The sequence below is a fragment of the Cibotium barometz genome, chromosome 60 (genome assembly GCF_041138505.1).
Source record: "Cibotium barometz isolate CiBa-2024 chromosome 60, ASM4113850v1, whole genome shotgun sequence".
NCBI classification, from domain to species: domain Eukaryota; kingdom Viridiplantae; phylum Streptophyta; class Polypodiopsida; order Cyatheales; family Cibotiaceae; genus Cibotium; species Cibotium barometz.
This window is the reverse complement of record NC_141105.1, coordinates 11,024,433-11,096,521: the sequence shown is the minus strand read 5'-3', so window position 1 is coordinate 11,096,521 and position 72,089 is coordinate 11,024,433. Positions and strand designations below refer to the sequence as shown.

Genomic DNA, 72,089 nt, shown 5'->3' with positions numbered 1-72,089 from the left:
AAACACTGCTTTTTCACTAACGGGTTCACTACTCAGCAACAAAAATAGTAGAAAAATATCGTTGCTGAGCGTTGTCCACAGCGAAATTACGTTGCCGGGCAGCGATAATTCGTTGCTTAACAACAACGAAAGCTCTACGCAGCAGCACATGACCCCCAATCTACCCCCACCTCTTTTGTTTTATTAAAACAGAGTCACAGATTCAGTTTTATGACACAAACACAAACATAAGAAACACATAGATTGTGGAGAATGCAATTGAGCCCAAAATTTATTATATTTCACGAAGTGTTGGGCCTTTCGCCATATATACATAAAATGTTTACAATGAAGAGGTATCTAACTGGAATCCTCATTGTATGTCGAGTGATTATCATCATCGTCTTCCTCATCCTCTTCACTTTCTTCTATCGCCTCCTCCTCTTCATCTTCCCCTTCATCCTACATACATGCCATCAAGCTCAAGGTAAGCAAGGGCATTAAAATACAATTAGACGTAGAAAAGAGAATGGTTTAGGCTCACTTTCCTCATCTGCGTGAGTCCCCAAAATGGACTCATCCAAGTGTATGCCTCGCATACGCATCCATGCCCACAATTACGGACGAGGGACTCTATACCCATAGTCGTAATAGAGGTGCTCAAGCAACCGTGAAGAAATATCCAAATGGGTTCTTTCAAATTGATTCCACCAAGTTTTGGAATGATTAGAAAGATACTTTCGTGCTACCTCAACACTGTCAAACAGGTTAGTAACCCAACCAATCCCAAATTAAATCTTAATGTAGTATAATAAAAGTGTAACCCCTTTGCTTTGTGATATTAGGTTATGTATCACGCCAATCGAATTGATCCAAAGTGGTGGTATGTTATACAAGTTTCCCCTCATTCAAAACATATTTTTCAAGTTCAAGATGTGGAGACCGAATCTCTGGATGAGGTGCATGTAATGCCTCAAATCAGCTCATTGGAAGAAGACGATGAAGAAAACATTTTGGAGGGGGGCAATCAAGAGCATGAGGAACATCAAATCGAAGAAGATGATGAGTCACCTATCAATTATGACAATGCTTCATTGGATCATGATAGTGATATTGATATGGAACCCCATTTTTTCATTGAGCTTCCATTAGATATAGACATTGATAAAGCAACACATATGGATTTATTACAAAGATGGGATAGATTCATTATCTTGGCAGTGTTTCGCTTCTCAAAAGTTTTCAACTATCTTTTTTTTTGCTCGAAACATGGCTCCAAGGGTTCTAACGGATGTTTTTTTTAACTATACATCATTTTCTGTGTGTATGTGACATGTATTTTTAAAATTCAGCATCCAACTCTCTGGAATTTCATGCAATGAAAATAGCAGTGTAATTTCATTGTGCTATTTTTGCTGTACACAGCAGTAATATTACAGTATAGCAGCAAAATTTTACTACTATAGGCGCTGCTGCCCAGTAGCAAAATTTCGCTGCTATAAGCCCTATGGAGGAGCAACAAAATTTTGCTGCTAGAAATTTCGCTGTTGGGTAGCGGTATTTCGCTATGTGGTGCAACGAATGGAATCCCCGACATCCCGATAAAATAAATGTTGATATGTCTCCAACGTGTTGTAGTGTTAGAATCAAATTTTGGTTTAATAAGAGCTCTTATAATCAAAATTTGGTGTTTCCCTTTAGATATTTGCATGCCCTCCTAAACCTTTTGTGTATATGAGCCCTTCAAAAGAAAATTGATGGTCTCCCTTTTCAAGTTTGATAACTAGTTCAAATATTCTCAAAATAGAGATACCCATTTTAATTTTACTCCAGATGAGAGGCAACATTTACGGTAAGCTCGAAAGAAAATGAATCACCCAAGTAATTATCTGTAATATACTAAGTGGCAAAAGTAAAGGGGGGGGGGGAGAGAGAGAGAGAGAGAGAGAGAGAGAGAGAGAGAGAGAGAGAGAGAGAGAGAGAGAGAGAGATCCCTCCCCCTCAAAAAATAATCAATCATTTTCTTTTTATAGGACCCTTGTGTTGTAGAAATCGAACTTGAGAATTTTGTCTAGGAAGCAAGCTAGAAAATTTCTTAAGCCAAGAATTATAAGGGCATATAAAAATACTTCTTGATTCCGAGGATTAAAAATAGATAGAAATAAAAAATTTTAAACTTTCTAGAGCAATGGTATAGTAAATATTAGACAAGAAAGTTTTTACTAATGAGTAAAGAGCTAGAAACTTTCTTAAGCATAGCATCATAGAGGGTTCATGGTGATAAATCTTGATTTTGAGCTCCACAAGGTGTATTAACAATTTATTAGAGAAAAAAATAAAGTATTCTTGAAATTTAGAAAAAATGACGTTAGTAATTTATCAAAGAAAATAATAAATTATTCTCAAAAATTAGAGAAAAAATACCATTAGCAATTTATTGGAGAAAAATATTTAATTATTCTTGAAAGGGTGAAATTTTGGCCCAATGTAGATGGCCATTTAGGCTCCTAGGTGTGCGGACATTGTAACCTTAGTCCTTTAGATTTTATTAATAAGGGGCCTTGCATATGCTTGCCCATTCTCAGCCATGTGTCCCACATACCTCATTCTAGAATGGGAAGGATGCGTCTCACCTCACCTCCTACCATCCTCATCCAATGATGGGAAGAGGCCACCACCCACCTTTCCCCCCCTAATTTAGCATGTTTGGATACTTCTTATTCCTTCCTCATGGCTAAAAAAATGACCTTCTTTCCTCCTCACGCTGGTGAAAGATTTAAACCATTATCATGTCGTGCATATCATCTCCTACTACTACCCCCTCAACTCCCAAGTGATAGATTTTAATCATTATCATGTCTCTCTTTTGGTGTATATTGTCTCCTAGTACTACCCCCTCCACTCTCAAGTGCATATTATCTCCCACTACTATCCCCACAACCCTCGGGTACATATTGTCTACTATTACCCCCTCCACTCCCAAGTGCTTTTGGAGCTGCTCTAGATCAAGAGGACTAAAACTAATTCCTTCTCTCCCAAAGCCAAGTTGTGTGTGCCAAACCTTCCATACATATAGAAGGGGGCACTTTTTATCTAATGCTTTCAAAAACTTCTTGCCACAAAAAGACATTAAGCGTTAATGTGCAACTCCTTATATATCACGACAAAATGGTGTTGCTGAGAGAAGAAACATAAATCTCATGGAGATGATTAGATGCATGGTTAAAGATCAACAACTTCCACACATGTTTTGGATGGAAGCAATTCTTTGTGCTGAAATAGGTGCCCCACTAAAGCTTTGAGAAAGGTAAGTACACTCCACTTGGTTAGTATTGTTCTAGTAAGTGTGGTGTATTGGGGCTTTCCAAGTCCAGCATTTCCCCTTGCACAACAAACAAGGATCAATAGGAAAATTTTGTTAAGTATCATCAAAACAACATGAAACACCAGTGCAAACAACAACATACCATCAAACATGTCTGGGGAATCAGCATAGGTATGTTTATTGAATTCCATCATAGGATAGATAGAATCCTCAACAAAAAGAACATCCCTATACACTGACAATGATTTTCTTGGTAAGAGGACTATAGAGACGATAGCCTTTGGTTTCTAAACTATAGCCAATAAAAATTCATTTCACTACTTTATCATCAAGCTTAGCTCTACTTTATGTTGGGACATGGGCATATGCCAAACAAACAAAAACATGCATGTGTTCAACCTTGGATTTTCTATTAAACCATGATTCATATAAGGACTGATGGTTTTAACCATGTATGGAAAATTGATGATGAGCACCTATTCCTCTATGTTGGATCTTTGTCACAGCTAGCCTCTTAGAAAAACCATAAAACATAGTAGAAGTGTCCAAATAGATTGAGATTTTAGTAGTGGCTAGTTTGACTAATTATCGATACACATAAATGGGGTTGAAGCAGGGGTTGAAGAAGGTAGCTACTTTATTTGACCCCTCCTTAAACCATGCATGGAAAATTGGAAGCCCAATCTGGCCTTTCACTTACAGTTGGTGTCCGAAGATTGTTTTGACATGCCTACCCTTGTTCACGTAAACTTGATATAAGTGTAGAAATGTGTTGGAAGAAGACATATGCACGATCATAGGGTCAACATAAGGTCCAAAACTCTCTTTTTCCTATTACGCATGGAAAACCAATGTAGCCTAGGTCCAAAACAATTGCTCTTTTTACCCTTCCTAACCTATTAGGGTGGCTATATCTTAGGTTATCCAATGGTGTTGAATTAGGTATAAAGAGAATGCGAGGGAGAGAGGGAGAGCTTGAATTCCTTGCAAGCAAACACACACACACACACACACACAGAGAAGAGAGTAAGACACAAGAGAGGTGGATTCTTGAATTTTCTTCTATCTTCTTCTCTTCTCTACAACCATTAACATAAAGAGATAAGAGTATTTACTATAGGGAAAATACTCTCCTACTATAACTTACTAATCCATAGTGTGGACTTGACTATATGAGCTGGTGCTATAGCTATGCCATCATACTATAGTAATCCATGGTGACCAACATGGTGGTTTGTGTCATGCTACACTTTCCCCAAGCAGGATCTTCATCTTTCCCAGTTCTTTTAGAATGAGGTCTTATGGTGATTACTCCCTTTTGATAGGACGTCCCTCGTTGAGACAAGCCAGAGTGCTCCATGATTGGAAGGGTGGTTATGGCTTTCTCAAGGAAATGGCCACCTTGAACTCCCAGTAGAGGTGGACCAAGGTGTTTGGGGAGCTAGCATAGCAGCCATCCTAATCCTTGTTAGAGAAACACCTGATTCCATCCAAGAAGAGGTAATCATTCCCCATATTGAGGATTTCGAGCTGCTAGATTGGTTGGAAAGCTACCCACAATCTAACTTGAAATGTGGTGGAAATCTCAGCAGTCACTCTTGAGCCATGCCCGTGCAAGAAACAAGAGGAACCCACCGCCGTTGGCATGTCTTGAAGGGGGCCAAGTATATGAAGTTGGCAAAATGGCCAACTTCATATAATTAAGTCACAGAAAAAATTTGTCAGTGGCCAAATGAGCAGGCTAGTGTATGTGTGTCTGGAAAATAAGCATACAACCTATGTAAAAACACCACAACCAAATGAGTATGCGAGTTTATATGTGCATAAGAATATCAAAAGTGCATCAAATACTATCCTAAGCGTACGAAGAGCACAAATGCATGGAGTGGCCGCATTATAAAGCATAACACTCACACACAAAGCATCAAAGGAAGCATTGAGCACAAGTGGCAAAGACAAAGTTTACACCGACACAATGAAGAAAACAATGCCAAAAGGTGGACACCAAGACAAGCAATCAAAAGCCAAAGTTCATTCCAAGAGCAAAAAACTGGGAGGAAAGTGAGCAAGTAAAAGGAAGGAGATCTCAAGCAAGCACCAACATTGAGCAACAAAGGCGCTACCAACCACTACCCTAACCTAATGTTGTAAGCGACTAAATGAGTAGGCAAGTCTATGTGTTTGTAAGAATGCTTTACTACCTAAGGGTAGCCAAAGAGCACCTAGGGGAAGTGATGCAAATGTAAACACTATTGATCACCTCAGAGTACCTAATCAAGCACCTAGACCCCACACCAGGCCACGTTCATACTAGCCTTCCCCTCTTTTTTTTTTCATTCTCACCTCCCCTTGGCCATTCTCATAGTGGCCTTCCCATCCAATTTGAGCGCCTCTTATCATGCTTGCCCCTTCACACCTACTCCGGCCCCTCCATACATCTTATTACCCCCTCCATACATCTTATTACCCCCCCTCCCCCTTCTTCATGATATAATCCATCTCTTTCCTTGTGGTGCCGTCCTAAAATTTGTCGTAAATTTCTTGTTCTCTTTCTCTCTCACACATCTTGTGGAGGACATCTCTCTCTCTCTCTCTCTCTCTCTCTCTCTCTCTCTCTCTCTCTCTCTCTCTCTCATTTGGTTGATATTCCTTCTATCTCTTTTCTTAACTTGGTATTTACATTCTCTACGCTATGCCGCACTGTGAGATTCCGTAAAAAACTATTGAACACAATGATTAGGCCCATGATTAAAGCATATTGAAGAGCTAAGCAAATGGATTATTAAGAGAATAATTAACATTATGATAACATAGACATGGAGAATGAGTGAGTACTCTTGCACTAGATCTGAGCCTTTAAATAGACATGAGTATAAATGATTAAGAGCATGATTAAGTTAAACCATCTCCTAATTTCTCTTAGATTTGAGCAGTATGAAAAGGGGAACCCATTGCCTATATTTGGGTGCAAACAAAGATCATTCTTTACTTACCTTAGTTGCTTCTTCTTATGGATTTGTGTAGCTAAGTGGACCATATTACATGATATAAAATTGGCCTAAGACCTTAGAATTATATTTCCATATGCCCCAATGTCACTACTAGATATTTTGGTGTATTATTTCAATAGGTTCATAGTTGCCTTTCCTTGAACAGCCACAAATTTTGCTAGAGTTTTTAATTTTGCCTAGTATCCACATAGATGGAAATCTTTTTTATGCAGATCCCTTTGTTGACTACTTGATCATGGCCATGTTGGAGCTACCAATCTGAAGATATGGTCCAGGCAAGATAGGGGAGTTTTCAGGCAAGTTTACATTGTGTTCAAGGAGCGCTCAGTTTTCCATGCCTGGTTAAAAACGAGGTCTCCATCTTCTTATACCCAGCTACATATCAGCTTTTTAACAAGGTTTTATCTCTATGTGATTCGACACCATTGAACAACTGGGGCATATAGCCACCCTAATAGGCCAGGAAGGGAACATAGTGTAAATTTTTTTGAGCTTAGAGCGTATTGATTTTCCACACCTAGTAGAAAAAGAAGGTTTTAGGCCTTTGTTGATCCTATGCTCATGCACATATCTTCTTCCAACCCATATCAATTTTGAGTTGGATTTCTTCTCCATGTGGAAGGCCACAGGCATACCTATTGAGATATTGAGCTCAACTAGTGCTGCGGACATTGATGACCCACGTGGGGTAACAACTTACGCACTTATGCCATTGGCATGGTTGGTGAGTTTATGGTTGATATGCTACCAATGGAGGACAGGCTCTGTGATAGTCACGTTTGGATTACTAGAGTATGGTATAGTTATAGTGCCAGCTCTCCTAGAGTTAGGTTCACACTATGACCAAAGTTGTCATAGTAGGAGAGTACTTTCCCTTATAGTATGTACTCTTATCTCTTTATGTTAATGGTTGCAAAGAAGAGAAGAAGATAGAAGAAAATTCAGTCATCCATCTCTCTTTTGTGTGTGTGTGTGTGTGTGTGTGTGTGTGTGTGCAAAAGGAACTCAAGATCTCCCTCTTCCCCATATTCTTTTTATGGTATGAGAGCTATGTTTTGTGTGAGAGGTAAGGAGACAAGTAAGAGGAAAGAACAAGGCAAGCAAGGAAGTGACACGTGTAAGCGTATTTTCATTTCTTTCCCTCTTTAATTTTGGAGCAACACTTAGCTATGAGGGCTATAGTTGTCTATCATCAGTGTGATAGATTCTATGTTTGTGTATATAAAGGATGCACAAATGCTTAAAGAGGCTTGGGAACACCTTGGTGAAGATTAACATAGCACAGCACCCAAGCTCAGAAGATTCAGCTAAAATAAGAGTTACACAATATGTGGCTAGAGGAAAACTGAGTATAGTGATTATTTAGTGAAGGTTAAGGGCTTGCAAATTCCCTTGCTTCTACTAGATCACCATGATGATGATATAGTGTCCGTTTGACGACCTTGAATGGTCTTGAAAAAGAATATAGTTAGTTTTGAACCTCCATTTGAGTTTGAGAGAACTTTTTTGATTTTCAGGAACTGATTGCTCTACTCATCCGTGAGGAGATGAGTATTGGGTGAGGTTCATCCTATGGAAATTCAAATAAACAAGCCTTCTACTTAGATATACGTAGAGGATATGAGTATTGGGTGAGGTTCATCCTATGGAAATTCAAATAAACAAGCCTTCTACTTAGATATAGGTAGAGGAGATGAGTATTGGGCGAGGTTCATCCGTGAGGAGATGAGTATTGGGTGACCTTGAGTGGTCTTGAAAAAGAATACAGTTAATTTCAAACCTCCATCGGAGTCTGAGAGAACTTTTTTTATTTTTAGGAATTGATTCTCTACTCATCCATGAGGACATGAGTATTGGGTGAGGTTCATCCTTTGGAAATTCAAATGAACAAGCCTTCTACTTAGATATCGGTAGAGGTAGAGGGAGATCATCATCTAGAGGACAAGGTGGAGGCCATTTTGAAAATAAAAATCATGGGCATCAACAAAAACATGAATCAAATATATAAACAGGTGGAAGAGGTCACTCTAGAGAGGTAGGGGGAGCCAGAGAGGCCGAGATGGTTAGTAAAGAAATCAAAATTCAAATAGCATAGAGTATTATTATTGTGGTAATGGTCTCGGCCTCCCTTCATGGGTTCTAGTGAGTTCTATGCCTGTATGTAATTCTGGCCTTGCCTCTTTCGGTTGCATTGACAAGCCAAGGCACATGGTAAAGGATTGCTATAAAAAGCATAATGACACCAAAAGTGAAAAGCTACAGGAAGGAAACTATACATCATCAAGTAAACATGGTGATGACATTAGTGAGAAGTTGTTTGTGATGTAGCACATGCTTAGATCCACAACATGAGATGTGTGAGGATCGAGAGATATTTGGTATGTAGATTCTAGTGCCTCTAACCACATGATTAGTCATGGTGAGTGGTTTAGGTATATGTAAAAAAAGAAAAAGAAAAAACGAGGTTACATAGAAACACATGATGCTATTGCACACCCCATTGTGCATGTTGGTAAAGTGCCATTATCTATGAAGGATGGAAAAATAAAGTACTTGGTAGGTGTACTTCATATTCCAAATATTACAAAGAACTTGGTTACGTGCTTTTTTCAAACATGCTTTCCCACATATGAAAAGCATGTCAGTGCAAGGCCATTGTGGATGTTATACATTTGGATGTATGGGAATCGACCAAAACTAGAACAATTGCAAGCTATAGGTATTTAAAGACTTGGTCAAGAAGAAAAAAGGTATGCAAATAAAATGTCTGAGATCAGATGGTGGGGGAGAGTATTTCTTCAATGAGTTTAGTGATTTCTTGAGAAAATAGGAATCAAGAGAAATCACATACATGTACACTCCACAATATAATGGTGTTGTAGAGAAAGGAAAAATAGACACATTGTAGAAGTGACATGTGCCTTGATGTCTTAAAAGAATATGCATGATTATTTTTGGCAAAAGAGTAGCAGAGCAACTACTGTGTTTACATTATGACTAGGACCCCTACAATAGTTATTCATGGTATGATGTCTGAATAAACATTTACAGGTATAAAACCTGATGTGTCTCACTTGAAAGTGTTCGCAAAGTATTACATATGTGCTTGTACCCAATGAAGTGAGAACAAAGTTGGATCTAAAGGTAGAGAAATGCATCTTCATTGCTTATGCTTTGTAGCAGAAAGGTTATAGATGTTTTAACCCTACCACTCGTGAGATGCGAGTAAGAAGGGATGTTATCTTTGATGAGATGAGTAGTTGGTATGCACCAATGTGAAGACAATAGAAGATGAAAATGTAAGAAATAACAATGCTACCCGACATGAAGAGCAGCAATCATCACAGATTCTTAGTGGACCTAGAGAGTCCTCCAGCAGTGGATCTAGTGTTACTCCATGGTTAGGCAAGTTATTTTTGAGGACAGATGTAGGTACACATGTATCACACAAAGGAAAGGAAAAGGTAGATCAAACGTTTGTGCCTAATCTGTCAGTAGGTCACTCATATGTGGATGGTGACTCTAGTGGCTCTGAGTAGAGCCTTGATGAGGAGCTTGGCATTTCGTCAATGGTTACTCTTGGTGTAAGGAGAACTAAGACTATTTTGAGGATAGCTGGTAGTAGTGATCCAAGTGTAAACAAGTCTATGATGAGGGTTGTATACTATGTTGACAGGTTAAGATATGATGGATATATAATCCATCATTATGCTTACATGGTTAAAGCAATATAAGATTTGAAGTCCACTTGTTTTAAGCAAGCACTTAGAAATAAAAAATATTAATGGAACCATCTCTTGTGCTAGCGCTATTATTTCTATTAGCGTTAGTGTTGCTACTATTGCTAATAGTGTAATGGTGGGCTGCTTAGTGGAGCCATCTCTTGTGCTAGTGCTATTATTTCTATTAGTGTTAGTGTTGCTATTAATATTATGTGATGTTAGTGTTGTTACTCATATTGCGAGTACTATTAGTAATGGTGGGTTGCTTCTTCATACCCTAATGATAATGCCAATGTTATAGAGTGTTATGTTGTATTGATTCGCAAGGAAGTGCAAGTACTATGTTATTACCAAGAAAAACTAATAATATACAAATTTCAAAATCATTCTACGTGAAAAGCATACTTACCATTCTCACCTTATGGGTGCATGACATAGTTCTTGGCCCCTCTCAAGACTAACACTCTTGTGAATTTTCAAAAGATTTATTGAAATTACTATCAACGTAATGTCTTCATGTAGTGCAAAGATACACAAAATATAGCAAATGATATGAGTGTTTGCATGCTAAAATGCAAGCACAACCACTTCATCATCCTCACCACATGGCACTTTGACAATTGTCAAGGCACCTTTCACAAATGTGGTAGCAATGCAATATGCTTCTTAGCTTAAAAAGTCACCATATACCCTAATAATTTATCTTGTGCTTGATATTATTCCACCCACTACTCTTGTTGCAATAGATTTTGCTACATAGCACTTTCAATGATTTGAAATCCAAAAATTATTACATTACCTACAACTCAATCAATATTGCCTCAAGATTTTTCATACCATCACCTTTGGCTTCAACAAGAAACAACAACAAACCACACTCTATTGTTGATGGACTTCTTTAGGATGCGACCATAATACATGGACTTCTTTGGGATGCCACCATAATACGTGAGGCTTACCATTTTGCAGATTCCATTTATCCTAAATCTTATGTCCATTGTGCCATGCATGTCAATAAAATGTCCATGTTTTTCTTAGCAAACATAGCCAAAAGCCTGTGCATAGGTCCATTTCTCGTTATTAAAGGATGCCTTGCAATGCTTTTAAAAAAAGCCCCATGAAAAGGAACTTCTCACCTCCAAATTCTTAAAACTTTCCTATTTTATCTAATAGTGGAGGGAGGAAAGCTCACCAAATAGGTCCCTCTTGACAATTTCGCAACCACCCCTTCTCAACAATATCATTGCTAGCTTCTTTGTCAACCCCGACAACAAGACTAAGCTCATACTCCTCATGCCCTTGTACAAAATTTGTGTTCCCAAGGTAGCTCTAGTTTTGGAGTTTTCAATAATAGAAACTACTTAGAAACGATATTCACACATGTTTTCGTTATTAGAAGAGCTCTCTCATAAAAGGAAGTGAATACATGACAAATAAAATATATTCCAACACTCAAGTTCTTTTCTACACCTTGGTTTACGATGGTGGCTTGATGCACATTTTTTCTTTGGATATGACTGTGTGGCATGGGGATTTTATCACTCATTGATGTTATTTGTAATTAATTGTAAGGGGAACAACTCCATGCATCATTGGACATCCAATAAGAGTCGTCTTTAGAGAAGTCATTAGAGGAGATACAAGATGCACATGATGAAGATACATGGTTGTAGAATGATTCTACATGGAGATACAACAAGAGTCATTAGAGGAGATACAAGACACACACAATGAAGGTATATGGGTTTAGTCTTAGAGGAGTCGTTAGAGGAGATACAAGATGCACACAATGAAGATAGATGGGTTTAGTCATTAAAGGAGTCATTAGAGTAGATACAAGATGCACACAATGAAGATATATGGGTTTAGTGGTTCTCAATTCAAAAGAAGAAAAAAAAGAGAGTGAAAAAAGAATATTCTATGGTGCACTAAAAATGAGGAGATACAAGAGGCTTCAAATGACAGTTTTTCTTAAACCTCATGAGTTGTGGAGCATAGTGACAAGTGAAGAGGAGGAATAGTGCCTATAGATAATAAACCACACTCTATTGTGGCTTCCTATAGCTTCTTGTCACTATGAGCTACTATGGTTTTAGTATCATCCTTTGCAAAGCAAGAGCCAATAAAGACTACAAAGGGATCCCCCACCCCAATCCTTGAATTCTAACATTATGGACTTTTATGGGATGCCCCCATAATACATAAGGCTTACCTATGGTACCATTTTGCATCTTCCATTTATCCCAAACCTGTGTCCATAGCCATGTGTGTCAACACAATCCATTGCCATGTATGTCAACACAATGTCCATGGTTTTCTTAGCAAACATAGCCCATGCATAGGCCCATTTCTCCTTATATAAGGATGCCGTGTAGATGCTTTAAAGAAAAGCCCCATGGAAAGGAATTTCTCACCTCCAAATTCTGAAAACCTTCCTAATATATCTTATAGTGGAGGGAGGCAAGCTCACCAAATAGGCCCTTCTTGACAATTTTGCAATCACTCCTCCTCAACAATATCGTTGTTTATTAGCTTCTCTAGGTTCACACCCATGACACTAAGCCCATACTCCTCATGGAAAATTTATGCCCCTGTACAAATATGTGTTCCTATAGTTTTGGAGTTTCCAACAATAGGAACATGCCCTTGTTCAAAATTTGTGTTCCTAAGGTGGCTCTAGTGTTGGAGTTTCCAATAACTGAACGAAATGCAACCACGTTTGTCATTGTTAGAAAAGCTCTCTCATAAAAGGAAAAGAATACATATGACATAAAATCTATTCCAACATTCAAGGTCTTTTCAACACCCCGTGGCTTGATGCACATTGTTGCTTTGGCTATGTCTATGTGTGGCATGGGGTTGTATCAATCAATGATCTTATTTGCAATTAGTCAATAGGTAGTCTAATATATATATATATATATATATATATATATATATATATATATATATATAGAGAGAGAGAGAGAGAGAGAGAGAGAGATGTCTTTCATATCTTTGAAACACACATATCAACTTATTAAGTAGATCCACTGCACAAGTATGGATTCTTATAGAAATCTTGCATGCAAGTACTTTGTGGCTAGTCAACAGCTTAACTCATATGCCTTATGCAAGAAAGGAAGCATACCATTTGCCATCATAGGTTAGCAAAGTTTCTATTTCCCACTCTAATGGACATTAGAATCAACTTCAACCACGGAATTTCATTTTCCGGATTACTTAATACCCATCCCAATGGCTCAAAAGGGAAGATTAAATCAACTTTGGCATGCTTCTAAACGCAATCTTCAAGCACATGTGTATCCATAAATAGAAATCATTTGTACAAACTCCATCCCCTCATTCTTCAATGGCTTGTGTAAAACAAACACCTCAAGCTTTCACCCAAGACTACGGCTTCACAACACAATCCCATCACTCCTAAACACAAAGGCAATGTGATTCATAGCTTTGATTCTGGAGAAAGCAACCATTAGCTCAAGAGACATAAGCTTATGGCATAATCTCATCATGAGGCTAAACCCTAAAGCAGGCTCTCTTATGCATGAAATTACTTGACACCTAGTTTGGGTGTGGGCTAGCCTTGAATTGACTTAGACACACCTAGTTATGTAAGAAGCCATTGGAGAGCTAGCCTCTCAATTCTCTCGTGTGTCTAGCTAAAAGATTATTTTTCTCCTTGGCAAAAATATACACTTTGGAGAGATTGTGTACAAGTCATTAGTTTTGCTCAAGCCTCAATAGTTGATAATTGGCCTTAAAAACAATTCTTGATAACATAAAGAACTTTAATGAGTGAATTATAAAACTAGCAGACTAGGCTTTGCCTAAATACAACACATAGCTCTATGTGTCAACCTTGAGGAACAAGAGTGCGGACTTGTCTATTGGGATTGGTGTCTCGATAGGCTATCCATAGAAAATGGTAGGGATCACCATATGTCTCAATGAAGGTGCCTGCGTTTATATATATACCTAGATGAATCCATGAACATGCCCAAATTCACCTTTTAGGAACGTGCATGTTACATACTCATGGTAGTCAACCCACAAGACTATATAACTATCAACTCCATTATGCATAGTATGGACTAGATAAGTACAACATCCCCACTAATGTCATCAGCGCCCAATAGTGGGTGTAGAACTCTGTATCAAGATATACTCTCACACACACTGCACATACATAAAAGCAGATATTCACACAAAGCCCTTCGTACTGAGTTTCTGTCAAACCTTCGGAGATGCAAGGCAAACTCAGCCATAATGAAGCCTAGCACTAAGGAAAATAGCAAATAGAAAGAATTAGTACAGCAAATAAGTAGTTGATAGGGCAAATGCATCGCTAAAGATAGAAAGAATAAGCACAATATCAACTGGCCGCAACTCGGACGAAAACTTCACAATGTGAAATCTGCATGTCTGCTAATACGACTGAATTATATACCTAGATGAATCCAGGAACATGCCCAAATTCACCTTTTAGGAGCGTGCATGTTATATACTCATGGTGGCCAACCCACAAGACTATATAACTATCAACTCCATTATGCATAGTATGGACTAGATACTACAACATCCCCACTAACGTCATCAGTGCCCAATAGTGGGTTTGGAACTCTGTATCAAGATATGCTCTCACACACTCCACACACACACACACACACACACACACACACATAAGAGCATATATTCACACAAAGCCCTTTGTACTGAGTTTCTATCAAACCTCTGGAGATGCAGGGCAAACTCAACCGTAATGAAGCCTAGCACTAAGGAAAATAGCAAATAGAAAGAATTAGTACAGCAAATAAGTAGTTGATAGGGCAACTGTACCGCTAAAGATAGAAAGAATAAGCACAATATCAACTGGCCGCAACTCGGACGAAAACTTCACTATGCGAAATCTACATGTCCGCTAATACGGCTGAATTATATACCTAGATGAATCCAAGAACATGCCCAAATTCACCTTTTAGGAACGTGCATGTTATATAATCATGGTAGTCAACCCACAAGACTATATAACTATCAACTCCATTATGCATAGTATGAACTAGATACTACAACATCCGCACTAACATCATCAGTGCCCAATAGTGGGTGTAGAACTCTGTATCAAGATATGCTCACACACATACACACACACACACGCACACACATAAGAGCATATATTCGCACAAAGCCCTTCGTACTGAGTTTCTGTCAAACCTCCGGAGATGCAGGGCAGACTCGGCCATAATGAAGCCTAGCACTACGGGAAATAGCAAATAGAAAGAATTAGTACAGCAAATTAGTAGTTGATAGGGCAAATTCACCGCTAAAGATAGAAAGAATTTAAGAGTGTAATCAGATTTTTATATCACCCACGTAAAAATATGCTCTGATTGAAGCCTTTGCTGGGATATTACCTCTTACAATGAGCAAACCAAACCAAAGTACTCAAAAAGAGTGGCTTTACTTGCTTTCACGTACATCAAAGACCCAAAGGAGGATTAACCCATTTATCAAATCACAAGCAGGAACCACAATCCCAGCATATAATCTCACTCCACTCCTATCTTATGGATGATTGGAGCTCCGGAAATATGAAGAGTCTAAGCACCAGATACCAAGCCTCCTCACCTGCTCAATACACCACACAACACACCCCCCCCCCCCCCCCCAAAAAAAAAAAAAAGAAGAAGAAGAACCCACCCCAAAAAAGAGTGTTAAAGCCTAGTAAAGAACTTTACAGCTTTACATCTTTCAGTTAAGGCTACCTGGAGAGTTTACCCTTTCTTTAGCAGCAGCATTTGACTCTCTGAAGCTTGGCCAATCCCAAGTTACTACAACACAACCGTGGAACTGCCTAAGCTCACATCCAAAGACTCAAATCATGACTTGACCAGATCCTTGCCGTATATCAAGAATAATGCGGGTCATCTCAGGAAAAGTTGCTGTGAGGAGAGTCTCCAAAATACTATACACCAATTGTTTTAGAAAGACTGAAGACTGTATCAACCACAGCAACAAAAGCATATCAGCTCATGATGAAAAGATAAGCACACAAACTGTGTGTGTTAACGCTCTGCTTCTACAGGGGCAAAACCTACAGCAAGAGAAACCTCTGCATGCGCTACAAAGTTGAATGTGGATCCTTAGGTCTAAGGTTAAATTACCTGTAGAAAATAGTAAATATCTTTTGCACACCTTGTATACTGCTGCTTGCCAACAAAGCTGACCAGAGGTGTTGGAGCACCCTCTATGACACAAGCAGATGAAAATAATTATTTACACTCAAGAGGCAGCATTACAAGTTTGTCTTCCAGCAGAATATGGAAAATATATTGGAATACAGATACCTATCAGTGAATGAGGATTTCTGTGTGGTTGTAGAACAATAAAGTGCAAGATTGAGAGGAGGAAGGAAACAACTTTTAATTTTGTAGCCCAGCATGAAGCATAAAAACACATTTTGACTTTCACCTGATGATTTGCTTTTGTGGCTTATGCAACTCAACAAAACAGTGTAGCTGAAAGAAAGAATAGCCAACTTATTAAAAGTAAAAATTTCATCATGCCAAACATAGGGTGGGAGAAGCCCGTAAAACACAGTAAGCTTTATCAATATCCCTCAGCTCAGAGCACTAGCAGCACAGTCAGGCAACAACGAGTGAACAACAGGTGCCTGTAGTGGCCAATGAGGCAGCCAAGCAGAGGCAAGCGAACAATAGACGACGGTGGCCAAACACGAGCTTGGCATTCATGACGCGCATGGGTGACCGTTCCACATTTACACCACTGACGTGTTTGGCAACTGACACAACGGATCTTCGCCAGTGATTCCACAGCTGGACTACACCTACCTAGTCCAATCAAGTTATGGCATACTTATCTTGCCATCTCACCTACTTAGCGTGTTCACATTATGGACCGCTTGTACCTACTCTAGTACTTATGTTGGTTTTTCACTTTATCTTTTGTAGACCTCTTCTGAGAGCAACAAAGAGAAGAAGATTTCAACCTTCTTTGTGTGTGTTATCCATTGTTGTGAGTGTGTACGCGCTTGCAAAAGCTCAAGCTCTCTCTCCTCCCCCAATCTTTTCATGGTATCATAGTGAAGCGGTGGCAAAAGGCTCTGGGCAGCGGCACTCCATAGTGACAACAGGAAGACAATCCAGCTCTGATACCAACTGTGGAGGTTCAAGGTTCACAATCCAACACAATGGAGGATGATGGACCTCCATGGTGTGGGTGCAGAAGGAGAGAGGGAGTGTGTGACTTAACAAACTAAAAGCTGAAGATTGCACAATATAATGGATTGATTGTATTGTTTGATTTAAAGTTTACAAGGTACAATGCTTTTATAGGCAAAATGCCATATCTTTCTCAACACTCTACTCACTGGGTTAGTGACAAGAGACATCACTGCTTACACACACAAAAATTTAAGTGGCTATAAGCCCTTGTTCACACACACTTGCACACATTCACCTTTGAGGGCACATACACTCATAGGGAATGTTCACACACTGAAGCTCCGAATATCCAACAATTTCTCTTCAAGCACTCACATTCAATCCAGTATGGGGAAAATTGCTATTTGATAGCAAGCCAACCTGTTAGCCCCCTACATTCTTAGCCTCCACATATACCATGGATCTAAACAGAAGCAATGTTGCTTTCGAGAAGTTCTACGCAACTAACTTCCCTACTTGGCAGAAAAAGGTTCGTCGACTAATGTGTAATGATGTTTGGAAAGTGGTCAACGGCACCGAGGAGAAACCCAAAGGCAGATGAAGATGACATAATGTTGAGCAGATGAAGACGACAAAAAAGTTGTCCTCTTGTCCAGCATTGAAGATTTGACAAAATATGCTGACATCCAAAGGCTAGTCTAAATGTCGAGGAGATGCTTACAACAAAAAAATTGTCCTCTTGTCCAACATTGAAGATTTGATAAAATATGCTAACATCCTAACTTATCTTAGAGTGAATAGACAGACTTCTTTTGATGACATTATTGCAGCTTTGATAGATGAAGATCGTCATCTCAAAGAGCAACAAGACAGAGCATTTAACCTTGACAAAGCCTGTTCATAAAAGGAAAAGACAAAAGGGCTATCAAATGCAGCTTTTGCAAGAAGCTTAGACACACAAAGGACTAATGCTTCAAGAAGATGACCAATGCTCCAAGCTCTTGGCTATGGTGGTATTCCCATAGAATGCATGTGTGCTACTCCACCTGAGTGCATTATTTTCTCTCTTTACTCTCTCTCTACTCCCTCTCTTGCATTGGTATCAAACATAGTTGTCAGGTACGATACCGTACGGTTCGTACGATACAATACCGTACGGGAAAATACAGTACGATATTAAAAAAAATTCTTATCGTACGACAAAATACGGTGTTTTAAAAAAATACTTATAAACTTAGGTATTTCCAAGTCCAGATATGGAGTATTTTAGAGAGGAGGGAAGCATCATAGTACAGAGGAAGCTCAAACAGCCATAGATAAGCAAAAGAAACACCATTACCTACCAAAAAATTTACTTTTTTTGGAGAAAATTTTATTTTTGAAAAAAAAAATCTGAAAAAAATCCGTACGAACCCGTACGAGTACATATGGTATCATACCGTACGGTATTCCGTATGGTATGCCATCATACGGCGTATGGAAACAACCCTGATTGGCGTGAAAGCTCCTTCCTTGCCCACCATGCTTTGAGGAAGGGAGTTGGGTCTTCATCCTTATATCCCAATTTGTGGCATAGTTGTTTCCTGTCCTCTTGGGGTGTGGTACCCTCTTTCTTCACTATGCCGGTCACTCTCACATTAAGTCTTCTTACATGTCTCATCTTCTCTTCTTGGATGGTTGCATTTACAATCTCCACCCAGTTAAGTCCCTTGGACTTGCTTGTGACCACCTTCCATTCCTTCTCGGCCTCCTCTTTGATGCCCTTCTTGACCACGTCCTTCCATTCCATGGAGAAAGTGTGCTTGGTCGCTTCAATCTTGGCTTCCATATCCCCAGGCTAACTCCTCTAGACGGAGCAATTCTCCTTCCTCCGGCATGACCTTCTTGAGATCCTCCATGGTGATGGCCATGTCATTCTTAAGGGTCTCCACTTGGGCTTGAAGTTATTGGATCATGACGTCCTTTCCCTCCATCTCATTTTCCATTGAGGTGAGCTTGCGAGTCATCTCTTCATTATGTTGATGTTTGGCTTTGTATTCCTTGGCATGGCTTTCTTCTTGTATCACCAATATGCCACGTATGCACCGAAGGCCTTCCTTTGCATGAGCTCCTAGTGCATTGGTCTCCTTCCCGGGTACTAAAAGTAGCTCCATTTCTTTTATTGCATTGCTGAGAGCCGCCAAAAGTGATCTGAAAGTCATGGTGTTTGTCGATTTTGCTGCTCCGTTGTGATTAATGTATTTCCCCCTTTCGAAGGGAGAGACCAGAAGCTGGGCCACCTACGTGCAGTAGGGTACAGTCAGGGAGGGGGGGGGGCAGCGGAAGGAAGCGGCCACCTGCGCACAGTCGGGCGGAAGGGACTGCGCACAGTTGGGAGCTGGGCAGTCACCAGTGGCCACTTGGGCACAAGAGTGAAGTATTAGCTACCGTTAAAACAAAATGATTGCACGTACAAAGAAGCTTTGATTAATGTTGTGTTTAATCAACACTTTGATACATGCTTCTATAGGTTGTGAGCCTTATCTTTCTCATAACACAAACCATGGGGCAGTGACACATGGTTAACTGATGACATCACTGCTTTGAAAGCTCTGTAAAAGCATAGAAAAGCATGGCATAATCAAAATATTAAGGTGCGAAAGTTTAAAGAAGGTAATCTAGTGCTAGTTTATGACAGCTAGTATTATAAATTGCCAGGTAAGTTACGTATTAGATGTGTCACGTGCACACCCTTCGAGTTGCACGGTGACAAGTTAGCATCATTATCATCAGCAATCCCAACACATCATCATTATCAACAGCATTAACATCATCATCCCCAAGAGGGCTTGGGACCCCTGTCGATAGCCAGAAAGCAGTGTCGGCAGCCAGCAGAGGGACCAAAGAGCATGTGGCAAGTGACTGGAGACAAGGCAGCGTATGTGGTAGGCATTCGCAGCAGTTTAAGGAATTTAACCATATTTTCATGTCCACAACAGGCCGACAGCCTCTACAGCTGGCCGATTTGTGTAAGGTTCCTCCCTTCTAAAATGGGAGAAACACTTAAGATAGTCCACTAAGTCTTATCTTGGGAAAAATTTCCTATTCATCGACACCTTGACCCTGTAGAGATTCAAGGATACGATTTATAGGTATGATCTAGCTCTATCCCGCAGGGGAAGCGTGATTTTCTAAGCATCAAATCACCCATAGGGCAATTGATCATAAATTGGACAACTACTAAACTTAATTTCTAGAGACAACGCTTTTTTCCTCATCTTATGCAAGGCACAGCCGCTGGCCTAGTCTTCTAGAATAGAGTTGCCCAAGAACCTAATTATCTAGCGTAGGGCTTTCACTTAATCTGTTGGAAAGCTACCCGACTAATCGGGTCCACCCGTCCGTAGGATGGTACCGTCGGGGCATTCCATCCTCCCACTTTCCACCCTACTCACGCGTCAATTTGTTTTCTAATTAATCCTACCACACTGTTTGACATAAATAAGCATGTTTCTTAATTAAGGCCCTTTTCACGAGGTTTGTTAAAACAGCCTTTTTACACAATACAATAATGCCAAAGACAAGATTTATAAAAAAAGTTTAAACATGAATCAATTTCATACAAGCCAAACTGACTCTCTTATTCTTTTTCTTTATACCGCCGATGATCTAGAATTCGGCCTTCCAGCCTTCACATGCTGGGCAAAACCCTACGGGACCATACACCTCATCCTCGGCCGCTGGCGAGGACTCAAGCCGGCCTGTCGCCCTCTCAGGCTCCATCGCTCGATCCTCCCACCCCTCAGAGGGATGTCTGCGCACTAGGGTGGGCTAATTCACCGCACTAGCCTGGGCCCTCAGAACTAAGCAGCATCACAATCACTCGCCTCAATCGGCGAACCTCATTCTCCCAATGGTACGAGGGATACCATGGGCCAACTCTGAGCCTTACTAACGTCTCCGCCGTCCGGCTATATAAGAACAAGAACGGGGCAGCGTCAAGGCAGGGAGAGTTGTACCTGTATCTTAATTTAACCAAGATAACAATCCATTTACTCAACTAAACCATAGGACTAGAATCCATGTTACCTTCTTAAGAAAACAATCGTTTTCACAAAGATTTTAGCATTTCAACTTGAGATTGCGATAAGACGTTCTTTATTAAGACATATGCTATTGCTTAAAAGAATACAAACTTTAAATAGTAAATCAATCAAATAGATCACTATGAACAATTAATAGAGAAGCCGGGGCCATACCTCAACCCCTAAGAATGATATATGATTGAAAAACAAAATATGTATATACCTTATAGAAATTTGTCATTTATCGTTGTCTTTGCTGGTTAACAAGAGCTTTAGAACTTGACATATGAGAATAGAGCCTTCTAATACCTTGTCTTTTGATTTAAATCATCCAATAATCTCCAAGCTTTATCTTCTCTTACTCATACTGTGACTCTTCTCTCTTTCTAAGGTCTATGGCAAAATAGCCTTCTTCTCTTACAAGGCTACGGGATACTATTCTTTCTCTAAAAGAAAAGCTATGGAGTTTTGGTCTCTTTCTCCGAAAGACCATAGCAATCTAAGCTTCTTTTCTAAGATATTAGATAAGAATGAAGGGATATATACATCTCAAACTCTAGGATTACCTTGAGGCTACTTGCTGCCTTCTCACAGTTTTCTCTGTGTAGAGACCCTGACAGAAACAGCAAATTGTTTCGGCCATAACTCTCTGATAAAAACTCAGAATATAGTCATATAACCAGTCAAAAGAACGGGAAGGCAAAAACGTCTGTATATAGCCACAAACGCACCATCTTTAGAAACGCGTTGTTTTTCCACATTTTTAGTATGCATGGACTGTAAATGTGTAAAAGTACTCTAAATATGACCTCTTATCACCTAAACTCGAAATTCTATTTTTGGGAATACTTATCTCTTAATAGAACTATTCTTTTGTTCTTATTTCTTTTAGGATTTTTGGAGCTAATATTTTTATTCTAACACTTTCCTAATGTTTCTAGCCTTGTTGTCTCACTCTTCTCTAATTACACTCTCTTTTCTTATTGAAATCTATATTAAAAGAGACACATACATACATGGCTTGGAAGGGACCTTACAATCTCCTCCACTTAAAAGATTCGAGATATTCTCATCTCGCGAGCTGGGGTAGTATCTAAGTAAATCCTCCTATCTCTTTCAAAGTGGTGTCCCCACTAGGTAGAAATCTTCTTTTATCTAAACATTGTTTCAAGTCCCTTATTTCATGTGTTTGATTTGTTTTGTTGTGCCTCCAAAATGTCTATATTATTCTAAAGTTAATTGGCCTTATTATCCTAATTTCATGCATCCATATACCTCTCATATGATATGAATCTTCGAATTCCTTTTTCTATACTCCCATGTAATATGGTACTTAACAATTTATCATGGAAAAACGTAAGAAAATCAATCCTTTACGCAATCTAACCTATGATAGCAATCTCATAATCTTAGAATCGTCTTGTAGAATACCTCTATTCATCATGCACATTACTTCACATGAATCTTGCACCAATCCTCTTCTATTTACTGATAGAAATACTTGTTGAATTCGGTTATCTTTAACCCTGCTATCCCTATTTCTTGACCTAATTTTTGCTCTAGCTCATGATTCCTTGTAGCCAGGGGTGGGCTTGACATTCCTCTTGAATTAGGAGACCTCCTCTTGATTAACATGGAAGGACTCATGTCCTTCTCGACACTTTCTATGTAAAAAAACTTTATCACAGTCTCTGGCTATAATTATGGCTTCTGAAATAGAGGATGGTTTTACATTCTTGATGAGGTTGGAGCAAATCGGAGAAGTTTAACAAAAGTTTGGTGGTATTCTTTTAGGGTCTTCCTTTCTTGGGTTAGCTCTAAAAATTCATTCATTTTATACTCTCAAAATCCTAGAGGACAAAACCTTTCACGAAGGTGTACTTTCATGGCATCTCATAAGTGATTCTAGCTCCAATTGTGGTTAGATTGACAATAGTGCTTCCAACTAATTCGGCATTTCTTACGATTTTTAGAGACGAGCAAGGGTGAACTTGCTTCTTTCATTGAATCTGAAAAGCTCAAAACTATCAAATACTTATCATAGCGCCACATCTAAAGGCACTCTGGATTAATATATGTGAGATCTTCATTTTTTGAGAATTATACATCTGGTGCCTTGGGATTGACACATCCAAAGATTATCAAGATTAACATATCTGAGATGATTAGTTTTCTAAAAATTACACATCTAGTATCTTGGGATTAACACATCTAAGAGCATGATCCTCTGGGAATTACACATCCGAAGTTAGACCCATGTTTGTCTGAGAGATGGGTTCAAGATCTTGGATGATCGTCCTAGTGTAAAGCATCCAATGGATGGCATTCACACGTCAACTATTCAAACCTTAATGGAGTTATAATCTTAATAATTTATAATATGCACGTTAATGACATATATCTTGAAAATTTATCTAAACAAAGTTTTGGTCTATCCTTCTATTCAGTCTCTCACTAGTTTCTTAATTTGATCACCCTCCTATGTTTTTTCTCACAAAAGGTTTTCTCCCCAATCTAATTTCTCAAATTTATTGTACAAATATCTTGCGTGTGCACCCCCAAGATACAAGCACAATTTCATAGGATGATTGTCTCAACATGTGAGGATATTCAAATCACTTCTATGGCCAGTAGAGATGATTGATTCGTCCTTATATGATAAACAATCACTTGTTTTAATCCCTTGACAGTTAACATTTGAAAAACAAATTCTAGGAACTAAGATCGGCTCTGATACCAATTGTAAGGTTCCTTCCTTTTAAAATGGGAGAAACACTTAAGATAGTCCACTAAGTCTTATCTTGGGAAAAATTTCCTATTCATCGACACCTTGATCCTGTAGAGATTCAAGGATACGATTTATAGGTATGACCTAGCTCTATCCCGCAGGGGAAGCGTGATTTTCTAAGCATCAAATCACCCATAGGACAATTGATCATAAATTGAGCAACTACTAGACTTAATTTCTAGAGACAACGCCTTTTTCCTCATCTTATGCAAGGCAAAGCCGCTGGCCTAGTCTTCTAGAATAGAGTTGCCGAAGAACCTAATTATCTAGCGTAGGGCTTTCACTTAATCTGTTGGAAAGCTACCCGACTAATCGGGTCTACCCGTCCGTAGGATGGTGCCGTCGGGGCATTCCATCCTCCCACTTTCCACCCTACTCACGCGCCAATTTGTTTTCTAATTAATCCTACCACACTGTTTGACATAAATAAGCGTGTTTCTTGATTAAGGCCCTTTTTCACAAGGTTTGTTAAAACAGCCTTTTTACACAATACAATATGTCAAAGACAAGATTTATAAAAAAAGTTTAAACATGAATCAATTTCATACAAGCCAAACTGGCTCTCTTATTCTTTTTCTTTATACCGTCGATGATCTAGAATTCGGCCTTCCAGCCTTCACATGCTGGGCAAAACCTACGGGACCATACACCTCATCGTCGGCCGCTGGCGAGGACTCAAGCCAGCCTGTCGCCCTCTCAAGCTCCATCGCTCGATCCTCCCGCCCCTCAAAGGGATGTCTGCGCACTAGGGTGGGCTAATTCACTGCACTAGCCTGGGCCCTCAGAACTAGGCAGCATCACAATCACTCGCCTCAATCGGCGAACCTCATTCTCCCAATGGTATGAGGGATACCATGGGCCAACTCCGAGCCTTACTAACGTCTCCGCCGTCCGGCTATACAAGCACAAGAACGGGACAGCGTCAAGGCAGGGAGAGTTGTACCTGTATCTTAATTTAACCAAGATAACAATCCATTTACTCAACTAAACCATAGGACTAGAATCCATGTTACCTTCTTAAGAAAACAATCGTTTTCACAAAGATTTTAGCATTTCAACTTGAGATTACGATAAGACATTCTTTATTAAGGCATATGCTATTGCTTAAAAGAATACAAACTTTAAATAGTAAATCAATCAAATAGATCACTATTAACAATTAATAGAGAAGCCGGGGCCATACCTCAACCCCTAAGAATGATATATAATTGAAAAACAAAATATGTATATACCTTATAGAAATTTGTCATTTATCGTTGTCTTTGCTGGTTAACAAGAGCTTTAGAACTTGACATATGAGAATAGAGCCTTCTAATACCTTGTCTTTTGATTTAAATTATCCAATAATCTCCAAGCTTTATCTCCTCTTACTCATACTGTGACTCTTCTCTCTTTCTAAGGTCTATGGCAAAATAGCCTTCTTCTCTTACAGGGCTACGGGATACTATTCTTTCTCTAAAAGAAAAGCTATGGAGTTTTGGTCTCTTCCTCCGAAAGACCATAGCAATCTAAGCTTCTTTTCTAAGATATTAGATAAGAATGAAGGGATATATACATCTCAAACTCTAGGATTACCTTGAGGCTACTTGCTGCCTTCTCACAGTTTTCTCTGTGTAGAGACCTTGACAGAAACAGCAAATTGTTTCGGCCATAACTCTCTGATACAAACTCAGAATATAGTCATATAACCAGTCAAAAGAACGGGAAGGCATATGGTCTACAAGCCAACGCGGGCAGAATAGGCAAAAACGTCTGTATATAGCCACAAACGCACCGTGTCATTCTAGTAAGCCACTCCCACCCAGCCTTCATCGCACATCGAGTCGGCTCCCGTCTTCACCCGTGCTACTTTCACCCTAGCCTTCAATTTGGCCAGATGTATTCCATTCATTTAGTAGTTACTTCCGCTCAAATAAATCCAATATTAAAGATTTTACAGGTCATCATTACAAGCTTTAGCCTATATTTGCATTAGTAACCCTTCATTTGTATTTGCATAGCATATATAGTTGCATCAGCATGTAGGTCATTTTAGACCCGCGTCTCATTCAGTCATGCATTAATCCTTTGCATTCACAAGGCAAACAAGACCATCCTTGGTTATCTGGAAGAAGTCTGACATCCATCATCAAAGGGAAAAGCGGAGTTTTGTGCATCACTTGGCAATAGGAAGTTCTCTTCAACATCGCCATCAGTTTGTGCATGTCTCGGCAAATAAGTGGGTCTTGCGTATGGCAGGAGGAAGGGGCTTCAACATTCGCCTCAAGAGGTACGGAGTTTCATGCTTTCCAGATATGGTGTGAAAGGTTTCAACAAGCCATTCAGCGGTGCGGTGTGTTGAGTTTTCCAAGCAATTTTAGGCCCGCATCGCTAGACATGTTCCCGCAATTCACGACTCTTGGTTCAGGTATTCCTCAATTGCTCCTGCACAAGCCTCAATCTACACAAAAGAATAAGTATGGGGTCAGTGGTGTCAGTGGAGTTGGAATCAATTGCCAGAATTAAAGTGTTGTTGCAAGGTCTCCACCCTAGCAACAAGTTTAGCAGAAGGGAATGTCACGTGCACACCCTTCGGGTTGCACAATGATAAGCTAGCATCATCATCATCATCACAATAACAACACCTCATCAACATCATCATCAACATTATCAGCAGCATTAGCATCATCTTCACCACCAGGGCTTGGGATCCCTGTCGGCAACCAGCAAATCAGTGTCATCAGCCAGCTGAGGGACCAAAGAGCAGGTGGCATGCGACTAGAGACAAGGTGGCATATGTGGGCAGCATTCGTAGCAGTTTAAGGATTTTATCCATATTTTCATGTCCACAACAGGCCGACTGGCATCCCTCATATATATAAGCAAAAGGCATAATTCAGTCCATAATCAAGTTCATTCATCAGATCTTGAAGTCGTCATTCGGCATGAAGTCAACATCAGCATCAACATCATAGATCGTTCACCGATCTCATCTTAGTTGTAATCATTTGCATCATTAATATAGTTGCATTTGCATTCATCTAAATTCATCTCTGTAGTAATTAAGTTAATTAAGGCTGTGATTACTACGATCAACCCTCACCATGTAACAAGATGGTTAGAACCCTTTCGAGTTTTAAAGGTGTTTGATAATGGTTCTCTAACTGTACATGATTTGCAAGGAGAGAATGAACCTTAATGGGTTGAGGCTAAACATTTATGAAATCTGAAGTTTAAGAGATAGTTAGCATATTGAAAGGTATAGAATATTCAAGTTATAGGGAAGGATAGTTCTTAATTTATCATGTTTGTTGTTGTTGTTTGGAATGGGATAGACAGGTATTTTAGAAGGATCTTACATGGATCGATTCGAGTTCACCAATCTTCATCAAGAGCAACCTGGAGGAGCATCATCAAGGACATTTCTGCATTCCCCCTTTAGAAACGCACTCTCGTTATTGTTATGCACCTGGGGATGAGATGTGTTGTGGTATGTCATTTTTTCATTTATTCTTACTTCGGTTTCATCCTGACGTACCATGTGAGAAATGTGAGCAAACGATGATTCAAGCCGTGATATTTTTGTGTTGGCAATGCCATGCTATGCAGTGCAACATTGGTATGGACAATCCCTGTTCATGAGACTATACCAAGGTAGACGTGTTCCAGGCAAGTACACAAGGTACCAGAGCCAATGGAACACCAATCCTCCAAGCATTTCCGAACATGTACACATGGACACAAGTCCCAACAGAAAGCCAAATCCACAGTATCACATGATTGGCATCAATTCCATACATATGCAACTCAGTAACATGGGACGGGGAACGCGGACGGGACGGGGAATGAGGACGGGGACGGGGACGGCATATGGAATATGCAATTTATTGACTACAAAGCACACTAAATAAAGTAACATTTATGTTTTTACACTTTGAACATTCAAGGCATCACTTCAAATGTGCAATATGTGGCGCAAAGTTCAAACACCGAACAAGCGCTAATTGTAGACATATGCTCACTTATGGTAGTGCTATGTGTGAACAGGGCTTAACCAAGGGCACTTTTTCCCATGTGGTTTTTCCCCTTGGATATCAAGTGTGAAAGGACACTCTACATATAATATTTTATACTTCTATATTATATGGATGTGACACACATACAAGGGTTGACTTGCATTTTGTGGCTACCACACTTCTGGCTCTTTCTCTCTCTCTCTCTCTCTCTCTCTCTCATTTCTGTGTGAGCTTCTCCATCCTACACCTAACCCTAATGAGCAGGTTTATGTGTGTGAGTGTGTGAGTCCAACACCAACACTAATAAGACTTAAGTACACCAACAAAGTTCAAACCAATATATAAGCATGGAATGATGATCACTATCAAATAACAAAAGACTAGTGTCTACAATGCACATAAAGTGCTGAGTCAAGACTCAAAAGTAAAAACAATGAAACATAGCTAAATGATAAATCATAGAGCCTGCAATGCTCAATCGGAGGCTGGGGCATGAGAAGTATTGGCGTCATGATCATGGCTGCCTACATGACCAGTCTGAAAGGTAGTGGCATCATCCTCTAGGCTCTGTTGTGTCTCCACCTGCTCATTTTCCTCCTCCTGCTCCATCTCCCACTGAGTAAAGGGATCTGCCTTTGCAGTCGCACCCTTGCAAAGCATTCACAAGTTTGCGCTTACAAGGACAAGATCATTGGCCTTTTCTACACCAAGGCGGTTCCTCTTCTTTGATGCAATATGGCTATAAGAACTCCAAAGCTGCTCCAAACAAGAGAAGCTTACAGCTTGGCTGAGAATGCGGATAGCCAAGTGTTGCAACTCAAGCCCATCTGAACCATAGTCTTCCCACCACAAAGCAGCCCCAACCTTCAACCTATCCTCCTATGCATCCGCACAACCAAAAGCACCATGAAAGGACCTATATGCAGCAAGCTGGTCTCTGATTTTGCGCCTAATGCCTCCATCTGGCACTAGACGATCCAAGATACGCCTCCAACCATCACTGACCTCTCTGTCACTCTCCTGTCCATTACCCTGAAACTCAAGGTTCACCATATATACAGCTGCATGCATAGGAGAGGCATAGGAGTTCCACCTCGTCACACATAAGGAACGAATCTCCTCGTATCTATCCTCATCGGGCTCTAACTCTTGCAACTTCTCTATCATTCTATCCATTGTCTCATACACCTTCCCGATGCATGGTTGCATAGCATCTACAAGCCTCAACAAGTGGATAATAGGCCTCACCATAGCATCAATGCGTTTCACATCCTCCCAAAAGGAAGTGCTCTCTGCATGCTCCCTACATAATATGCCTATGGCTGTCGAAGCCAATGCAAAAGTGGTGAACTCGTCGCTGATGAAGAGCTACTCAATGCACCACTGCACTCCCTCAAGCGGGCCAGCATCAAGAAGTTGAAGCAAATCGGGTGTCTTGAGTATTTGAGAAGTGAGAGCCTTGATTTCTTGCAGAACTCGTGGCGGAGGAACTGGTGGTTCAAGACAAATGTGACCATTTGATTGGCCTCCTGAATGATTGGCTCAATCCATGACATCTTTTCAATATCCTTTAAAAGATTGTTCAAACAATGTGCCATACAATATGACACAGTCATGTGTGGATACATGTCTCAATAATAGCGCCAGCTGCCCTATTTGCAACCTCGCCATCTGCAACAAAACCCACCACACATTCTGGGCCCATGAGCTCAATGCCACTTACCCACTCTGCTGCAAGCACGTCTGCACTCTTCCCTGTCCCTGAGGCATCATGTGAAGCAATAAAGTACATCTCGCCACTCCATCCATCATGTGAAGCAATAAAGCAATAAAGTACATCATGTGTCACTCCATCCATCTGCAATGAGTGACACTCCATTCTTTGCCCATAGCCGCTTTGTGTTCTCTGCAGCTTGCTCGACAAGGCGCTTCTCCTTGTCGAGCAATGTAGTGCGCAGAGACTCCGATGATGGGGGGGTGTAGCCTCTTCACCATAGCCTTGAAGTACACGGATCTAATTACAAAAAGAAACAAGTGAACTTTCAAGAATGAAACTTAGAAAAATCATGTCAAGAGGGAAGAGTCAAGGCTTACCTAGAAATATGGAAAGCAATATGGTCATGGAAGAAGAAACGAGCCACAACTCTATCAACCTCTTCCTTCTTCTTAGGATCCCAGCTTCCCTCAAGTGTACTCTGTTGCCGCACGGGTGTGGGCATCGCAAAGGAGCCTACACCATGTGGCCGTGGTGTAGATGTGGTAGATGCACCCCCTGACCCTGAAACACACCCCTCAGGTGGTGTCACAAATGCTGCAAGCGTGCCGGCCTTGCAACCCTCAAAGCCTCATGCCCAGCAATGCGCTCAAGAAGCTCCCTTCTCTTCTCCGATGTGATTCCCATGCAAAATCGAACCTCGTTCCCGGACTCATGCATAAGGTGGGCTCTCACTTGTCTGACCCACTCGTCCGCCTATAGAAGCAAAGCTTGCAAGACCATGGGCGTGAACCTCCTCCACTTCGAGGGCGGTTGGCATTAACCTCTTCCCACCATGACCAACCATCGGTTCTTCTAGCACCACTACGACGTGCGGAGCGGAAGGTTGCTTGTGAAGAAGATGCCATGAGAGAGGGTGAAAGTTGAGAGAGAGAGAGAGAGAGAGAGAGAAAGCTCTTAAGGCTTAAGGCTTAAAAGTTAAAAGTTAAGAGGCTAGAGCCTAGAGAAAGCTTGCGGGTTGAGACGAGAGAGAGAGACAGAGAGAGAGAGAGAGTGAGAGAGTGAGGGAGTGGGAGAGAGAGAGAGAGAGTGAGAGAGTGAGAGAGTGGCCCGTGGGGGAGAGGGAGAGAGAGAGAGAGAGAGAGAGAGAGAGAAATGAAATGAAATGAAATGTTATATTAACGTCTTCAAAAGGCCATAATGACCTATGAGACCAAAAGTTACATCATGGTGGATCTGATACAATGTCTGGATAAAAAAACCCAGAAAATGAAAAAATAAAGATGATACTACTGGCACCTAAAAAATGAAACTGGAACTGGAAGGTACACTATGGAGGTACCTCCATCTCATAATATGTGCCGCATCGGACACTGGCGGATCTCCTCAATATCCTGTGTGGTCAGCACCCTGACTGGGTGTCTCGCATGCCTCGCAAGAATAATCCGAATCTGCCGCTGCAACATCCGTCTATGCTGGGATGCCCTCCTCCGTGGTCGTGGGCGTCTGGACCACCCAAGCTCAATCGCACGATCAATCAGTGTACCTCTGGTGTGGGCGGTATCCATGTCCTGCTGCTGCTGTGGTCCATCTGGCGCAGTGATGACCGGACTAAAGAAGTCTGTAATGTGCCTCTGAGTCTGGCTCTCTGTGCGCCTAAGCAGGCTATCTCTATGTCTCCGTAGCTCAAGCAAGAACAATCCCAAACACCTCTGGTCCTGGTACCCCATGACTCTGGAAAGTGGTCCAAAACCCTCTCTGAATAAACAGTGGAAACGACCACGTATCTCATAGTATGCAGTACAATGGCATATATAATGCAGCTCTGTCTCTGGCTCCCCATGGCATACTCGGCATATCCTGGCCTCAGCTGGTATACCTCTATATCGGCCAATCTCAATCTCAAGCTGGTGTGAGGATGTGCGAATCTGACCAATAGCACATCGTACTGCATGAGACAAGTGTACATCCATGTAACTGGGTCTGATCACAAAACCATCTGCTGTGAGCTGAAGAAAATGTTCTCTGTAGAAAGCCATCTTCGTGCCCAGCTCCTCAGTCGGCTGTATCCATGTCCTCCTAATGTCCAGCTGAACTAAATCCTGACGGATGAGTCTGGTAATCTCTGTCCGTGTAAGAGTGAGAGAGGGTGCCTCCAGAGAATACTGGAAGGGAGGCAATCTGTCCATGCTAAAACCATGTGCCTGGAACCAAGATGTCATCTGCCCATACCAACAAGCTGTGTCTCCCTGTAAAGCTAACTGTCGGGAGGACTCCAGGGCGAGGCGTGCATATCTGTCTCGGGGGAGATCCCACAAGCCATGTATGTAGGAGACTGATCTCGTAAGAGCCTCAATCACCAGAGGGGCAGCCGCCAGGTCTGCTCGAATAATCTCATGAGGTACCACAGCCTTGGCTCTAATAAGCCTAGCAATCATAGATACCAAAGGCCTCTCCATACCTCTCCACCCGCCTGCGCTGTGATGGCCCACTGAAGGTCCCCATATCTGCACTCCATAAAGCATAGCTGATGTCACTAGAGTGTCAAAAAGCCAGAGTTTTGTTCGAGGTTCCTGAAACTGAACCTGCGAACACATCCTCTCCAAACCACCCAGGGCTGCATGTGCTCTAGTCAATCTAGTCTCTGCTGCTCTCCTCATCGAAAACACTGGCCCACTGAATACTACCCCAAGATATGTATATGCATCTGTATACTCCACAATCTCCTGCCCATATGTAAATGTGGAAGCTGATCGCCGAACCCACTGTGGCGTGGTGTTAAACACCATAACCTTGGTTTTGCCAAGGTTGACAGACAATCCACTATCATGTGCAAACTCATGTAAAGCATCCAGATGACGCTGCATACCCTCAGGAGAGTCAGAGATCAACACAATATCATCAGCATATAACAATAGTGGGATCCATGTACCTGCTAGCTGGGCTCCTCTGTCCCCCAATCTCTCAATGTAGTCAGAAGCCTCATCCACATACATACCAAATAGTGAAGGAGATAACGGGCAACCTTGCTTCACTCCTATAGTGGAGTGAACCAAAGTAGAGACCCCCTCTGGGGTGCGTACCTGTCCTGCAACTGATCTGTATAAAGCCATAATTCCCCATATGAGCTCTGTGGGTACCCCCATCTCCTGTAATCGCCTCATCAATCTAGCTCTGGGCACTGTATCAAATGCTTTGCGGAAGTCTACAAAGCTACAATAAATCCGTCGCCCATGCGACCTGCCCTCCTCAATAATGGCCCGGAGAGTCAAGATGTGGTCAAGAGTAGAGAAACCTCTCCTGAACCCTGCCTGTCCCTCTGCTCGAATGCCAACTCTCTCTGCCCATCTACTCAACTGCTGCTCAAGAATGGATGCATACAATCGTGCTAGTGTGTGACCAATCATAATAGTGCGATAATTCCCTGGCTGCATAGGGTCCCCTGACTTGAAGATAGGCACGATGGTGGACCTACTCCAAGTCTCGGGTAAGCCTTCGCACATAGCACGATTGAACATCACTGCTAGAAGCTCTGCCAGCATGTCTCTCGCATAAATAAAGTGCTCAGCAACCAATCCATCGTGATCATATGCTCTCCCAGTCTTCATCCTATCAATGGCCTTCCTTACCATCTCTGCGGTAAAGAAAGTACATGTCTGTGGGCATGGTGCTGGCGGGTCAGGAAAAGGTGTCTGTCCAGGAACTGTATATAGAGATGCTGCATAACTACCCCAGACCTCTGTAGAAGTGATGGCCAAAGCAGGGGAGGACTCATGAAACAGACGCCAAGCCTCCCTCGAATCCTGGCTCAAGAACAGCTGGTATAATTCCTGCTCTAGCTGAGCAAGGAAGGCCCGCTTCTTCCTTCGCACAAGGCGTCGGAAGGCAATACGTGACTGTCGGTAAGTAGTGACTCCCAAAGCAACCTCCCGCTGCAGTCGGGCTCTGGTCTCTCTGCACTCCTCATCATACCAGCTGTTCTGGGGCATACATCTAGAATGCTGTCTCTATCCAGGCTGAGTATGTGGATATGCCTCTCTCGCTGCATCATGTAAAGTCTCTGTCAGTATATGGGTCAACTCCTCCAAAGGTCTCCCTGGCTCCTCTGGGTAGGGACGTCTATAAATCCCATCTGTGTAGACAGCATCAGTCTCTGAGGTAAAAGTATATCGAGTGTGATCTGCCCCTCGTGTCCTCTGAGCTGTGGTAAAGTGAAAAGAGATAGTCAATGTCAACAATGCATGATCCACTACTACCCCAATGGGCCGAGATCCAACTGTGAAGTCCTCAATGCATGAAACAAAGCTGGGCATAGCCATAACATAATCCACTGTGCTAGCACCATGTCTATGTGGAAAGCAAGTAAATCCAGCTGCTGACGGAAACCTCTGCAAGCCATTAAGTATGGCCAACCCATGCGCAGTCCCCATATCTACCAAATATCTCCCATACTCTGTGCACTCCACATCCTGTGAGCTTCTGTCTAATCCCATATCCAGAGTGTCCAACTCTCTCAGCATCTCCTCCGAGGTATCATAAAAGGCTGTCTGGCGGTTGCCCGTCCGGGCATTAAAGTCCCCTAACAGGATGATGTCTCCATCCCTAGAGAACTCCCATATGTCATCATCTAGCACAGAGAAAGGAGACTGCCCTCTAGGTGCTGCATATGTCGATGTACTAGGAGCAAAATAGCATATGGCAATATACAGGAATCTGCCTGTGTCGGCCCTCAGTCTCACCCACATATATCTGGCCTGATCATCTCTCCGAACTATGTGTATAAGCGGTTGCAGCTCCTCCCTGAAAAGAACTGCCACCCCTCCTGATCCTCTACTACTGTGTACCGATCTCGTCCCTACTCTGCAAGCTGTCTCCCATCTGTATCCTGTCACCTGTGGCATCATCTGACCAGGGGCCTGGTGAGTCTCCGAGTAGAAGACTATATCTCTATCTCTAAAGCTGTCCTCAAAGGCACCTACATCAAGTCTGAGGGATCCATTGCAGTTCCAGGCTGCCAGCTTTAATTTGGTCCCATAGGTCTCGCACCGTCATGTAGAGCGTCGCTCCACGATGACCACCCTCCCTTCTCTATAAAATGCTATCTTACCCTTTTCTCTTGCTGCTCTAATCTCTGGCATGACTTCCTTCATATGTGCAAGCTGTGAAAGAGTAAGATCATCACCAAGAAAAATGCCTGTATTCTTTAAAGTGGGTCGTCTCTTCAAGAACTCCTTCTTCGCCTCAATAGAAGGGAAGCGAAGTATGAGAGCTCTTTCCTTTGATGTTTCCCCGTTGCCTCCGCTTTTTTTGCCCACTCTCCAGGCTTTTGCGTGTGTCGGACTGTCAATCCCCATCAACACCATAAGCTCTTTCACCTCCTCTTCAACTTTATCCCCGTCTTTAAGGCCGGTAATCCTCACATGCAAAGCACGTGTACGTCTTCGTTGTTCCTCTTCCAAAGTCATATTAATGATTGTAGGTGTAGGGGTTGTTATCTCCTTACCTTTACCCTTCTTGGCGACCTCTATCCACTTCTCCGCTTCATCCATCTTCTTTTGCGTCTTGGTGATGACTTCCACCCATGAGGAAGTCTTTGCTTCCTGTTGCTTCTCTTCTTCCTTAATTGCCCGTACTTGTTCCTTGATAACCTTGAGCTCTTCTATCATGGATGGCTGAATTTCACCTTCTTCAAGTCCACCATTTGCCTTGGCCTCTGCAAGCTCCCTCTGAAGAGCTGAAATTACGCCTTTGAGCGTGTTGACTTCCCCGTGAAGGTCTTTGACTTCCACTATGAGGTCCTCCTTCTCCTCTTTCCACCGCTTACCCTCATTGAATACCATTTGGAGAAAGTTTGCTTTCTCCTTCCACCATCCCTCCATCTCTGCCTTCCAGAGTGAGGGAGTGGGCACTGGGAGAAATGAAATGAAATGAAATGTTATATTAACGTCTTCAAAAGGCCATAATGACCTATGAGACCAAAAAGTTACATCATGGTGGATCTGATACAATGTCTGGATAAAAAACTAGAAAATGAAAAATAAAGATGATACTACTGGCACCTAGAAAATGAAACTGGAACTGGAGAGAGAGAGAGAGAGAGAGAGAGAGAGAGAGAGAGAGAGAGAGAGAGCACTTGTTGCTTAAGCCTTAAGCTCTAGAGTGGGGAGAGGGAGTGGGGCGGCTGGCCAAGAGTGAGAGAGTGGAAGAGAGAGAGAGAGAGAGAGAGAGAGAAGAGCTCAAGCCTTATAGGCTCATGGCGGTGCAGCTTGCAAGTCACGGGTGATGGCAGCCAGGCCAACGTGAGGAAAGCAGCGGGCGGAAGCAACGGGCAGAAGGCGAAAAAAAAAACGAAAAAAAATGGCAGAAAAAAAAAGGGGAAAAAAACGGGCGCAAAAAAACAGCAAAAAAAAAAGGTGTGCGGCCGTCCCGTTCCAGTCTCGTCCGTGACATGTGCTGCCCATTCCGCCGTTCTCGGGACGGCGTCCCCTTGTGATGTAGCCGCCCGAGGCGTCCCCTCCGCCCCCAACCCGTGCCGGAACGCTTCGCCGATTCGGGACGGCGTTTCCGCATCCCGGCCCTCCGTCCCCTCCGTCCCCTGTTACTATGATGCAACTACCGTGGACGCAAGTCCAATGTATATACATAATGAGAAAGCACAAGTGGATCAATTGGGTGGCCAAATGGTGACATCCCTCCCTCCCCCCCGGCTTCTAAACAGTTGCACACAACGGAAAAGCATCCAAATACGTATGAAGGAAGTGCGGACAATCTTTAAAGAACTCTTCATCTACCCATTTAGCATCAATGGAAAGATAGTACTTGAACTTCACAACATAATGCTTGACAAGTTTGCCTACAGCAAGCTTGCGTTCCTTGTGATACATAATCTATTCTAGCTCCAAAATCTCCTCAAGCTCATCCACTTCTTCTAGATCCTCAATGACCAGTTCACTGGGCTCTGGCACTACATATTTATAAAGGAAACTCACATGAAAAGCATTGTGTATATGCCAATGACTAGGCAATGCCAACCTGAAAGCCACTTCATAGATCTTCTTGATCACTCGAAAATGCCCATAGTACCTAGTTGCAAGTTTAGAATATGCACCCTCTTTGCCAGGCTTACTAAGTTTTGCTTTCTCGAATTTCAATACCCAATCATTCATCAAATTGCCTTCTATGCTTATCAGCAACCTTTTTATGTTTGACTTGTGACCTTGCAATGGCTATTTGCTCCTGAGCAAAGACAATATCCAAATCTCTTACATACTCATCAGCTGCAAACATCTTATTCTTTGTGCGAAGGATAGGTGGCAAATCCACCTTACCATAAACAATCTCAAATGGGACCTTTCCCTTACATACATGCACCATGTTGTTGTATGCAAATTCCACAAGCAGTAAGTACTTCTCCCAAGAAGACTTCTGATCCGTCCCACAACATTTCAAGAGGTCCAACACGGCTGAATTTGTAGCCTCACTTTGCCCATTTGTTTGAGGGTGATAAGCTAATGAGAAGTCCAATTTGGTCCCCATATTATCAAACAAGGCCCGCTAAAAGAGACTTGTAGTCCTGGGATCTCTATCCCCTGCTACAATGGATTTTGGCATTTCATGACGCTCTAACACTTGTGCAAGATATATCTTAACCATATGCTTAGCTTTGATGGTCTTCTTGACCAGCAAGAAGTGAGTTTGCTTGCTAAACCTGTCTACAATTGTCTAAATAACATCATTATCCTATTGGGTCTATGGCAAGTCCATAATGAAATTCATCGTAATACTTTTCCATGGCTGCGTGGCAATAGGCAATGACTGAAGCAACCCTGATGCCTTTTTCCTATCAAATTTCACCTTTTGACAAGTGATACATACACGTACATGTGCCTCTATGTCCTTCCACATACCTAGCCAAAAGAAATACCGCTCAATCCTGTGCATAGTAGGCATTATGTCTCTATGACCTAGCACTCACCCAAAACCTTTTGCCTCATGTCAGACACCACACAGAGACAATTATCTTTCATAAGATAACCCTCTTTGATCACATATGAGACATGTGCATGACCAAGCATCAAATCATCCCAAATAGTGACAAATCAACATCCATATGGTACAAATCACGCATGGCAAACAAGTCCCCGTGAGAGGCAACCGAGATAACTGCTACATACGGCTTTTGTGACAATGCATCTGCTACTACATTCTTCTTTCCTGAGGTGTACAAGATCTGAAAATGAAACATAGAGAGAAAATTAGCCATCCTCAAATGCTTCTCTGACAATTTAGTTTAGATAAGAAAATACCTCACACTCTCATGATCTGTCTTCACAGTGAAATCAGCCCCAAGAAGGTAATGTTTCCATAAGGTTAATGCATGAATTACAACCAAGAGCTCTTTCTTATAGATGTTAAGAGAGAGCTCTGCATCATGCAATCTATGGCTCTCATAAGCCACAGCATGTCCCTCTTGAATTAGAATAGCTCCTATGTAGTTTCCAGATGCATCGTATTCCACACTGAATGGCTTTTGCAAATCCGGAATGATCAACACAGGACCATGTGTAGTTACATCTTTCAATTTGAGGAATGCATCTCTCTCTACATCAATTCATTTGAATATAGCCTTCTTCTTTGTCAAGTCATGCAAAGAGGGAGCAATCCATGCAAAGTGCCGAATGAACCTGCAATAGTAAGAGCATAATCCAAGAAAACTACGGATCTCATACACTGATCTCAATTCAAGCCAATTCCGAATTGCATCAATCTTTGCAGAATCCATCCGCACTCCATCTTTGGACACAATATGCCCAAGATAGTGTATCTCTAACAAGAAGAACTCACTCTTCTTTACATTTATGAAGAGTTTATGCTTACGAAGTTACCACATAACCATGTAAACAAACAATTTCGCACGCACAGTTCACGGACGGGCGTCCCCTTACCCTGAACTACACATTGGTCAAGAAAGCATGAAAACAACATGCAAATTCAAATTGGAGGCAAGCACATAAAGATGCTATGCAATGCAACATTGATATAGACAATCCCTATTAATGAAACTATACCAAGGTAGACGTGTTGTAGGCAAGTACACGAGGTACCAGACCCAATGGAACACCAAGGTAGACGTGTTCTAGGCAAGTACACGAGGTACCAGAGACACCAATCCACTGGACATTTCCGGGCATGTACACACAGGCACAAGTCCCAACGGAAAGGCAAATCCACAGTATCACATGACTGGCATCAATCCCCTACATATGCAACTGCCATGGACGCCATTCCAATGTATATACATAAAATGAGGAAGCATGGGTGGACCAATTGGGTGGCCAAATGGTGACAATCGCTATCAAGAAAGTGGTAATGCATGATTCATTGCGCATGTCTAATTTTGGCCTGCCTGTGGTGCAGTCTTCATAGCTAAAGCACATAACGAGGTTCATGTACTGCCCATCTTTGCATAATTTCACCAAACAGGTTTAGGTACTCCTTAGCATAATAGGTCTGATGTGAGTGTGGAAAATAGGAAGAAAGCTTGAGCACTCTGGTTAGTAAACAGATACTTGGCTGGAATAGTGGATACTAAAAGCCCGCTCAAGAAAGCAACCAATGTCTAGGAGCCACTACCAGCAATAGCAAAGGAAGTCCCAATGTGAAAACTCGAGACTCTTTCAGAGTAAGAGGCGATCTAAGAGTACGCGCAGTTAAGGCCCCAAAGATGGACAGCAGTAGGCCATTCACACAATAGTGCAGCGTGAACGCAACTACAGCGTATCTCAAGAAACACGCTTTTAAGGAATTTTTGAGCCCTATAAATGGACTCTCCATTTTACACATCTTCCTCATCCTTCTAAGCATCAGACCAAGGAAGAGTTTTGACCCAAAAGAGAAAAATCCCTAAAGAGCATCAAAGATCCAACCCTTACAGCTGCAGGCCTAGCCCACACAAGCAACCCAAACAGCATCAAAAGTGCAGATAAGTCCCTAGCTTCCTACTACAAAAGATTTCAGTGATTGGTAGAAGCACACAGAGGGTTTTTTGCTTTGTTTCCACAGTCCCACTCTTGTACTTCACTCTCGTTCAGAAAGGGCGGAAAGGAGTGAACATACAGAAAAGATAACTTGCATTTTAGACAACTCCTTCAAGTTGTCTTACATGGTCATTTCATTGAGCAACCCTACCACCATTTGGAAGGTAAAGGAAGGGGGAAAGGGGGGTGGAGGGGGTGGGAGACAGACAGACAGACAGAAAAAGACTGGGATATGACAAATAAACCAAGAAATACAGCTACAAAACATCAAATCCCCCCCACCCTCCAGCCCATCCCACCACCTTCCTCCTACCTTATGCATAATATGAATAATAGCTCTAAAGCTCCATGCAGCTTGAGTGTCCATGTGGCCACTGCATGCAAGACATCCACGTCCATCCACATATTTGCATATGCACAATCAAACAGAGGAATAAAGAAAACATAGGACTCACCAACAAGAACTTCATGGACCACACTTGCACATCGGGCAGCTTCTAACTGTGATTCAAAAAAAACTGACTGGTCCATCCCTTTTTGGGAGGCTTGTTTGACAACTTTGTTTGCAGCCGATGCAGCAGCGTCAGCTTTTTTGGCTTTGGTAATAAAAACACCACCAGGCCATAGAATCTGTAAGCATGATAGTGTAAGCTATTACTGAATCCCAAGGCCAGAAACATGTAGCATGTAAATCAGAGCAGCTGAGTTGCACAACAGTGTATACCTCTTGAACTGATCTAATGACTGCTGCCACCACATCCTCTTGTCTAAGCTGCTGTATTTGTGTAACCAACCAATCATCAACAGCATCTCCCATTCCTAGCTGTAGAATTTGCTTCGCAATCCAAAAAACTTGACGTCTGCAAATAACCACCATAGCAAAACCTTGATATCACAAACATGACAGCTCATGCATGGCCTAAAATAGGCACCATCTACCACTCTAAACTTGCCAATGGCCACCTGATCGATTATGCAGCAACGTAACAACCTTATCCAACCTCTGTCCTGCAACTGGAAGATGCTATCAACCAGATTTAGCAAAGGCACAGTCAACTTTGGAGGTGTCCACTGCATGCACAGGACAAAATTAGCTGTATGGTGCCTCTCAAGATCACAATTTCACTCATCATCAGTTATCACAAATGCAAGCGCCGCAGACTGTTGAAGGAACAACATGAGCCACGAAGCAAGAAATATAAAATAAACAGATCTCTAATAAGTAAAAGCGTGGCTTTCTTGTAAAACAAATTCTTTGTTTCCTATAAATAAATAAATAAACCTTCCATTGATAGAAAAGGGTACATTCAAACCAAACAGACAATATCTCTACCCAAGGACAAATCTAGGAGAGAGGAGGGAACTCCCTCCACAGCTAGCCACTCTTTATATATGAGCGCGTATATGAGTGTCTGGGGGGGAAGTCACACTAGAGGCTATAGCACCATGGGATCCCATCCGCGTAATCTATGACAGTTCACAGTCTGGCTCCAGCAGACTCCTAGAAAAAAGGATGATACCATAGAGGTCTAGTCCTTGGGCAGCCATGCCTGGCTTGAAAGAGATCAACAGTCAAATCTCCTCGATCCCCCTTTGGTTGTCATGATCCTCAAAATGGACTGTCAGGGATCATGTGGATCAGCTGTTGACAGTGCAGCCAAGGATCATCCAGGGTTTAAGGCCGACTGCACAGGCACATGATTTGAGAGGTTGTGCCAGTAAGAAGACAGCTCGGTCACTGGCCCACTCCTCAGCATAGAAATGACCTAGCCTGGTCAGGTTAGGGTATAGGGTATAGGGTATAGGGTAAGTGTCAAAAGTCCGTCCAAGTCACGCTCTCGCCTTTAGACAGCGAGATTTGATGCACCATGCATTTTCCTGAGGGAACCCTAGTTGATTCTAGATCCAAAAAGACATCCCATCTCTGACAGATGTTGCCAAAGTCTATGCATTCATCCCCATCCTCTACTAGGAGCACTGTGCCCTGCCTGGGATCAGCATACTAGAATCAATAACTTCCTCCAAGAACGATGCACTGAGTGAACCCAAATTACACCTGAATCCAGGAAGATGTCCTGTCTTTGACCGAGAAACGTAGACGTTGACAAAGCCTATGCATTCCTATCCTCTACTAGCAGCCACTGTCCCCTGCCTTGGACATGGATTATCAAGATATCAATCTCACAACCTATTAGGGCTCTATGGAGCTCCTCCAGGTCCTTGGACTAGGGACCACAATGGGGCACATTGCTTATCACTAACCCAAAACTTGCACATAATTAGGTTTAGTACGTCCACGTGGCACCATAGTGGGGGGTGTATGTGACAATGATACACACACAAAGCAAGGCCAAAGAAAAATTAAATACAAAAATACAAAAAAGTGGGAAAGAAAGTTGCTAGGTTGAGTAGCTAGTGTACTTAGTTGCCAAAAAGTTAGTCTGCCAACTTGATGTCGCAGTATCATACAAAGAGGGTGTGTAGATTGTTTCAGGTGCACCTGCAACAAACTTTAAAGAAAAAAAATATGCTGCAAAGCCAACTACATAGATTTACAATATGTAGGAACTATAGAACAAAGTGTTCCCATCAATGAGGGCCCATCCAAGCCACCCCTAAAGGATAGATGGGAAAGCTTGCCCATCCAACTCCCCAACCATCCCCATGGACCAGGAGAACCTAAGGGACCAGGTTTAGACTATTAAGTTCTTGAAATGTCCCAACAACAAACCAAATGATAAGAGGCAGTTTGACCCTGGAAAATTCTTATTCACCTACCTCAGGTGGTACAGCCAGGTCCTCTTCAAAAACTTCAGAACCAGTAGTAGATTCTTCAAGAGAAAAAGCATCAGAGCCTCCTCGCTCAATTCTTTTCTCCAACCACTGAACATTCTTATCATAGTCTGGTATCCTCTGTGGTACAAAACCACTGGAGATGGTGTCCTGTAGGTCATTATCAGAAGGCCAACCCTCCATCAAATAAGCACTCTCCTCCTCTATGGTGCCAGCAGGCCCAGCGTATTCATCATCTGAGTACTGTTCTGATTTCTCTCTTTCTGATTGGATTAAATTGCTACCAAACAATGCTTCTGATGCTCCAGCCAGCTTCTGCCCATCTCCAGTCACTAAATGAGAGGCCTCATCTGAAGCAGGTGATGGAGGCCCACCAACACGTCGAAGCAAACCATCTGAAACTCCTTTCAGTTGTCGAAACATGTCATCCACTGCATCATCAACATTTACTGCCAAGAACAATATGCATATCAACATATATTAGAAAATCAGATTGCTGAAATACCCAAAAACAAAAACAAAAACAAAAACAAAAAAAACAAAAAACAAAAAAGAGATGGTTTTTTGTGAGGCAATGACGGAGTAATGAAGACAAAACCTCATCTTAGCACTGAAATACAGTTGAATCTCTCTTTAAATAGAACTGTGCCCTTGTTGTGAGCATGCAGCAGTGTGGTACATGCAAGTGCACACGCATATGCATGTGTGTGTGCAATGTGAGCCTTACGTGCTGGTGTTTGTCTGTGTATGGGTCACTACAAGATTACAACCTCACCTGCTAAGGTTTTCATAACTGAAGGAGACTTGGAATAAGCGTAACTCTGCCAAATATATCCCAAAAAAAACTTAGTTAAAAACCAGTCCTTAAATAGGAAATACGTCATTTCTAGAGAGCATCTATTTCCACTCTCAACCCTCACTCCATGAGATACATAGACAAATTGTATTACCTTTGAGGTAACACTCAGAAAGTCCCACACTTCATGTAGCTCTGCAATACTTGGAATGGAGAGCAGATCCTGTAACATCCAAGGAGAGCCCATTTGAGTCAGAAACTTTTTGTGCAACCACTGTGGTTATGGGGATTTTAAACCACATTGCATTATCTAAGGTGACATTCTACTTCAAAAACTCACTTTTAGGTACTTGTCTAGAAGAATACACCTATCACGGACAAAACTGTCATCCAAGCTTGATGATAGAAATCTTTTGGGTGGCAACTGAAGGTTGTACTGTGGCAAGTCCCGAAGTTTCCGATGCAGCTGCTCAAAGTTCCGGAACCTTAAAAAATTCCATCATTCCATTTTCTTTAAAATAAATCAATTTTCTTCACCAATCCTGACTGGGTAGGATTGGGATTTTAAGAAGCATTGCTGCACATAAAGCACATGTTTCCCATGGGAAGGTGATGGAAAGGAGACAACGCAATAACAATACCTTCTCTCTACAAACCATGTGTTGTTGTCAGAATCTGTTACAGCAATAGAATAAACAGCAAATGTCTTGGATGCAGCTTTTTCTAAGTGTGCTCCAACTACCTGCAACAATTACCACTAAAAATAAAGAATGTATGCAGCATTTTCTAAAAGGAAAAGAAGATAGCCTACACCCTGCGTAGTAGAATAAAGGATAACCCAGTTATCTTGCCTTTACAGGGTAAGCGTATTGTCTTACCCAGCAATTCAACTTAGAGGCAGCCGAATGAACTAACAAGCTTTGTCCAGTCGTCCCAACTGGTTCAGTAAGCCAACCTGCTACTTCATCTAGCTCACTACTGCCCATAAAAATTTGCATTCCTGGGGTATCCCAATAATCTAAGTTGCTATCTTGATTGGCAGTAGAGTGTTCTAGCTTCTGCCAGACTTCTGAGCCAGTACTTGAGCTTCGAGTGCGTCGATGTTGTGAGCCAGTACCAAGGGGTTCACTAAATGGTCTCTCCATGTACTCCTGTGGAGCATGCAACAATGAAGTAGGTGATGAGCGTCGAATACTCGCATTCAACTCACCTGTACTCTGAACACCACCACTGACTCCCTCCCCTTGCTGAAGGGAACCATATCCGTAACTCTGATTGCTGGAAACAGAATCATGCCTCTTGTCTGTTTTTGGTAGCTCCAAAGGTCGCCTTGCATCTTTCGAAGTGAGAGATGATTCTGATACCATTGATTTCACAGAATCTCCTGTCTGAGCAATCTGATTTGCTTTCTGAACGCCACGTTTTACAGACAAATCTTTCATAGTAGACCTCATGTCTTGCTTTTCAATCGATGGCCTAGATGATATTTCACTTGTCCGAGCAGATGCCACCACCGGAACTCCTGGATTCCGCTTTGCAGAAGCCCTTTCGAACTCTCTCCTTTTGTAGTTTTGGCCCTTTGCCCAGAGATTGTCTAGATTCTCTGGAGCAAGAGTCCTGGTTCTCCGCTCACTTACAACATCAAGCACTTGACCCCAGTCTTCTTGTTTTCCTTGAACTGAACCATCCGGCCCAGAACCTGCGTGTAACAGTCTGTTTGCACCCCATGAGTTTTTGCTAGGATTCCGCACCTCAATGGTGCTGCTTCCCCTGTACGAAGCTTCATTGAATGTATTTGAAGAAGCAGAGGCAGCATTTGTGCCAGCATTCCTGATCTGGGACTTCTCTCTGGCTGACAGCGTTGCTTTTTCAATGCTTTTATTGATAAATCTGCACCAGAACAAGATGTATATCATCATCAAGCTAACAATGTTTAGAAGTGCAGATAGTGAATTCCTTTCCTCTGCTTTGAAACAAACACCCACAGCTCATTACACCTTCAGCAGAGAGAGCCTCACAGATAATTAAGGCAAAAAAAAAGTGATGAGGTACTTAAGTGTAGGACAGATACCCTGGACTAGCTAAATTCATGACAGGTCGCAACACTGCACAAGCTAGCAGCTCACGGGCTAAACCTCTCATCAAAGGGCATTGTGCGTCTTGCGGCCTCAAAACAATCGCAACCATTCCACTCATCAATTGTTGCAGGACCTTGCAAAACATACATCCATCAAATGCAGAGTCAAGTTTTTTAGTACAAGTCTGTGGAAAAAGGCTTATGCTGATGCCACAGAGGGTTACCTTGCACTCAGAATCTTTCGAAGAAAGTGCTGGATGTAGCTCATTTTTTCTGAGCAAAGCTAGCTTTAATCTTTCCTCGCGTTCTTCAGATGAAAGAGATTCAAAGACTTTTACGCTGGCTTTCGTCTGCCTGAAGAGTTCTAGCTGGTTCCCTACCAAGTCTACAATGTCCCTACAGTCATTACAAAGATGTATCAGTATGACAGACCAAAAATTTACCCAATTAAGGAGCTCACTAGCATCTCAATACGATATAATGACATAGAGACCCCATCCAAATTGTAGAGGATTTGGAAGTGTGGCAGCACCTAGTTAGAAGATTGATCAAGTTGATGCGCTTGACCCTTTGCCCTAACTCCCCAAAAATGTCATTGATAAGAAGGCGTATCTGTTCCGGAACATCTTGGTCAGGCGAAAGCGCGGAGTACCATGAATCTGTCACGAATTCTTGCACGATACGGCGTGTAAAGTCATCAACAGCTGCCTCTATAACTGGTGAATCGATCTTTCTTCTCCAGCTTATTGATACAGGTGGAGAGCAAAAAAGCAGGTCGTCAATAGACAGCTGATGCTTCAGCAGGTGTGAGAGGTGAGATGGAATGTTTAGTGCTTGAACCCTTTTACGTATCTCCAGCTCGAAAGAAAGATAACGTATCAAGACAAGCAAAAATGCTGCGATAGGGATGTTAAGCAAGATTGAATTGCTTGTCACTGAAAACCATCCAAATTATATACCCATCATGATGTATACAAGGCAAACAGAAACATGTTTTAGAAATTGATGAGAAAATCCAACTCTTGGTGCATATGCTAAATAGATGATACCACAGAAACAGAGAATTGGCAATGGGATGACTGTTCAAAAAAAATCATGATATTTGCAAATGTGAGATCAGCATGGAAGTGTTTGTGCTGCATAATTATTGTTTACGTATGCACAGGCATACCCACTTGCTTCCACACACCTGCCTCAGCATCCACCTGGCAGCAATAAAAGAGTAATACAAGCTACAGCTTAAGCTCTTCACTTGTGAAGGCAGGTCTTAGGTCTCACTTAAAAGTTGTCTTTTCGAACTTGAGGAAAAACCCATTCAAACTATCATCTCTCCTGAGACTTTTCTAAGTGAAATCCACACCTTCCTATACACCCTCTGCAAACCTCTCACGTACTCGTCAAATGCAAATATGCTCTCTTTCGTTTTCAAGATAAGCAATGGAGTACATGCCCACAAATTCTCAAACAGCACCTTTTCAGTAGAAAAGTACATTGATGTAAATTAAAACTGATATGAAGAGGTCTTCTCAGAAGTACATCCCTGGCTGAACTAAAAGTCAAACATGGACAAAGTTTTCCTCTGCTTCTCTCATACCTTCTATCACAAGTAAATTCTGCTACCTACAAGCTTCAGCTCTCATGAGCACAAGTAAATTCTGCTACCTACAGGCTACAAGCTTCAGCTCTCATGAGCCACAAGACGTCCCTCCAGATCCAACGCCTTCCAATGTAGTCTCCACACTGAAGGGCTTTCTCATTGGTACTTGCCTTAGAATGAGAATTCTCTTTTGATTGGTTTTTCCCTTAAAGATGGCCCTCTTCATTATAAAAAAGTGCCCATAAATGGTTTCAAATAGTTGGCTAGTATTCGATAGCTGGAGCTCCCACCACGCACCAACCCCCAACGCCCGCGCCCCCCCCCCCCCCCCCCCGGCGGTCCTCTGTGCACAGCCCCCCAGCTTCGCCTCCTTCCCCGCTGCTTCCCGCCTCTCCTCACTGCCTCCACCTTCCTCTGTGGAGCACCACCTGAGCCCTCCGCCTCTCCTTTAGCCACCCCTCCATCCCCCCCTGTGGTGCCCCCCCTCCACCATCTGCCTGTCTGCTGCCCCTTGCCTTCCCTTGTGGCACTTCCTTCTCCTTCCGGACACCATCCAGCTCGCCTTTTCATCTTGCCCCCCCCCCCCCCAAAAAAAAAAAAACACTTCTCCATCTCCCCAAACACATGCTTTCAATTTAGGCAAGTTTAGGCAAGTTTCGGCAACTTTTGATCTTCGAACCTCCAGGAGGACTCCATGGCAGCCACTCCGTCATCCCCAACCGAGGCCGCCATCCGTTGCCTTTCTTTCTCCGAAGAAGACCTCCAGCTCCTCGCTTCGACAGTCGCATCTTTGGAGGCCTCCACCTTGATCTGCAAGATTTTGTGCCGCCCTGCATGTGGCCAGCTCAGATATCTTTTACAAGCAAGCCTTCTTGGCGAGCCTGGAAAGATCATTGATATTCAGCCCTTGGGGCGTGGCTACTACCAGGTTGAGTTCCATTCGCTTGCAGCTTCGGACAGAGTCATGCAACTAAGCCCCGTCACACTCCATACGGCCCAGGCCTTCTTTGCGTGGTGGCAACACGGCTTCGACCTTTCTTGTGACAGTATGCTTTCCTAGTCTCACAAAGAAATACCTTCCTCTCCTCCCAGTGATAGGCGGTGTTATTGGGAGAGTGCCCCCCACCGCCGCTTCGGTTCTAGCTTGGATGGCCAAGATTCCGTCCCTTCGTATCTGCATAGCCTCTTCGGAGTCAACTCCTCATGCCATATCGCTTCCTTGCCTCCGAGGAGATCCTATTTTGCAGAGAGATGAGTACCCCGGCCTCCCACGCCAATGCTTCATCTACCGGCAAATGGCCTTGCTAGAGCTTGTCCTCATCGTTAGTCCATGAGCTTCCCCGTTCCCTCCACCCCTCCCCCCATTCAGAGCCTCATCACAAGGGGGGGGGGGGGGGGGGGGGAGGGGAGAGCACCAAGACCCGACCTCGGTCAATCCCGATGTAGGAGAGTGGTAGACCGTTGGATCAAGGCAGAACCACCGGTAGACTTCCAAAGCAGAGCAGCGCCGCCAGGTGCACCAAGCTAGCAAGACATAGGAGGATACAGTTTTGTCAAAGAACCGTTACGATCATTTATCTCAACAGCCTCCCAACGGTAATGCCCTCCCCACAATACCGTCGAGGAACCCGACCCCCCCCCCCCCCCGGGGGCCCCGACAAGCGCGTGAGCGCAGTCTGGAGAGCATTGCCTTGTTGAGACCCCTCTCCAGGCATATGGATTCTTGTGAGGCTCTCTAACCCTTTAGAGCCTTCGGCGGGTCTAACCTCACAACCCCTGCCCCCCCCCCCCCCCCCCCCCAAAAAAAAAAAAGAAATCCTCTAGGGCAATCCCACTACGACTGACCCAAAGCAGAGGCAACAAGCTAGTTCAAGCCGCCGTTTGATCCATCATTTCACGGAGCCAGTAGAGATGACCATCGTTACCTCTCCAGTGCGGCGTCTCGCTCCAAAACTCCCCGCACCCCCCCCCCCTTTCCGCGGAGTGTTGGGGCAACAAGCTGACTACACCTTCTTTTGATGCCTTCACGTCAAAGGAGCTGGTATGTTCAAGGAGACGGTGGCTCCCATTCGTATATGTGGTGTTACATCACTCCAGATCTTCCACCCCACAGTGGGGCGATGATCTTCTCCTTCCGCCTGAGTGCAGCAGCGGCGGGGACGGCTTAGAGCATGGAGTCGGTGTCAGCTGCTATTCACAGGCAGGCCATAGAGTTCACACACCATTTGCATGATCCGCGTATCACTGACGTGCTTACTCACTTCTAGCCCTTGGCACGGATGGAGTTGGGTGGCTCTGGCCATAGAGATCCGGAGGGGAGATGGTGTCCTAGAGCCTGGAGGTGCCTCTTTTTGTGTTTCTTCATGTTTCAATGGCAGTACCCCTTCCCTTCTCCTATAGATACTTGCAAAGCGACAGGTGGACAGCCCAGGTATCTTTTACAAGCAAGCCTTCTAGGGCTCCGATAGAGTGGCTCCACACGGAGGGCAAGATTCATGCCCATCTGGCGTGGCTTCTCCCCAAGACCAACAGTGACTATTCTCTGTCAAAACCAACACCCAAGACTCTTTGAGTGGAGGGCAGTTCCGATAGTTCCGCCTCCCACAGATCTTAGTTATGTGGCTTGTCTCATGGAACATTCAGGGGTTGGGGGGACCGCAGTGCTTTCAAAAGCGTGGAGTTCTTAGAGAGGAGCTGCACAGAGATGCAGTCACTAGACCCATCGACATTCTCTTCATCCAGGTGCATCATCTTTCAAAGGGCATACCCGCCGCTGTGGGAACCATTGCAAGAAGATCCTGCAGGGCAGGAGTCACAACTTCTGGTCCCATTCTTTTGGCCCCTTCGAACATAGGGTGGAGTATTCATTTCCGTCAGCGAGCAGCTATTGCCTACAATAGCATCACTAGACAGGCTCGGTGGTGGGTGACCATCAAGATTTGAGAGAACAATGTGGGCTTCCTGAACGTATATGCGCCGAATGCCACAATAAGCAAAGCCATTTTCTGGAGTACAATTCACCAGCAAGCCATTTTCTGGAGTACAATTCACCGCAGGCGGATTTCTGGTGTACAAGTGGGGATTTCAACATGTTAGAGTCAACAGAGGACAGCCTCATGGCTTTACTTTTTGGCACAGAGTACTCGGCTTGGGGGGAGTTGATTTTGGCTTTTAGGGGACACGACCCTCGGCATTTACTGGAGTTTGGATGCAGCCCCGACAAGTGTATACAGAACTTTGTTTTCCCTGCCACCCTATTGGGGGCATAAATGTTGAAGAAACCCACTCAATCTTTCCCATGTCAGAATATGCAGCGGAGATGAAGACAAGATCTGAAAACACAAGAGCAAGTGCACTGCAGAAAAAACACAGCAATAGAGAGGGAGAGAGAGAGAGGCGTGTAGCTCTACTATATACACAAGAGAAAACCCGAAATCCTGGAATACAAAGTGTGTGGGGGCTAGGGGCCATTTTATATAGCCCCTACAACCAGTCAGCCTGCTATAAAGACAGCCGACAGCAGCATGAGGCTCACGACCTGCTCAACCATCAGTCAGCACCTGTCAGTAGGCCAGCATGCAGAGAGGGTCAGGGAGCAGTAGAACCAGTCGGCCATGTCAGAGCAATCAGTCCAGCAGTCGGCCAGCACACAGAGGTAGCCGACATGCACAGGACAACCTCCCACACCTGGTAAAAATAGGGAAAAAATAGGGAAAAATATGGAGAGTGGGGAAAAATGATTAAACCCCTAAATCGGGCGGGCACACCCACAACAGAGGCCCTGGTGTAAATATACAGACAGGAGATGACTGCTAACACCCCCTCTCAGCTCCTGGATGTGAAACCAACCCCAGTGAGCTGAAGTGCCACCGCAGCATAGCTTGAGAAAACTCTAGCAAGATGTCATCAGCAACGATCTTGTCACGAACAAAATGCCTCTGGATGACCGCAAGTTCCACCAGTGGAAACCAAATCCCGCCAAGTAACCTCTGCAACCTCACCACCTCGCAGGCAGCACCACAAGCAGCCCAGTACTCTGCCTCTGTCGATGACAAGGCAATAGATGACTGCCTCTTACTGCTCCATGATACCGCTCCTGAGCCGTGGGAAAAACTGTAGCCTGATGTCAAGGTCCTCGTGTCTGGCTCTCCTCCCCAAACTGAGTCACTCCAACCGTGGAGTCTGACTCCATCCATCAATCCCCCTCCTGTGTAGTCCAAGATCCTTCACATGTTGCAGAAACCACAAGATACGCAATCCTACCTCCCAAAGAGTCCTCTGCAAACATGAGCTCAACAGCCTCATCAAGAAGCTCCCATCCAATCTGGCATGCATCAACCAAATCAATGAACCATTCTGCTTCCGAGTCAAGGAGGCATCATGCTGCTCACAAGGACCAACAACTGTTATGGTGGGATGCCAAGTCCTGGAAACCTGCTAAAGACCACTCAAGGCCTTCGCAAACATGTATACCACCCCCTCTGAATCCGGAACCACAAAGCCTGGAGAATGTGCAACATTTGCAAGTAATCAATTGCCACCTGCGTGGCCTTCCAATAGGTCCCCGTGGAAAGAACTTCCTCATCTACATGAGTTTCTTTGTCCCGATTGCTACGAGACATCAGAGCATAGGTTACCTGTAAAGTTTCCTCTGACTGACGAGCACAAGAACTACCAACATCTCTACTGGAAAGTTCCTACCAACTGTTGCCATCATCTGGCAAGCTATCCACCATCTGGTCCGGAAAAGCTTGCACCTGCAGCGTATCCACACTTAAGTAGCCATTACCAGACTGCCACTCATCACAAAACTGAGGACCTTGGAGAGAGAGTGCTGAAAGTTTGTAAACTCCATTCTCCACTCCGCCTTCCCAAACTACCTGGCCTGTTGCCTTGTCCCCGGAGAGCAACAAAATGCTCATCAAACTCCACCCGTATGCCAATCTTGCAAACCTGATGCACTAACAACAAATGAAAACCAAGTGATGAAACATCAACACTTGGGAGGAATGCTTCCCCCCTCTACCATCGGGAACTATCTCCATCCTGCTCTCATTATGAACTAGGATAGTGGATGTATCCCCAGTAAGGATGTGACCAAAATACCTGCAGAGATCCTGTAAAGCCGAACGGGAAGGAGTCATGTGCCTGGAAGCACCACTGTCGAGAATCCACTCCCGAGTATCCGTAGCGGAGAGTCCTCCAACCTCCTCCCTACACGAAGAAAATGAAACATCGGTGTCCATCACCTCCAGGTGCACAAAAGCTGGAGTCTTCACGGTTGCTGTTGAGGATTCTGCACCCTGCTCGGTGCTCCACTTGGGACACTACCTCCAATAGTGGCCTTTCTCGCCACAATCATTACAGGTCATCTCTGCCTTCAATTTCTCGCGGTCTGAGTTGGACTTCTTCTCAGAAGACTTCTCCAGTGAAGCCTTCCCTTTGCCCTTGTTATTATGGTCTTTCAACCATTGGCCAGTTAAGGCCTCCGAACCTCCGCCCTGTGGAGGGTTCGTGAATCTTTTCTCCTGGTCCAAGACCATGGGCACAAGCTCCTTCCATGTGATGGTGCTGAGCCTGCCCACTGGTAATCAACGAAGAGTAAAATGCTGAGTACTGAGAGGGCAAATGTGGCAGCAACGTTATGGCCGTATCCTATGATGATATCTCTTTCCCAGCCTGGAGAACTTCCTGCTGAAGAGCCTGCAACTTGTTGATGTGCTCCCGCATCGTCAACGACTTTACAAGATTCATCACCCGCATCTGTACTTCCAAGGAGATCCTCTTCATGGGAGATACCCTGTTGTAAAGAGAAGCCAAATGCTGCCATATACCTCTGGCCAGCGTCATATGCTTGATATGATTGATTACCTGTGGTGTACAATTGAGGAAAATTAAAGAACAGACTCTGGCATTGACACAATCCCATAACTGTGCCTGTGCCTCACGTTCCTTCCGAATCGAGGGTAACTCTCCTTCCTCTAACTCCGGCCGTGGAACCCCAACAACAATGAAATCAGCAAGGTCATAAGACTCCAAAATAGATTCCGTCATTACCTTCCATATGTCGTAGTCGTTCCCGTCCAACTGACGGTCCACTGGGAACGTGGGGAGTGTCGGGATCTTCACAACTTCTCAGCCATCTCAAGTAAATCTGCCATTGCGGGGGTGTAACTGAAAAGGGTGGGTGGTTGGAAAAAATGAGGAACTAAACCTACAAGTGGCTGTCCAACAAATCAGCCCGCCTTCCTCTTGCTTCTCCTCTTCCCGTACGGTCCAAAACAGTCCACCAATCAGCAACAAAACAGCCCCCCTCTTGCTCACACAGCTTCCAAGATCATCCAAGAGCCTAGAGCTCTGATACCATGTCAGAATATGCAGCGGAGATGAAGACAAGATCTGAAAACACAAGATCAAGTGCACTGCAGAAAAAACACAGCAATAGAGAGGGAGAGAGAGAGGCGTGTAACTCTACTATATACACAAGAGAAAACCCGAAATCCTGGAATACAAAGTGTGTGGGGGCTAGGGGCCATTTTATATGGCCCCTACAACCAGTCGGCCTGCTGTAAAGACAGCCGACAACAGCATAAGGCTCACGACCTACTCCACCATCAGTCGGCCAGCATACAGAGAGGGTCAGGGAGCAGTAGAACCAGTCGGCCATGTCAGAGCAATCAGTCCAGCAGGCGGCCAACACACAGAGGTAGCCCGACATGCACAAGACAGCCTCCCACACCTGGTAAAAATAGGAAAAAAATAGGGAAAAATATGAATAGTGAGGAAAAATGAGAAAACACCTAAACCAGGCGGGCACACCCACAACAGAGGCCCTGGTGTAAATATACAGACAGGAGATGACTGCTAACACCCCAACCCAAGGAAAACATGGGCCCTAACAATATCTCTCTGGAGTAGCAACTAGCCCCTCTTCTTCTGAGCATTCAAAAGAAACTATTATACTCGAGTTCAGCCAGGCTTTCCTTAGCTAGCCAAGTCGTGGTGGCGAACCAAGTTCTCGCGACCACGTGGTACATCACCTCCTGTTGACCTTCTCTCAGGCTTGCATTGGTTAGGTTCAGCAGTTGATCCGCAACTTTTTGTGGGCTGGCAGCGAGATGGAAGGCTTGCTCGGGCCAAGGTAGCCTGGAGAGTGATCATTTAGCCGTGATGCAGAGGGGGCCTAGGCACCACCGACCCCCCCCCCCCCAATTCAGAGCCGTGCCCTTTTGTGCAAGTTGATTGTTCGTGGCCTTCTTCTAGGCGGTGAGCCCTGGAAAGACTTCCTCCTGGCTAGGATCTCTGCCCTCACCCTAATTCTGGGAGGCCCTTGGTCCCTAAGTACGAGATTGATTTACGGAGATGCAGGCTCATGGCTTAAGTCCTGCATTTGAGGACAGATTTTCCACCAGTCTCTTGCGTGCTTGGAGGGCTTGCCAGCACGTATCGTGGGGAGCTTTGAGCATGGGTCCCGCTAGGTCACTTGGAGATTGGCTTACGTTCAGACAGCTGCCCCTAGAGGCCCATGTAACATGCGGAAGCTTGATGAATAGAATCCATTCTTCAATGGACAGAATTCAGCAATCTTTTGTCATGAAGATAACGGACAAGATAAGAGAGACATGCAGAAACAAGAGAGAGAGAGAGAGTGTGTGTGTGTGTGTGAGCCGGACACAGTATTGGGTCCCGAATACCCTCTATAGGGCTCTCACCACAGATGGTGTATTTGCTTTATTAGAATGATGCGAAAATAATGCAAATATCTCTATATCTTCTGACTCTTGACCTTCAACCTTCACCTTGGCTTTAGGATTCCCCTTGGCTGTCCTGGCCCTTGGAATTCTCCAGCCCTTTATGAATTACGAGATGCAAGCCTATGCTTTTATAGTGCCTTAGGATACTGTCGGTGGGTAGAACAAGGGTCGGCCTGCTGATTTATCTGCCACGACCTGCTTTAGTTCCATTTAATGTGCACCTTCTTTATGATTTTGACTGGCCGCCTCATGCTGTCCCAACTGGCTGCCTGGCTGCTGGGCAGCCTCTATGCCCTGGCCACCTACTGTCTTGGCTGCCCATGGATTAGCCAACTGGCTGCCCAGTCTAGTAGGGCTGGCCAACGGACTGGCCAAGCCATAAGGGCTGGCCACCTTGCGGCCCATGCCCCCCAGGGCTGGCCGACAGCATGCCCAGCCATGCTAGCTGTTGGGCAATGGCCATGGGCCTCCATGGCCCCTAGGTTGGGCCACAAGGGGTACTCCCTTGATAAGCAAGGGCTACACACCCTTTTCTAGGGTAGCCCAAAAGGCTAGCCCCTTTCTTCTACATGCAGCTACATGCTCTAAATCTCAGATGCTAGGTATCTGACTACAAACCAAAGACCCGGAACATCTGTCATCATTCCAGAGGGTGACTCACAATACGGATTGGCACTACTTCATGTGTACGACTTGCACACCTAACCAAGACCATGTACAGGACTTGTACACTTGACCTTGGACGCTTAGAGTGGAACCCTGGCTTGATTGGGGCTCACAAGGGACTAGTTTCCACTCCAGGTCCTGCACCTATGTACATGTCAACATGGCATCCAAGTGCGGGATGCACGTGACATCCCCTTCTGCCTAACTTGACAGAAGTTGCATAGCCTCCAAATAGTATGTCAATAAAGCCGGATAGTCGTCGAAAAAATCTTTGTCAAGCCAAACCACTTCGTGTGTCCCTCGGTCTTGAAACTTCGTGAGGAACTGTCTTTGTCTTCGGTTGGAACCATGCTTGAAGCAGTGCAGAAGAATCTACTCAAGAACCATCACTTCAACTTCGTCTCAATAATGTCTGGTTCCACTTCGTCTGTAATCAATAGCAACAAGAATGGTCTTCCAAACGCTGCTTCGTAATAAGGAGTCCTACCAATAGCTTACAAAAACGAATCATTCAAAATTGCTTGAACTAATAGCAAATAAGATTCCCACTTACCTTGTTGATCGTAGACATAACATTTCAGCACGTCAAAGGCCAACTCGTTGTAAATCTTCGTCTGTGGGTGAAGCGCACTGAAAAAATTTAATTTAGTACCAAAATTGTCAAACAATGCCCTCCAAAAATGACTCATAAACTTGGCATCACGGCTTGACCCTATGGTCCTAGGAATCCCACCAATCGAGTACCAATGCTGAATGAACAAGTGGACAACGTCCTCGGCGGTCACACTGACCCAGCCTGGAATAATCATAACAAATTTGCTAAATCTATCAACAATAGCCAAACATTGTGTGTTACGCTTATCCGAACTAGAAGGCAAATTTGTCACAAAATCCATAGATATATCTTGGAAAGGTCCCTCAAGAATAGGCAGTGGTTGAAGCAACCTTGCTTTCTTTGCATGAGACGCTTTCATTTTCTAACAAATCTCATAGCCTTGCACGTGAGTGAACTTATCTCGCCTCAATCTTGGCCAATAAAACTGCCACTCTAACTTCTCCAAAGTCGAGTTCATGCCCCTGTGACCCCGATGAAAGCATCATGGGTGTCATGGAGAAGAGCTACCCTGAATGACTTCATGACACAAAGGCGAACTTGGTAGAAAAGCCAACCATCCCATATCAAAAAGTGGCATGGTCTTGTGGCACCCGATACCTATTCCCACTATGTACTGAATTCCTCGGAATCCACATACGTATGCTACATATCATCTAGTCCTATACCAACAAGGTCTAGTCTAGCATAGTCGCTGTTCGGATTGGCCTTTCTTGGAAGGTACTCGATCATGCCACCAAATTGCTAGAAGATTTTCTCCAATGGTACTGACGGTCACTCCACTGTGCACTTGGCATTGTCTATATCCAACACAATGCCTGATGGTCATTGCGAACCTCAAAGTCTCGCCCCTAAAGGAAATGCTTCCAATGTTTCAGCACCTGAATCACTGCAAGGAGTTTCCGATCATAGACCGAGTAATTCTTTTATGCGAGTAGCAGCTTACAAGACATGTAAACTACTGAATGGCCATTATGTTGTAAAGCAGCTCCGTTCGCGATGTTACTCGCATTGATGATCACCTGGAACAGCTCATTCCACGAGGCCAACGCTAGACAAGGAGCCTCTAACAAGGCCACCTTGAGGTTCTTGAATGCCTCTAAAGCTCGTGGGGTCACTCGGATCCGTTGTCTTCTAGTCTTGACACCCTTAAGCAAATCTATAAGAATCGCCGAGAGGTTAGAGAACTTGTCGATGTAGAGTTAGCGGTCCAACTCCGTTTCCATTGCCTTGGACAAGCAGTATGGAAACTTGCTCGGGGGATCCGAGCTTGGGAGGAGGTCAATCTTGTGGTCCTCCAATCTAGACAAGGGGAGATGGCCCCGAAGAAAAATCTTCTAGAACTTGTCATGGAGAGCCTGGTACTTCTCGGAAGTACTGGCCAGTCCGGATATAAAGCAATGCACATTGTGCCCCTTTTCGTATTTCTTGTTTAGCTTGCATGTGGCTTATGAGAGGAAAGTTCGGGACCCTGGCTCACACTTAATGATTACTAGGGCTTTAGACACATTTCGAGTAATCCGGAAAGTGCGCCTAACCAAATCAATGTCTGGCTGGAACTTGTGAAACCACTGAATTTCCAAAATAATGTCTGCTCCTACAAGGAGGGCAACTATAAAATCTCGCATAAATTCGATGCCCTGAATCACTAGTTTAGCACCTTCAACTTCAAACTTGATACACATCGTCATGCATGTGCTAAATCCCTCGACCTTCTTGTCTACCTAAGTCAATAGGAACGGGGCTCGTCGAGTGACCTGTTCCGTGACCACATCCTCCGTGCTTCCGCTATCAAACAAGACAACGACTCTCTAGCCACCTATGTAGCCAAACGTATTGCATACTCCTGGTCTTGGACACCCTTATGCTTATCTTTGAGCTTCCGACTAATGATTGCAACAACCAGAGAACCGGGGTCTGAAGAACTAGGGTTGAGTCGACCGCTAAGGTCTGTGTGGAAGCGGGACTCACCACGGAAGCCGTGGAGGCTAGGCTAAGTGCCGCACCACTAGTGACCGAGGCCCTATTCCAGGCAGTTACCTTTTTACAACGGCTATGGGAGCTCCCTCAGCAAAGGTACTCCCGATTGGCATTGACCTCATCCATACAACTGGCAGAGGATGGAGATACTCATTGCTGGTATGCTCAGATGAGATCATGGTTTGACCTACATGGCTTGCGGATAGAGGCACTACCACCCCTTCAGTATAGTCTGGATTGTCCATTTTTGGATCTCACCCGTTGAAAGCAAAACCGCATGATCAAGATGGATAGCATCAGAGTGGACACAGAGAGGACATGGACTAATCACCTTGAGCCCTTAGGCACGAAAATGGCTCATTACAAGAGCCATTTTCTACACCTCTCGCCAGATGATTTTATCACCCGCCCGGCGTACATGGATGTACATCTATCACATGGGATACGTTGTGCCATTGGACAAACCCGGACCTCATCACACCAGCTGCGGATTGAGACAAGGCGATATGTGCATCAGATCTCGAATGGCCGCATTTGTCAGCTATGCTACCAGGAGGCGGAGACAGAGGAGCACTACATTTGCCGATGTACAGTCTATTATGAGATCCGAGGGAGATATCACTGCCTCTTCCGAGAGGGTTTTGGGCCGTTACGCAAGGTCATGGAGTTTGAGGATCAGAGATGCCTGGGATTGTTCCTACTTGAGCTCAAGAGACACAAAGAGACCCTCTTGGCAGACAGGAGACCGAGCCATGATGTACCTAGACAGAGGATCCTGACATATTTCTTCAGCACCAGCACCAGCACCAGCACCAGCACCCCAACCCACACACCTCCTGATACCTCCTCCATTGGGCCATCAGGGCACCGGCCACACTCCCAGGGAGTCACCACCACTGATAGAGCAGTCATCTTATGTCGTGCTCGTCGACCACGCCCACCAGGATCCCGACCACGGCATCCTCACCATCGCCAGATCAGAGCCATTATTGCTCAGCATCGGAGGTGCCTACCTCGCTTCTACGACCTCTCCATTCTAGACAGCCCCATGGCAGAGATATTTGATCTGAGGAGAGGGCAGCACTTCAACTGATCAGCATACATGGATCTACTTGATATACATTTTCCAGTATTTTCTACTCAGTATCATCTAGGAGTCTTACTTACAGTTCGTATAACTGTAAGACAATCAATTTATTGTACTTTTTAGTTTCATTTAGTTGTTCTCTTTGATGAGACACCAACTTCAAATGTACTCTCAGTTTTGGTCTCATAGGCCATTATGGCCTCTTAGAGACATTAATATATCATTTCATTTCTCTCTCTCTCTCTCTCTCTCTCTCTCTCTCAGAGAGCCTCTATACAGTCAGATGTCGAGGACCCCCTTTGATCCCCTCACATTGCATCAATGTAGCATTCTATCACATGCATTTACAGGGCTGTTTTTCCTTTCAGCTCTAGATGGATTGTTTTTTTTGGTTTTTCCCATGATTTTGTCTCTTCATGGACACGTTGTAACCCTTTTGGTCGTTTGTAGATGTTGATAGAACTCTCTCTCTCTCTCTCTCTCTCTCTCTCTCTCTCTCTCTCTCTCTACACGTGCACACACAAATGAGATCTTTTCATAGGAGTTGGCCTCCTGGGATGATAATGCTCATGATCACATGGAGAAGGTATCTTCTCCTTTGGACGGCCCTCCTCCTTATTTTGGAATCCAATACAAGCCAGATTCTCTCCAAACTCTATTGTATGTTCTACATGCCAAGTCAATTTCTTGCAATCAAATAATCACAAGTACAAATCTCCTTTGCTGAAACCACACTAGGTCACCTATTCGATTATTCTGTCCTGTTCTCAGTAATGTGCTGTGAGATTTATGTAATGACATAACTAAATGCTTTCAATTGTAACAACGTCCAACTCTCCACTCGCTTCCCCAAACAGTATTCCATGAGCTATATGTAATGACATAACTGAATGATTACAATTGTAACAGCAAGGATTGCCCAGCTGTCCACTTGCTTCACCATGCTTATGTTCACAACCTGAAATATAAAGTTTGATGGCTGGATATGGTAATCAAGTTAGCTGCACTTACACAAAACAGTGATTGTTTCATGCTTGATTTTGAAGACTCTGCTGAATCATGCAATAAGTACATGTTTCGGGTGTAAGTTTTAAAAATTAAGGGCTACTATTTCTTGCTGACTAATTGCTACAAAGAAACCCTTCAGAGACATCACAAAAAGTTTTTGTAAGACTGTGTCACAGGTAGTTTCTTTGAGATAGTACATTCCAGGAAAGATTGAACTGCAGCATTTTATGAAGCATCCAACAATGTGTCCGCAGGCATGTAGATTAGTGGTAAAGGCATTCAATATTTGGGGACCCAGTGCAGACTAGCAGGGAAGGCATCCATCTTCTGGGCCGGGTTCAAACCCTACCATCCACATGCCCGCTGTGGACGTGACGCATGTCTATCAGTAAATACTATATATAATCTCTCAAAAAAGAAAAGGCATGTTTATGTGAATGCATCAAAGGAACAATGATCCTGTAAGCAAACCTGCAAGATGATGGGTTAGGAGGGAAAAGAGAAACTACATCTTATCTCTCAAGAAAAAAGGCACATCTATACGAATGCATTAAAGAAACAATGATCCCATAAGCAAAATTGCAAGATGTTGGTATAAGAGAGGAGAGAGAAACATACATGACAGCAGGTAAGCCAAGCCCGAGATGAAAATTGCCCAGAGGATGGTGCGTCTCTTAGCCTCTTCCACCAGCTCTTTCAATTTATCCATCTTCTTCATCGCCAGTGATGCAGCAAGATCATTCCCTTCAAAGCTTAATTATGCGAAATTCTCTGTACAAACGGCGCCAACAATTCATCGTTTCATGAGCAGCTCTCTGCAACCTAATGGAGGTCTGAGCGAGCTCTGTGAGAAAAGAGCTGCCAAACCGCATCAAAGTTGCCTGACACCAACTACAGCGATTGATGGGGGTAGAGATAAAAGTGCAGGCTGCTCAGATCTCTCTGATGCAGACGAGGAAACTACAAAGAGACCCAAATGAGCATACAAGCATCTTTTTGCACAAGAATTATTTGCCTCTTGGAAAAGCGCACAGTTTTCCATCATTAAATAGTGCCGTCGAAGTCTAAAATTTAAAATTTAAATGCCTCCCGAGTCCCGAGAGTCCCACTTTCTCGGTTCGAATGTCCCCCGTGGGAGGGCGAGCCTCAGCACTTAGCACTATATCTATAGATATCTTATTTGTGGCTTGCCACGTGTCAGGCAACAGTGCTTGCCACGTGGCGAGCTGAGAAAAGGTCAACTCCGAGCTGGATCTAAGGAGCAAGTTGGAAGATCACGATCATGAGATTCACCATCATAATCGAGAGTGCATTGAGAGCAGGCCTTAAAATTGAAGCCCATCTGGGCGTCCGTGGCCATCTCAAGCTTCAAAGGAAGCTTCCAAGAAATAGCTCAAGCGTCATTTTGAAGCCCAAGAATTTCTACAAAGCGTCAAATGAAGCCTAAACCATGAGTCCTAGGCGTCCCAAGTATATATAAGTGGTGGTGCCAGGTGGTCGTGAGTCGAGAGATGCGCTGAGAGATTTGGATTAACGCTCACTAATAAGAGAAATTAATGAGCTAGAAAGTGGCGTTAGTGCGGATTAACACACAGGAAATCTGGCAGGATAGGGCACCGGCCCGTGACTCGTGAGATTTTTCCCTACAGGATAAGCCTCATATCCTACAGGATAAGCCTCATATTTGCATGTCCCTTTCTGGTTGCCGTTTTTTAGATAAGACCTACGGTCACGGTTCACCTCACCTACCGACGGCCGTTTCCTCTTTACTTCTCCTTTTCAGCCTGTTGCATACTTGCATATCATCTTCAGCCCTGCTGCCTGCCCCGCATATCATTTCCAGCCAACACCATTATCCCCAACTTGATGCACTACAAATTACAATCTCAGTTTTCTTTATCCAGCTGCTTTTCAATCCATGATTTTCGTCCATCCTTGTTCTAAACCCTAACTTCATGTCTAGGCTTGGAAAGAGCAAGATTTCAGAAAATCAACTTCAACATAGTGATTTATTTCAAGGTTGATTTCCTTGGTAAGTTCAATAAGGTTTTTCTGGTTTTGCATGGGTATTCTTGATTGAATCTTATTTTCAAGTTTTGACAACAAATGCCCAATCATCTTAAACAATATTTGTTGTCTCATTCTTTTCTTAGAACCATATGTGATCACAAGGCTAGATTATTGCTGCTGCTCTTTTGAAGAGATACACTTTCTACACCCGGAAATATCATGACTTAGTTTTCGTTTCCTGCAATGATTGTTTGGGGGGCTTGTTTGGGGCTGGTTTAAGGGCTAATTTGGGGGGCTTGTTTGGGGCTGGTTTAATGACTATGTGGCAGGCCACATAGTCATTAAACCAGCCCCAAACATGGCTAAGGGCAGGCATATATGACAGGTATACATAATACCAGTCGACTGGTAAACAGGGTTAGTGTGTGTGTGTGTGTGTGTGTGTGTGTGTGTTTGAGAGAGAGAGAGAGAGAGAGAGAGAGAGAGAGAGAGAGAGAGTTTTCATATATGACAGGTGTACATAATATCAATCGACTGGTAAACAGGGTCAGTGTGTGTGTGTGTTTGAGAGAGAGAGAGAGAGAGAGAGAGAGTGAGTGAGTTTTCATGCTTGATAGTTTTGTGTGTGTGTGTGTGTGTGTGTGTGTGTGTGTGTGTGTGTGTGTGAGAGAGAGAGAGAGAGAGAGAGAGAGAGAGTTTTTCCATTTAAAAGAACTCGCTTCATGCTTGCTGATGATGGAAATGTGTATGTGTGTGTGTGTGTGTGTGAGAGAGAGAGAGAGAGAGAGAGAGAGAGAGAGAGATTTGGCTTGCAGCTACATTCCATAAACGATTTTACCATGGCTGGCATTGGTGCCATGGCTCTTGATGGTTTTCCAGTTCCTTCATCCTCAACAAAGGTGATTGTGCTATGTCCACAAGGTTGTAACTATTTACATTGTCGTTAGCATGTTGAGTTGTTCAATGATAGTTTGTGATGGCATTGCAGCTTAAACAACGAACCTTGTTTGAGTCTTTTGGAAAGGAGAAGAGACAAGAAAGGGATTCTAGAGAGAAGGCATCTACAAGTCAAGTCATGGTAGAGATTTTTGGCTCTTCGAGTATCAGCGGAGGACCATGAGTTGGATGTTGACATGGAGGACTTCAATAAAGTGCTTCAAGACGATATGGAGCTTTTCGGTATGTCATTTGAAAACACACCCTTGAGTAATACCAAAACACACGGATCAAATAATGATAAAAAAAAGAAACTTCAAAAGTTTAGAGTAGAGTGGCTGCATAAGTTTTGTTTCCTGAAACTTGTGGGTGGTGATTGAAGATAAGGAGTTTATGAAATGCTTGTGGTGTGAGAAGTATAAACAGAAGGGACCATGGGGGAAAGGAAAAGGGTGCAAAACAATTTGAATATGCTTAATAAGCATTTTCAAGAAGAGGATGTAGACATCACCTCAATAAGTGCGTACATTGAGGTCACTTTATCTTCTTTGAGACATAAGTTCTTGGAAGAAAATTTTGGAAAAGATACAAAGTACTTAAAGAAGTTTATGTGTGATACTGAAGATGGTACTTGGCATTATGTAAATGAATCTGGTGTGGAGTATACACAAAGCTTGTTGTTTGAGGTTATTCCAGGTAAGGACAAAGAAGGCAAGTCTTTGGATAATGGGGGTAAAGATGTAGAGAGTTGCAAGCAGCTTGCAAGGAGTTTTGTGCAGAAGGTGATTGATTGTGTTAATGAGCATTTTCCGGATGTATACTTCTTGAATGCTACCAAGATGTTCTCTCCACAGTTTTATCCTAAGGATGCCAAGCGCTCCAAGTCTACAATGGAGAGGTCAAAGAAGGTAAACGAATGGTTGAGTAGGCTCTTGAAAAAGGTTGGAGGTCATGTTGTGGATGCACACGGATGCAATGACGAGCTTTTATCGTTTACCGATACGCTATACTATGCATGCAATACTATGAACATGAGAGATGCATGGCAGTTGTTTGCTTCAAATGTCAATTGGCAGCGCTCTGATCCAAATTTATTGAAGTTATGGCAATTGATTCTTGTTTTGCCCGTGTCATTGGTGTCTTGTGAATGAGACTTTTCAAAGCAAAATGCAATTAAAACGTCTACGCGTCAATGCTTGAAAGTGGACACATTAGACATGCTCATGCGTATCTCACTTGTTGGTCCAAAGTATGATGCAATTGATTGGGTGTCAGTCTACAAGATTTGGGAGCTCAAAAAATGCCGAAAAGCAACAGATGCTTAGTTTTTGCATATGATCAGCTTGATAGCAGCTTGTTGAGTAGTATGATGCTCTTGGTTGTGTAAATGAGGGTTTTGGTGCAACAGTTTTTGGCAGCAGTTTGTGAACTCCGTGTAGAGATTGACATCTGTCAAGCAAGGCTTTTGCCGTGTATGGATGCTTCTTATAATCAGATGTTCGGCTACCTTTGGTTGAATGATCCCCATGTGGCTATGCTTTTACTTATCGACATGTGTGTAAATGTCGAAAGTATGTATAATAGTTTGTGGTTTTTTCACTTGTTATACAGGGCTTCGTGTTTGGCAGGTACATTCTCCTTTCGAGCCAACAAGGTTGTGGCTTTTCTCAGCCCATTGTCTAGTCGTGTTTTTAGCAAAGAAGGTTGCTAGATTTCAGCCTATAGTGCAGCCCCATCTCAGCCCACAGTGCAGCTGATTTTGGGCCAAAAGATAGCCAATCAGTTTGCCTATCTTCAGCCCACAATCCAGCCCTTTCTCACCTTGAATGCAATCCGACAAGTTCTCCTATTTTCAGCCCAAAGTGTAGCCCACAGTACAGCCAATCTCAGCCCGAAAGAAAGCCCACAAGTTGGTCTAGTTTCAGCCCACTGTTCAGCCCTTTCTCAGCCTGAATTCAGCCCAATGTCCAGCCCCTAGTGCAGCTGATTTCAGCCCCTAGTGCAATTGATTTCAACCCAAAAGAAAGCCGACAAGCTTGTATAATTTTAGCGCACTGTCTAGCCACTCTTCAGCCCACTCTCCTGCCAATTTTAGTATGAAAGAATGCCGACAAGTTTGTCTTGTTTTTACTCATAGTCTAGCCATTTTCAGCCCTGGTGTAATGCACAAATTGATCTATGTTTAGCTGATGATACTACATTGACCATTTTTCAGTCTCGATTTGGTGGGAACTTGGCACACAAATCAGCTCTACTACTTGTCCAAACTACAACAATATTCTGGCATGGGAGGTGAGATTTCCTTGCATCACACATGCCATTTATCTGCAAGTGACGACTTTCTACCTTGAACATTGGCACCATTAGAGGGTAGCTTGAAATGTTGTTGCTGGTGTAGGAGTGATTTGTGCTTGTGTCAATGTCTTGTACATTCCATCTGCTCATTAGACATATCAATTGTATGTGAGATATATGCACTTCAGAGATGTTGAAGGATCAAATGAGAGTTTATAAGACTAACCTTGTGTATCATGTTCTTGAAAGAAATCTTTGCAGATGTACTACTGTTAGCATCGCCATTCTGTGGCAATGCAAACTCGTTGTATATACACATGTGATGGTAGAAGTTTGCTACCAACACATTGTCCTTTCTTTTAATTTTGGGCTAATGTTTGCAAGCTAATGTTTGCAGAATTTCTTTCCAAGAGCTGATGTTACTTACTATTGTCAGTGCGTCAGACTAATTTACTAGCTTCTTTTTGGAAGATGGTGACGATTCGGGAGCACAAGTTTGCCTTTTTTGTAAAGGTAAGGGGAGCTTGAACACATGTGTGTCCATGTTTTTTATTATTCCCAAAATACTTGAGTCCGTTTGCTATCATATGACTATATCTTCTTGAATTTATTGGAGCTTTACACAAATTCTTATATCTATGAGATGGTTAGTACTCTCTTGAGACCAGGTTGGAAACTGGAATTGCTTTACTGCTAATACCGGGGTACCTTGATGGAGAAATTCTTGTATGTGTAATGGCATCAAGATCCCAAGATGTGTATAGTTTTGATGGAAACAACAATGGCCAGGTAATTGGAACTTGAAAGTTGTGTTCAATACTATGTATCCAGACTTTTAAAAGAATGTTTTAACTCTTTAAGTGACTGATATTCTTGACAATGCTTAACATTGTAGAATATGATCATGGTGTTTGCTCGACCTTTGTATGTTTATTGGAGGTGACAACAATGAAGGAAATTTGTCTTGTCGAAGACACTAGCAAGGTGTGTGTTGATTCTAGTCGACTCTTATTGTGAATTTGCTGATTCGTAGCTTGCCTGGCATACAATTTCTTCTTAAGTTTTTTTGTGAATTTCCATGTATCATGAACTTGTTGTTTTTATCTCGTTGTTTTAATATTTTTACAAATTTGAGTGAAGCCCTGGAATACTTTGGGAAGCTTCATAGGAAGCCTAGCATAAGTGTCACAAAAGAAAAGTTCCACAAAATTACCATGTGGCACAAATTCAGAGGTTAGAGGCGACGTGTGAAGCACGGGTTAGCCTACCAGTGCTAACTGAAGCCTAGGTGATGGGATTGAAGGTGGAGAAGCCCGAGCACTAATCACAAGAGGTGGGCGGCCGTCCAATGCGGCTTGTTATAGTAAACCAAGGCAACAGCCGAGGTGTGGGTTCCGGCCGGCTAGGCTATCGAAAACTAGAAAAAGTTTCAGTGATGGTGTTCCGCTGGGCAGTGGGACATGCAAGTACAGTTTCGAGGGCCTAGTTTACTAAAAGTAAACTAGGGGGACGGTTGAAGGGATTCTAGCTTTCGAACATTGGAAGAAATAAAAATATATAGATTTTTTTTCACTCTACATCACTCGAGAGTCTATAGCTTAGTGGTTAGACGTCATGGCTCTCCATGCGCACCTTGTGGGTTCACTCCCCATGTTTGACATTTTTTGGTTGAAGGGTGGGACTTTAAAAATAAGTCCCCCCCCCCTCCGCGGTAGCTGGGTTTACTCTGTGAGGGCTAAAAATAAAAAAGTAAACCAGGCCATGCCAAGCTAGGTTTACTCTATGGGGACAAAAATTTGTAAACTAGGCTGTGCCTAGAGTTTGGAGCAGCCCCCTTGGTAGTTGATGCACTCCCTATACCATCGCATCTCTATCTTAGACAAAACATGCCCCCCATTGGAATCATCTAGGTGACTAGCCAAGAGATGGGACATGTTAAGGTTTGGTATCCTCTAGGTTACACAATGGTCCCACTCACATGTTCCCATTTGGTATAAGGCATTAGCTTCGCTTCATCGACAAATGGATCGATAGTAGACGCATCACTAAGAAAGCAAACTATCATTTTTTGTCTTCTAGCCTCCCAAGTTATCCATGGCAATCTATCATGAGCCCCCCAAACCCGCATTGGAATCATCTAGGTGACTAGCTAAGAGATGGGACATGTTAAGGTTTGGTATTCTCTAGGTTACACAATGGTCCCACTCACATGTTCCCATTTGGTATATAAGGCATTAGCTTCGCTTCATCGACAAATGGATCGATAGTAGACACATCACTAAGAAGATGTAAGGCATCCCATCGAGCAAACCATCATTTTTTGTCTTCTAGCCTCCCAAGTTATCCGTTTGGCAATCTATCGTGAGCCTAATCCATGGCAATCTATGAGGTAACTTTTGAAACTTGATAATTTACTTTGCATCCCCAAGACTTCAATGGGAAAACTATCGAGAAACTGTCAGATATTCCAATGGGAAAAGTAGATAGGGGCTTTATTGTTTGACCTTAAAGAAATTTGTAAGAAGCTTCTTTTGAACCCTTTCTATGTCTGTCCATGTAGATATAGAGATGCTACCACCCCATACCTTGACACCATAGAGTAGCTAGCATTACCAAAGTGTCAAAAAGATACTTATTAAGAGTCTAGTTTTTTATTCCTACTTTATTTGCATGCATTCTCAAATGCATAGTATGCTCTTGTACGTTCAAATTTTTATTCCTTCTTTATTGCTATGCATTCTCAAATGCATAATATGCTCTTGTACATGCCTCAATTCAAGGGAGTGCATATTGTTGTCATCTATGGTTTGAAGATAGCCCAATACCAAGGTATTTGAACGTGTCCACTACTTCAACAAGTTGATTTTTGTGTAAAGTACTAAGGGAGGAGGTCCTTTGTGGTGGTTTTGGCAAGCATGACTTTGGTCTTTTGTACAACATTGACCACCAGCTCACTACGTATGCAAAAGTCAATCTTAAATAAGCATCCACTTGTACTTGCCTCAATTCGCGAGAGTGTGCATTAGTACCATCTATGGTTTGAGGCTGCCTCAATAACAAGGTATTTAAAGATGTCCACTACCTCAACAAGCTATAAGGGAGGAGGTCCTTTAATTGGGTCTTTTATACATTCACCATCAGCCCATTGTGTATGCAAAAGTCATCTAAAATAATTTGAGCAGCCTGCTAAGTGAACTAAGAGTACCACATCATTTACATATTAGAGAAGACGTATAATTGCATTTCCAATATGTGCCCACAATATGTTTTCTTGTTTAGCAAATTCCAGTACCATTGTTTTGAGCCTATTAATGTAGAGTAAAAAAGGGCCCACGAGAGAGGACAACCCTATTTCACCCTAATGTCACTACTAAGTATCTTTGAAATACCATCTCTTATATACACATGGTATTTCACATGTTCATGATACATGCAGTGGTGCAAATTGGTTAGCCACATATAAACAGTTTGGGCTTCTTTGGCTTTAGCTTGTTTGACCTCATCTAAGAGGGTTGGTGCTTTTAGGCTTCATGTGTGTGGGTTGCTGCAATATTGGTTATTTCCACTACTTGGTATTGTAGTCGGAGGGCATCCTGCTTGTGAGCGTTGGTTAGCTCCTCTTGGGTGGTGATGATTAGCTCCTCCTAGAGGTGGCATCAACAACAATAAAATGACCTCGTTCTAAAGCATGTGGATTTTTCTTTTTCCTTTCTTGAGCTCGACTTCTAGTTTGGCATTCTTCTCATTGGTAGCCTAAAGCAATTATTGGGAGTGGTTAAGCTTCTAGTGCTTTTCTTGGATAGAATCCTCATCCCAGTACTTCAGCTCATGTTATTGGTGAAGGATGTGATGCTTGGAAGTCTCAGCCACATGGTTGATAAGCTTGACCCATCAATGAGTCTGTTGATTTTAGAAGTGCTTGGGTGAGCTAAATGGTCATTATGGGTCAGGGCTTGTGGGCTAAGATGGTCTGTGTGAGAGACCAATCTATGGCATCCTTGAGGGTTTCACAGAAGTTGGCGATGGTCTCGATGGTGGAAGGCGGACCAAAGCGCATGTTATAGAGGTTGGGATGATGTAGCAGTGGGTGACAAATTTGTGGAGGATGCGGGGAGCCCACTCATGGGTCAAGTTTTCTTGGTAGGCATCATTGGCCAAGCACCTCTCCTTGATGTGGGTCGTGTGTGAAGAAGTCCTATGGCTCAAACATATCACTTGTTGTTACAAAGCAGATAGGATCTTCATTCCCGAGTGGATTGGGGAACGGGGATTGTGGCTTCTAGAGGTAGCTATTATGGTTACTCTCTCAAGCAAGAGGCGCGTTAGCGAAAGTTCCTCCATGGTTGGCCTTAGTGAGAAAAATGAGGGGTTTCGAGAGATCTCCAGCTTTAGCCTCTTCGGGGAGAGTTAGAGCTTGGGGTTGATGAAGGAACGTTGATGAAGGGACGTTGCTTCATAAGCAGGGAAAGGGATGGGCAAGGCACTCGGGGTGGAAGTTCTTTAATGATAGCATGACCAAGGATCTTTGCAAGCATGTGGACGCATTGTACCTTACCGGTTGGATTCTTGCACGAACCTTGGAGGTCATTGGTAAAGGTTTTGGCCCAAATTTTCCTGTTGGCTTGAAAGCAGCTTGGCTAAAATGGTAATTGATGTGCCTGATTATCACAGTCTCTAGCCTTCTGGGTGGTGAGTGAGGAAAGTGAGCATGCTATAGCTAAGGGGGCACCAATTCAATGACTATGATGTCTTCAAACTTAGCCCCATTGGAATTGAGAACCTTCTTTGGTGATTGAGGATATGAGCATGTGATGTATTTAAGCTTGGCTGCATGGTGACTAGGTGATGTCTTCAAACTTAGCCCCATTGGAATTGAGAACCTTCTTTGGTGATTGAGGATATGAGCATGTGATGTATTTAAGCTTGTTGGCTGCATGGTGACTAGGTGATGAACCTTGGCCATGGCTCCTTTCACGCTGTCCCGCTGTGGACTATGATGTCACCAAATTTAGCCCCGTTGGAATTGAGACCTTCTTTGGTGATGACTGCATGCCATACCTTTATGCCATGGCTCCTTTCTCATTATGGAATTTCTAATGAGATGGATGGGAGGTGTAGGGTTTTTCTAATGGGATCCTCGCTGATAGGGATCTAGTGATGCAACCAATCTGCTTCTCAACCTCCCTTGAATTGTTCGTGTTGTAGTGGTAGGATTGAATGAAGTACAAGGTGAGATGGAGATCCGAGCCCCATGATGATTGGTTTTGGAAGGACGTGAGGCCAACTTTGTCAAGGTAGGGAGCTACTTCGAGTAGTTGGAAGATGGCAGGACATTCTACTGATGGATAGGCGACCCTAAAGTGATTTTTGGTGGAGGTTTTGACTTGGGTGTGAATGAGAGTTCACTGGACTTTGAGGAGAATGTTAGGGTCTAGGGAGCATGAATTGTCTGATGATTGCCATTCTGATGAATTGATCAAGATGATCCAAAGGCTACTTTCTCTTGAAATATACAAGTGAATAGGGTGTGTGCAGGAACAAGCCCCTAGCAAGAGGTTGTAAAAGAGAATCTGTAAATGAGTGAGAAGCTGTGAAAAGGTGAGAAGTATCTACTAGGAGAGAATAAAGGGTAGCATGAGAAGATTTAGGAGGTGTAGAGATATTTTGGGAAGAGGTGGAGAGAATCAAGCAAAAGAGGTGGAGTGAATCAAGGAGAGATCAATGGGATTAGATGCTTGGATGTAAACTCTATAAATTGAGGCATTGGCCTAATGAGAATTTGCTAGTTTTTTATTATCCATGCCTACATTAAGCTATCAGTTAATTGCTCACTAATCATGTCTTAATCATCATCTAATCTCTTTGTTAATGATGTTGATTCTAGCATTCGATCCACCATAGCTCATCACATTGCTGCAAATTTAATATGGTATCAGAGCCTAGCTTAGAATCCATCAAATTTATGAGCCCATTATCTTGCTAATCACCTAGCTAATCAAAATTAGAAGATAATCAAGTTTTTTTTACCTCTTTCTTCAAAGAGCTTCTGTACCCCCAGCTGGTGGAGGGGCTTGATCTCCCTCCAAGCTTAACAATAGCCTTCAAGCCTTTAGCCACACATAGCAACAAGCCCCATGCTCCAGCCCATCAACGCAAATCGCCAAACTGCCTTCTGGAGCTGCCAATTTTTGTGAATTCGTCGGTACCTTTTTTCTGAAGAGAACTAGAGATCTACACTTACACAAAAGACATTGCTCTAATTTCTCTTGGCCTTAGGGGTTTTCAAGGGTGCTCTACAAGCTGGTGAAGACAATTTTTGATTTCATCAAGTCTACAGTGAGATCCAAGCTCTCCATCAAATCTACAGGTGACTTTGGTAAAACAAAGATTAAGCATTCAATGTTTGGTCAAATCTTGTGTTTCTTGGCTTAATCCTCTACTAGAGTAATTGCTATTGATGGCTTTGAAAGGGGTTGAGCTCATTTGAACTCTAAGGCCCCAGATCTGGACTCCTTGCATACTCTGTTTTCTACACACAAAATAGAGAATTATTTTACTAATCAATGGATTAATCAATACTAATCACTGTATTTTGGTGAAATTGAGGGTTCAAATTAACCATTGGGTATCTGATACAGATCCCTATAACTTTAGATTG

The 72,089-nt window shown here is 43.2% G+C and overlaps 2 protein-coding genes across 6 annotated transcripts; one reads left to right on the top strand and one right to left on the bottom strand.

Annotated features, from left to right (window-relative positions):
* Nucleotides 1-15,376: 15,376 nt before the first annotated feature.
* Nucleotides 15,377-61,314, bottom strand: LOC147604972 (uncharacterized). 5 transcript variants are annotated; one of them, XM_086794208.1, is made up of 16 exons: nucleotides 60,809-61,314; nucleotides 46,018-46,420; nucleotides 45,710-45,881; nucleotides 45,480-45,619; nucleotides 44,287-45,298; nucleotides 44,050-44,150; nucleotides 43,749-43,893; nucleotides 43,563-43,631; nucleotides 43,388-43,433; nucleotides 42,598-43,061; nucleotides 40,811-40,890; nucleotides 40,544-40,679; nucleotides 40,275-40,449; nucleotides 16,202-16,284; nucleotides 15,816-16,034; nucleotides 15,377-15,665 (listed from the first exon to the last, which is right to left on the bottom strand). In XM_086794208.1, the coding sequence occupies exons 1-15, from the start codon at nucleotides 60,906-60,908 to the stop codon at nucleotides 15,912-15,914; spliced, it is 3,249 nt and encodes a 1,082-aa protein (XP_086650334.1). In that variant the 5' UTR covers nucleotides 60,909-61,314; the 3' UTR covers nucleotides 15,377-15,665; nucleotides 15,816-15,911. The 5 variants fall into 5 exon arrangements, with proteins under 5 accessions (XP_086650334.1, XP_086650338.1, XP_086650339.1 ...); XM_086794212.1 differs by having other exon boundaries at nucleotides 40,783-40,890; nucleotides 60,809-61,308; XM_086794213.1 differs by having other exon boundaries at nucleotides 16,233-16,284; nucleotides 40,783-40,890; nucleotides 60,809-61,308.
* Nucleotides 61,315-63,570: 2,256 nt separating this feature from the next.
* LOC147604971 (uncharacterized) lies at nucleotides 63,571-64,287 on the top strand. Its single transcript, XM_086793914.1, has one exon. The coding sequence runs from the start codon at nucleotides 63,571-63,573 to the stop codon at nucleotides 64,285-64,287; it is 717 nt and encodes a 238-aa protein (XP_086650040.1).
* Nucleotides 64,288-72,089: the final 7,802 nt, after the last annotated feature.

Excerpts from the sequence above, each read along its gene's own strand:
- LOC147604972 (XM_086794208.1), bottom strand. The coding sequence starts at position 60,908 with ATGAAGAAGATGGATAAATTGAAAGAGCTGGTGGAAGAGGCTAAGAGA. Across the intron at positions 45,882-46,017 it reads TTGATCAATCTTCTAACTAG|GGACATTGTAGACTTGGTAG; the intron begins GTGCTGCCACAC and ends TAATGACTGTAG. Across the intron at positions 43,434-43,562 it reads TTCTGAGTGTTACCTCAAAG|AGTTACGCTTATTCCAAGTC; the intron begins GTAATACAATTT and ends TATATTTGGCAG.
- LOC147604971 (XM_086793914.1), top strand. The coding sequence starts at position 63,571 with ATGGGGGAAAGGAAAAGGGTGCAAAACAATTTGAATATGCTTAATAAG.